The sequence below is a fragment of the Emys orbicularis genome, chromosome 1 (genome assembly GCF_028017835.1).
Source record: "Emys orbicularis isolate rEmyOrb1 chromosome 1, rEmyOrb1.hap1, whole genome shotgun sequence".
Classification (NCBI taxonomy): Eukaryota; Metazoa; Chordata; order Testudines; family Emydidae; genus Emys; species Emys orbicularis.
The window spans coordinates 224,129,932-224,196,125 of record NC_088683.1 but is presented as its reverse complement, the minus strand read 5'-3'; the positions used below and the strand labels follow the sequence as shown (position 1 = coordinate 224,196,125).

The window sequence follows — 66,194 nt, the reverse complement described above, 5'->3', positions numbered from 1 at the left end:
CATTACTGGGGAGGGGCAGGGGGAAAACTGTTGCATATCTTCCTCCAGATTGAGGGAGGGGGTGAATTTCATGAACTTATGCTCTACAGTTCCCTGTGCAGCCCAAGATGGTATAATTTTGGGTTTACCCTCCAGAGGGTTTGTGTGCACTTGAGTAACTGGGCAGTTCCTTAGCTGAACCTTCCCATGCGGAGCTGATCTCAGCATCTGTGTGTGTAGCTGCAGCTGGGTGTGTCCCTACCTGTATGTGTGCTGGTAAACTGCAGTCTGAAGCCTGGGAAAGGGCTTGGGAGGCTTGCCTCAGCATTACAGGTTGGTGGGTCAGGTGGGCTCAGTGGTACCCCACTTCCAAGTGGCATCCCGAGGGGGAGAAAACCCATCACAACTTGAATAGTATTTATTTATATCTGACAGTGTGCTTGGTACTTTACAGTATACAACAATAAAGACCACAGTGAAAGACGGTGTCTTTGATCCCCTCTGAAATTAAAGCCAAGTACCTGTCTTAAAGATTGTATAACTAAAAAATATACTTCTGATGGGGATTATTTTTGCTATCTCATGATTTTATAATGAGTATCTAAGCAGATATGGCCCAGATCCACAAAGGCATTTAGGTGCCTAATTCTGATGGATTCCAATGGGAGTTAGATGCCTAAATACCTTGAGTTGCTGGGCCAAAGTATTTTTGCAGGGAACTCTGTGTGGGCACCATCTAATCTAGCTATGTCATATAAGCAATCTGCAAAACATTGTGACAGTCTGTTGAAAAGTGCAGTGGTATCAGGTAGTATTAGCACGGAGATGGGGCCTCCATCCATTGCCACTGCTGTATTGTCAACCTCAACATTTCAAAAATCCTGAGTCAGGCCTAAAGATGTAATGAGAGTGGCTTATAAATCACGAGAATGACTAACAATAATCAAAATTGCATTATCTTATGGTTTCTGAGCCTTTAGGGTTCATGCATTCAGGTTTTTCCTATACAACCATGAGGATTAGCAACTTACTTAAACAAGAGGAAAGCTGAGATTCTCATGTAATCCCTGGAGTTCAGGAGCTGGGACATTAAGAAAGAAACCAAATATCAGGAGCCTCGTAATAAAATTGCAAGAGTGGCAATGCTGCATTATATGATGCTTTAGTGCTACTAGGATTGTCTCCACAGAGGCTTACAAATTATTATTTTTTATTTCTGACTGTGATAAGGAAATTAGACAGTTTCTATTTCAACTACCTAAACTTTCTATATGAGGAAAGATCTCTATTTCTTCTTACCCAAGGACCTAAAACCTTGTGAGGTCTTTTTTAAATATTCCAGTTATTAAAATCTGGTAAAGTCTCTAGCGCTTACCTGGAATAATATGATACACAGTAAAAGTCCTGTAACCACAAGTATGTATTTAATATAAGGCTGCCAATTAATCGCAGTTAACTCACACAATTAACTCAAAAAAATTAATTGTGATTAAAAAATTAAAATGCACTTATAACAATAGAATACCAATTGAAATTTATTCAGTATTATTGGAGGTTTTCTATATTTTCAATATTGATTTCTATTACAACACAGAATACAAAGTGCACAGTACTCACTTTATATTATTTTTTATTACAAATATATGTACTGTAAAAATGATAAACAAAAGAAATAGTATTTTTCAATTCACCTCATACAAGTACTGAAGTGCAATCTCTTTACCGCGAAAGTGTAATTTACAAATGCAGATTTTTTTTTGGGTACATAACTACACTCAAAAACAAAACTGTAAAACTATAGAGTCCACTCAGTCCTACTTCTTATTCTGCCAGTCACTAAGACAAACAAGTTTGTTTACATAGGTGGGAGATACTACTGCCTGCTTCTTATTTACAATGTCACATGAACATGAGAACAGGCATTCGCATGGCACTTTTGTAGCCACCATTGCAAGGTATTTACATGCCAGATATGCTAAACATTCATAAGCCCCTTCATGCTTCGGTCACCATTCCAGAGGACATGCTACCATGTTGATGATGCTCGTTAAAAAAAATGAAAAAAATTAAATTTGTGACTGAGTCCTTGAGGGGAGAATTGTATGTCTCCTGCTCTGTTTTACCTGCATTCTGCATATATTTCATGTTATAGCAGTCTCGCATGATGACCCAGCACATGTTCATTTTAAGAACACTTTCACAGCAGATTTGACAAAATGCAAAGAAGATACCGATGTGAGATTTCTAAAAATAGCTACAGCACTCAAGCCAAGGTTTAAGAATCTGAAGTGCCGTCCAAAATCTGAGAGGGACGAGGTGTGGAGCATGCTTTCAGAAGTCCTAAAAGAGCAATACTCTGATGCGGAAACTACAGAACCCAAACCACCAAAAAGGAAAATCAACCTTCTGTTGGTGGCATCTGACTCAGATGATGAAAATGAACATGCGTCAGTCCACACTGCTTTCGATCATTATCAAACAGAACCCATCATCAACTTGGACGCATGTCCTCTGGAATGGTGGTTGAAGCATGAAGGGACATATGAATCTTTAGCTCATCTGGCACGTAAATATCTTGCAACGCCAGCTACAACAGTGCCATGCGTACACGTGTTCTCACTTTCAGGTGACATTGTAAACAAGAAGCAGGCAGCATTATCTGCGGCAAATTGTAACCAACCTTGTTTGTCTGAGTGATTGGCTGACCAAAAAGTAGACTGAGTGAACTTGTGGGCTCTAAAGTTTTAGATTGTTTTATTTTTGAATGCAGTTTTTTTGCATATAATTCTACATTTGTAAGTTCAATTTTCATGATAAAGAGATTGCATTACAGTACTTGTATGAGGTGAATTGAAAAATCCTTTGTGTGTGTGTTTTACAGTGCAAATATTTGTAATCAAAGATATAAAGTGAGCACGGTATACTTTCTATTATGTTGTAATTGAAGTTAATATATTTGAAAATGTAGAAAGCATCCAAAAATATTTAAATAAATGGTATTCTATTGTTGTTTAACAGCACAACTAATCTTTTTAATCGTGCGATTAATCACGATTAATTTTTTTAATCACTTGTCAACCCTAATTTAATACACAGTGAAAATTATTCTACTATTACAAAGTATAGTTACTTCATATTCATTCTAGCTGTTGCATGTGTGCGTGCATGCGTGTGTGTATTTGGCATTTGGGGGGGAAGAGGAGTTTCAGGGAGAGCCAGCCTTCCATTATTTGCCTGGAGTTTTTTAAGTATATTAGGAACAAAAGCAACCCTAGGAATGGTATAGGTTCATTACTAGATGGCAATGGAAACGTTATGAATAATGATGCAGAAAAAGCAGCAGTGTTCAATAAATATTTGTTCTGTATTTTGGAAAGAAGCAGGTTGAAGTACTCGTCTCACATGAGGATGATGAAGAACTTGCCAGTGCATTAATACCTGAGCCCAGGTCTACGCTGCAAACTTTTGCTGGCATAGCTATGTCAATGTGATCCCTGGTTGACAGAGCTGTGCTGGCCAAAGCCCCTAGTGTAGATGCAGTTACACCAGCCAAATTGCACACCACGGAACAGCTGGGAGGAGCTGGCTGCCCTACAGAATGGAGAATTGTATCCTGGAAAGCAGTAACTCTAAAAAGGATTTAGAGGTCATGGTGGACAAGCAACCCAACATGAGCTCCCTGTGTGACGTTGTGGCAAAAAGGATTAATATGATCCTTGGATGCATAAACAGGCGAGTAGTGAGTATGAGTAGGGAGATGATTTTACCTCTGTATATGGCATTGGTAAGACCATACAATTTTGATGTCCTTTTTTTTAGAACGTTAAAAATTTGGGAGGGTGCAGAAAATATCAACAAAAATGATTTGAGGGATGGAGAAAATGCCTTACAGTTAGAGACTGAAAGAGCTCAATCTGTTTATCAAAAAGAAGATTGAGAAGTGACTTTATTATAGTGTATAAATACCTTAATGGGGAGAAAATAGTGAGTACTAAAGGACTTTTTAATCTAGTGAAGAATGGCATAACAAGAATCAATGGCTGGATGCTGTAGCCCCATTAGTTTTTGCGGGTTGAATTGCCATCTCACCCGTTTACACAGGGCTACAGTATTACAACTAATCCATCTGGCACTGATTACTTGGCAACTTGGGTAAATATAATGCTGTGCAATGTCTGAAGCCCCTTGAAAGTCTCAAATTTACAACAGTGACCATCACTACACCATCAGTGTAATCACTGGAACCAACTACCAAGGGAAGGCGTAGATGCTCCATCTCTTGAGGTTTTCTTCCAAGTTTGGATACCTTTTTCGAAGATATGCTTAACAAAATACAAGCTTTGGTTTAGTCAAACACAAGTTATTGGGTTCAATACCGGGGTAAGTGTATGAAAATTTAATGGCCTATGGTATATAGGTCAGACTAGGTCATATATTGGTCTCTTCTAGCTTTAAACTCTATTAAATCTACTCTGGGAAGGAATCTGTTTATATGGTAAACTCTCCACCCTCTGTTGTAACCATAGCTTGCCACAGGCAGGTCTGCAAAGATAGCTACCATAGGTCAGTACATTAATCCTTACATCACTTAGGGGGACATGAAGACATGTTCTGGGTGATACCAACAGAAGAGGGGATGGAATTCTGGAATCAGAAGGTTCCATAGTAGTTGGTGATGACAATTAGGGGGTACCCCAACCCCACCAGAAGAGCTCCAGTGGGTGGGAGGGAGGGGGCAGGTTCCTCTGCAGGAAACAAGCTGCTGCTGCTTGTGGGTTGCTAGGTAGCAACTAGTGTCAATGTTCTCTTACCAGGGCTGGGGGTTTCACTTGGTCTCTTTCATTACTGTGAGAAAGTTCAGGAAGGGGAAAGGGGCTTATTTCAGGACAGCCAATCTCTCCATGGCATGCAGAATAAATGCAGCAAAGGGGTTACAGAAAAATACCCACAGGTGAACAGGGACCTGGATTCAGGTTCCCACCACACTTCTAGCATTCAGGGTTCTGCATGGCACCCATGTATCCAGCATAAGGGTAGGTTGCTCACTAGGTGTCCATCCCTGCCATGACCCAATCATTTGTGCCTTCTGCCTCTGTGAGGATATAACCCTGATCTGCATCTTGGGCTGTGGCAGGGTGACACTCACCGTCACAGCACCTCCTGCTGGTTGTTCAGGGAATTAGCTCTTTTCCAGCTCCAGAGCACCCTCTGCCAGCTGATGTCTCGCCTGCTGCTGGCCCGTGTCCCTTCCAGAGCCCAGTGCCCTCTGCCCAGGGGTTCTGTCCACCACAGTACCCCCTCACTCTGTGTCTCCCCTCCGAGGGGAACCCCCAACCCCCTATCCCCACCTTGCCTCAGTGGCTACTACCAGTCTCCATTTAGCCCCCACTCACTGGGGCAGACGAAAGTCTGTAAACCACTCATCATCACCAAGGGAGGTTGGACCAGCTGCCTCTGCCTATTCCTGGGCTGCCTCAGTACCCTTTTGTGGGCCCTTAAGTCAGCCTGCAGCCTGGGGCTTTGCTAGGCTGGAGCTCCCCAGCTCCCTCTGCCCTTCCCCAGCACTGCTCCACCCTAGGTACCCTCTTCAGCTTCCCAGGCAGCTGGGTCCTTCTCTCTCAAGAGCCAGAGATTGTCTCTGTCTCTCAGCCCTCTTATAGGGCCAGCTGTGGTCTGATTGGGGCATGGCCCCACCTGTGGCTGCTTCCCCCTTCAGCCTAGCTTCTCCCCCCGCCGCAGCCCTTTCCCAGGGCTGTTTTAAGCCCTTCAGGGCAGGAGCAGGGTGACTACCCCGCTACATGGACACTTAAGTGGAAATGGTAGGGCAACTTAAACATCCTCTTTAGACTGCAGACTTTATGACCTAAACACTGGGCAGGGGGAGGGTCATATTGCTGTTCATTGTTATAAAGCTTTTGATACCAGAGCCACATATATTAGAATCTGTAAGAAAATGTAAAAAAAAATTTTTTTTGTTATGTTTGCAAATTTCCCCCACTTTGTCATTTTGTTTAAGTAGGCATTTTCTGACCAGCTTTATTGTGCGTGGTTCATTTTAGGGGGAGTTGCTTTAGTGAACTGTCCAGTTAACTATCGGTTACTGATTTAAGGTAGAGCAGTGGGTCTCAAACTTTTTTACTGGCAACCCCTTTCACATCGCAAGCCTCTGAGTGCGACCCCCCAATAAGTTAAACACACTGTTTAATATATTTAACACCATTATAAATGTTGGAGGCAAGTGGGGTTTGGGGTGGAGGTTGACAGCTCGCAACTCCCCATGTAATGACCTTGTGACCCCCTGAGGGGTCCCGACCCCCAGTTTGAGAACCCCTGAGGTAGAGCAATACCAAATCCTCTCAGTGGCAGATTAGTAAATCTAAGATCATCTCTTTCAAAAATTGTCCTGGTATTCTGACCTCTCCCATCCAAACAATATTACCTGTGCAGAAAGCAGGGTTAGTTTACATATACATACTATCCTTCAGCACCTATTGCCAAAATAGGCTTTAAAAAACAACAACAATTAGCTTAGGCCCCAGTACCACAATTTATTGTAAGCAAGTGCAGCAGTCCAGCTACATGGAACAAGTAGAATCGGTACGTTAATGCAATTTAAAGGAACTATTTCTATGAAGTATTGTGCTTTCACCTCCATTTTTTTCCTTGCGACTTTCACATATTTGAATCTTATACAGTTCAAAGTCCATATCCACTGTATACTAAACTGAGAAATTAATTTGCAAATGTTATTTAAACTGTTTTTGAAGCTTGCATCTTGATATGTGAAAGACTAGTGCAAAGTTAAATTGCAACAAAATGGAAAAAGCCAAAAATATCAAAGTTAAGGGCAGCATCAACTCTGTCTCTATTCTGGCAAGCATATTGCCTAATAGTGTCTCTGGTATTTCCTGTATCACTTGCATCACCATCAACTTAAAAATTTCACTTGTTTGAATTTTTTAAACTACTATTGTTAAAAGTAGCATTTGTAGTACTTGATTACTATAACAGACAAATGTATTTGCGTGATTGTCCTACCAGTTTCTTTACTTTGTGCATGGTCCATTTCAGTTAGTCAAGCCCTTTATATACGTGAATACTCCCACTGAGTTCAGAGGGCCTACTCATGGGCATAGAATATGTCTACACTACAAACAAAAGACTCGTGGCAGTGAATTTCAGAGCCTGGGTTAACTGACTTGGGAGTGCGGGGCTAGCACTATAAGACAAAAATAGCAGTATAGACATTGGGGCTTAGGTGGAAGCCTGGCTCTCTGAAAAGCCAGGGCAGTGGGTCTCAGAGCCTAGACTGTCCTGAATGTCTACACTGCTATTTTTAGCCCTGTAGCAACCCATCAGTGGACCAGGCTCTGAGACTTGCTATCCCAGGTCTTTTTTGCAGTGTAGAGGTACCCAAAGTTATTCATATGGGTAAATATTTACAGGGTTGGAGACTTTGCTTACTCATTTTTGACACAGCAACAGTGCATTTTTTTTAACCAAGAACAGCATTTTAATAAATATAATTGTAAAACTTTAAAATTGGCAGTACTCAAAATTACATTTAACTCGTTTTTGCTTTGACAGTGTTCTTTAACCTTTTTCTCCCCATACAAGTTTATAAAAATGAACAGTAATAGTGTTTTTAGATTTTTTTTTCTTCTGTTCTTATATGGGACACCACCACCTGAAGCTATGCCAGTTCTTTACAGGAGGATACAGAACACATACCATGTGTATTAAAAATCCTCAAGGAAAGTAACTACTATTACGTGTGCAAGAAGCCACTTTCAATAGGTAAAGGTCGGGGTTCGGTTTCAGGCCTATTTACAAGACACCAGAACACACCAATCCCATTATACAAGTGAACTAATCGATTTGTTTTCCACTAGGGCTCGCTTGGAATTATCCCGGGCCACCCCCTCCTCCCGAGATCCGCTACTCAATCCGATTTTATTTCCACATGCAAAAAAATACAGACCCCCCAAAAATAATAAAAAACAAAACCACTTTAATTTCCCCCCCAAAAGCGGCGGCGGCGGCGGCAGTTTCCAAGATGCGCTGAAAATATATGTTGGGGGACGGGGGAGCCAGACCACCCCGTGGGTCAGTGCCACCGACTGGAGCGGGGGTGCCCAGGCCCCGCCAGGCAGGGGGCCCGGGCCACCAGCAGCTCCCTTCTCCCCGGACCGCGCTGAGCGGCTCTGAGCCCCGAGCGGAATTTTACGGCCGAGCTGGAGCGGAGGAGGAGCCGCCGCCGCCGCCCTCCTGTTCGTCCTCCCCGGCAACGGCGCCGCCGAGTCCCGGGCCCGCTCCGCTCCCCGCGGCCCCGGGCGCTTGGCCTGAGGAGCGGCGCAGGCAGCGGCGGCGGCGTCTCCCTTCCGCATTTTCCTGGGTCTCTCTCGGGCAGTGACGTGACGTGCTGACGGCGGGCCCGGCCCGGGGAGCTTGGCCGCTTCCACTCAGCTCCGAGCTCGGCCCCTCCCTCCCCTCCCGCCCGCCCCGCCGCAGCCACCGCCGCCGAGCTCGGCCCAGTCGCGCTGCGAGAGGCCGCCCCGAGCCGAGCGCCGCCGCCCGCCACCCCGCACGGTAAGCAGCGCGGGCCGGGCCTTCTTCTCCCCGTGCCCGCAGCAGGCCGCGGCGCGGCGCCGCAGTGCAGGCCCGGAGGAGGCCGCAGCTAGGCCGCGCCAGGGCTCCGGCAGGAGCGGGCCGCAGGGCCGCGAGCCGGGCTCTCGCAGCGCGACTGGGTGCGGCGCAGCCGGGGCCGCGCCGTGTGGGGAGCGGGGTCTGGGCCGGGCCGGGCCGGGCGGCGGTGGGGCCAGGCCCCGAGCTCGGCCGAGAGGGGCTCGCAGAGCCTGTGGAGGAGGAGACAAGATGGCGGCGGGGCACAGAGGCTGCGAGAGGCGGGGGCTGGGCGCCGGCCGCCATCTTGAATTAATCGCTCGTCCCAGTAGCCAGGCTTCCCCTCGTGCGGGCCGGGCCAGCGAGGGCGGCCCCAGCCACGCTCCTCGGCCGCTGCCTCCCCCCCCCCTCCCCGGGGCTGTGTGACAGGGGTTGGCGCTGTCCGCCCCCGGCGGCTTCCCGGGCCCCTGCAGCGCCAGGGCCGCCAGCAATGCGCCCCGCACTGCGGAGAGAGGAGGGCGCCCGCCCTACCGCCACCACCCTCGGGAGGGGGCAGGGCAGGGCGCGCCGCGCTGCAGCCCGACACACACCCCTCCCCCCTGGCGGTGCCTTGAGCGCGGCAACGCTGAGTTGTTGTGAGCCCCGAGCGGGGTCCCCTCGACACCGCTCCCTGCCTAGCCAGGGGGCTCTGCGGGCGAAGGGGAGCCCGGGAAAGGGTCCCCTCGCTGGGAAGAATGGCTGCCTGCCTATGGGGAGCAGTGAGTTCTCCCCCAGCCCCGGCTGGAGAGCCCCCTTCACTGAAGAGTTTCAGAGAGATACTTGGGGCTAAATATTTCCCCGATTTAGGCTTTATTAAAATCAGCACAGACTCAGTCTGACCCAAAACATCCCCGTCACCCTCTTTTCTTAATCCAGAGGAAACATCCTTTTGCCCAGTGTCTGCAAATCCAACATCCAGCACTGACTTAGTGCATGAGAGTGAAAATGAGTTTGGAGCCTGGCTGTAGGCCACAGGGAAACTATGCTGGTTTTACTGCCCAAACTGAGGGAGATGCAGAAAAAGAAACAAGCAGCTAATCGTATTTGGAACATTTTTCATGGTTTTAGGACTTATTTGTGAAGTTGAGCCCTTGCTTTATAAAGGTGTAATTTTGAACATGATTTTTCCTTTGTGTGTGTGTGTGTGTGTGTGTGTGCTACATTCTCAATGATCAAGTCAGGCAGGGGAACCTGGTTTCAACACAGTAATAAGTTGCTTGTAGGCTAAGGCATTGGACTGCTCAGGGCTTTAACCCAATTATGAGGACACAGTTAGATCCCGTCTACACTACTTTTAAAACTGTGATGTGACCAGATCAGGGAAAAATCTTGTAATTGGTTCTCCTGACTCAGTTATACTTCTGATGTAGATGGGGGTCTTTCACTGGGGATGGGAGGTAGGGAATTTTGCTGATTGCTCTTCACCAGTGGAAGTGGGGTCAGGATTTTGTTGTGCTTTTTAAAAATTTGGTACGGGGATGAGGGAGATTTTGCTCTGTATATTGGTATCTTTATGGGAATGGAGGTGGGTGAATGATTTTTGTATGTTTTCATCTGTAAGGATGGAGAAATGATTTTGCTGTATCTTAGGGTTTGTCTACACTTAAAACACTAGTGGCACCCCTGCAGCTGCACTGCTGTAGTGCTTCAGTGTAGATACTACCTATGCTGACAGGACATATCTCCCATCCATGTAGATAATCCACCTGAGAGGCAGTAGCTAGGTTGATGGAAGAATTTTACATGTGAATTTAAGGTCAGCTTAACTATGCTGCTCAGGCATGTGGATTTTTCACACCCCTGAACAAGGTAGTTGTGCTGACCTAATTTTGTAGTATACACCAGGCCTTAGTCTTCCCCCTCTTGCTTCCTTTGGAAGGGGGTTGGGTAATGGAATTTGCATGTTTCAATGGCATATTACAATCTCACTCTCTCCTGCACATGTTCTTTCTCCATTCATTGTTTTCTTGAATGATTGTATTTAAGGTCAGAGTTATGGGGAAAGATGTAAATAACATCTTGGGAAATGAAGCATTTTCTTTTGTAGGGTATTTTTATTGAATTGCTAGCATTTTAATATCATTTGTATTCCAAATATATTTTTTCTTACCTGTCCTCATATCAGAAATTTGCCTTGATTTTCATTTGTCCAAATAAAGTTATATTGCTTATCTAAGCAGATATTATAAGCATCCTGTTAGAGCTGTCTTTATAGTTTAGCTTTACAGACTAAACTATGCAATATTTAAGGTCATACTTATTCTAAAGCCACATGAAACTGACTTAGTTCCTGATCCTTCAGTTGGATCTGACAGTGCAGGCGGATCAGTATACCTGCAAAGAGGCTCTTTGAAGCCATTGGGGTTCCACATGGGTGCAGAGGTCTCTGCATGGATCTAGTTGTAGGATTGGGGTCTTAAAGTGTATTGAGGCAAATCTTATTTATTCCAGTAGAGGCTAGTTTAAAAAAAAAAATTATAAAACTTCTATGTTGTACAAGTTACAAGTGGTAGAAAGTCTATCCTTGATTCACCACACTAAATCTTAAAAATCCACTTGCTTGGAAAGCTTTCTCAGATGACTGAAATCAACATTTGCGGAATGTAAGCCTTTCCTTTGCAGAATTTCTGATCTCAATGGTTGAGCATGAACAGAGTCAAACAAATAAAGTACTGTCTTCCTGAATTTGCAGATGGACAGCTCTAGCACCCCTACTGTTGTTGGTATCTTTACTAAGTTGCATCAGGGTGAGAACTGACCAGAGACTTGTCAGTTTTTACTGCTGCTACTCAGAATCTGTGGGCAGCCTTGAATAATGATGAGAATCAGGTCAATTTCACACTTTTGGAACTTAGAACAGTAGTAGAGAAAAGCAATAGAGTTATTCCTAGGGGAGAAGGACCCAAAAGGAGAAGCTGAGTAATGGAGACCTCCCTGTGCAGTAGCCAGAAATTTGAGGGAAAGATAGGATAACAGATGGATAACATCCATCACAGGAGCAAGGAGGCCATGGCATGGGAGTGGGGAATAGAGAGCGTGAATGCTTCTTCCAGCAGCCAGTGGGAATTGGGGCTTCAAAGTCATCAGACTCTAACTTATCAAAGGTTAATATATATGATAAGATGGAGCCATTAAGTAGGATCCAGAAATAGTACTTCTACTTGGCATTGCTTGGGGACAGAGCAGGTCACTCCATTTTTTTTGCTCAGTTTTTTCTAGCAGGTTTAGTTCTTGCTACTAGGTATCTGATACATTTACAAGTCCTGTGTGTGTGCATGAATGAGGGGGATGCATAGAGGGGTATGTTAGAGAGGGTAAGTTAGAAAAGAGAAATAAATGACTGGGGGTGTAGTATGAGAAAATATATAGGTAAGACAGCAGAGAACATAATGTAGGGAAATATCGAGAGATACGAATGGGTGGAGGAAGAGAGAAGGAAAAGAAGCAACTATAAGAAGGCACCACAGGAAAACATACTATTATAGGAAATAAATTCTTAATAGACCTGAACTTGTTCAATTACTAAAGCTGAACAGATTTGGGACTGGTGATTAATACTTGAATAAATGATTGTCTTAGAATACCTGGGGTGCTAGAGTTCTTGCTTTTCTACGATAACAAAAGTTGACAAATCTGTGATCTTTCCCAGATCCAAAGCTAAAAAAAGTTTCTTCCTAATGAGTATTTGGGGTCCTAGATCTGTGGAGGGATCTGCTTGGGCAGACCCTTACATCAGTACAGAGTGCCACTGACATAATATCTTGACATTCAAAATGGCCTGATTGATCTCAACAGAACTCCATAACAATCTGTCAGTGCAGATCCCTTTTCAAGATCGGGGAGCCTTGGACTACAGTCCTCCACAGTTTGTCAGTGCAGATCCTTTTTCAGAATCTAGGGTCGTTCAACTGGACTTCTCCAAGTAACAAAGGAGTCCATGAAAAAAAGTATATTTTTTACATCGGACTGCAGCTGCTGTTCTCATAGTTTAATTTCTGGCTACATTCCCTCTCCCCCCCCCAACTTGTTTACATTATTTTTCTCAACAGGAGGATTTGTTAGCTGGGAGTAGCAGAGGATTAGGTTGTGCAACGATGGGGTTGGAATATATTTGCTTCTGGCTGGGGGGGGGTGTTTGGGAATGTTTGTTTGTTTGTTTATCAAATAAAGAAACTCCCCCATGCAAAAACTTAATTAATATAAAGGAAAGATGGAGAATGAAAACAAATTGTTGAAGTTTTCAGTTAAGGTTTCCACAAAAATCTTAACTCTTTATATTGGGCTCATGCATTGTAATAAGGCATTATGATGATAGTGGGGGTTCCTGCCCATAATTGGCAAAAGTATTTGGAGGGAGGAAAACCACATGCCTTCCACCTACTGACATAATTCTTCTTATTGGAAGAAATCTTCAAGGAGATTCTGTCGCCTCTTCCTGGTCTTACACATCAAATCCCCCTAGCTTGGATTAAGTTCAAGGGACTAGTCCAGACTGGTTTGCTCAACCCTAATTCTAATGCATATATGCAAGGGGGCAGAATTAAGATTAGAGGGGTAAATTGTAATGAGAATTTCTTAACCTTTTAGTATTTAGATTTTTTGGGAGGTAGAGTGATTTAAGATCTAATCAGTTACTATTCATCAAATAAGTTTTGATGTTGTATCAAACTATAGAGAGTAGATAGAATTTTAAATTTGATAATGTTTGAGACCAGATGGTATTTTTAGTCTAAAAGCAAATGGGTGATGCTTCTCCAGGGAGCCTCTGCATAATCTCACTCATGAGATTCAAAGTGCCTGTGACATGGGGGTCTGGAACCTTGTGGCAATGACCATTTGGGACCCCGAGGGAGGCATGAGATGCAGGCCCTAGCTGCCTTAGTTCCTTTCTGGCTGCCAAAGGCTGTGAACATAAGCGACCCCAGAGCAGTGTCCATTTCTGATTCTATTAGACATCTACCTTTACTCACCTTGAGTAATTTTGTAATCATTATTAATTTGAGAACTCCTCAGCCCATCATCCATCTGGGTTGTACTGTTTACCAGTCTCTCATGAGTGGAAATTTGCAGAGGTTTCTCTCTTTGGGGAATATCTGTATGTATTCACTTTCTCTGCCCATCTTCCTCAGAGTTTTCTATACCTCCTTGAAATATGAGGTTCAGGAAAAATGAACTGAGGTGTTTAGGGGTCATCTACCCTTTGTTCAAGCCCTGAATGTTCAGTCACATGAGATGCTTTTGAGAGTCCCAAAGGGTATGGCTTTCCAGAGATTTAGGAACCGTACAGGCACCTTGAGTGAAAATCTTGGCCATACTGAAGTCAAGGGGCATTTTGCCTTTGACCTCAATGGGGCTAGGATTTCACTTCTTGAATAAGAGTTGGAGATATGCATAGGGAACTCTCAGAGAACTACAGTTACTGGGCAAGTAACCTTTCTGTTCTTTATTTTTCTCAGGCACTGTGACTGATGAGAATTAAAGGCCATGGATGAAGATGGACTTGAACTGCAGCCACATGAGCCAAATGCGTTTTTTGACCCAACAGGTCTGACAGGAGATAAAGCATATGAGGCCCTTCATGTTAAACATAAAATAGATTATAACCAGTCAGTTGTCGTTACTGAATGAGGCTGGGCTGTTTTATTATTATTTTTGGACTGAATGCTGCACTTGTGATTTTATTTTTAGTTCAGAACAATGTAACTAAAATGTACTGGCTACAGGATACTCTGAAAGGAGAAGTGTTTGGGGGTTATGGCAGAAGCTCAAAAATGGCTGACCTTATCCATAAAAAAAATTATGGTCTCTTTTAGTTGAATGCTAGAAAACTGGTCTATGTTAATTTGTCAAAGAAATGTCAGTGGCTAATAAGAAAGTAACAATTTTCTAGTGCTTTTTCAACTGCCCTGTCTCTCTCTAAATAGATATGGTCAAAGATACCAGAATGTTTGTGGTAGATAGATACGTTGTTTATAATCTGAAGACAAATTGTAATAATTTACAGCCCATAAATATCAGCCATGTTCCTTGAATTACTGTGGATGTTTTAAACATTGGTTTAATTATATTTTTCAGGATCAGATGCAGCACATATGGATGGAGATCAGATTGTTGTGGAAGTGCAAGAAACAGTATTTGTTTCAGATGTGGTGGACTCAGACATAACTGTGCATAACTTTGTTCCTGATGATCCAGATTCTGTAGTCATCCAAGATGTCATTGAGGATGTTGTTATTGAGGATGTTCAGTGCTCAGATATCATGGAAGAGGCAGATGTGTCTGAAACTGTCATTATTCCTGAACAAGTACTGGGCACAGAGGTAGCTGATGAGGTTTCTTTATCACACTGCACTGTTCCAGATGATGTTTTAGCTTCTGACATAACAGCAGCAGCATTGTCTATACCAGAACATGTACTGGCAAGTGAATCAATGCATGTACCTGAAGTTGGGCATGTGGAACACGTGGTTCATGATAATGTTGTAGAAGCAGAAATTGTCACCGATAGTCTGGGAGAAGATGTAGTTTCTGAAGAAGTGTTGGTAGCAGACTGTGCCTCAGAAGCAGTGATCGATGCCAATGGAATCCCCGTGCAGCACCAAGATAAGGGCAACTGTGAAGATTACCTTATGATTTCCTGTAAGTTTATGGGGAAAGCAGTAAAAGATAGAGTGAATGACATTGGCTGGGGTGCTGTTCAAAAATTTTTGTTCCTTTTAAATAATGCCAGAGAGAGAGAGTTTTCTGAAATAGTTATAAAAACAAAGTCTCATAAATATGCATGAATATTTTCAGTTATAATTGTGTTCCTGCTGAGGTGGTTTATGAAGCTAATATAGATAAAGTAGTTTTTCCAGCTATCTGATTATTAAAATAAGCCTTTTAAAATAAAATACTCATGTATTAGTTTACAGAACAATATTTTATATGAATAGTTTCTGTAACAAAGGTGTAAAATGCCATTTGCTTAATAACAACTATAGGAAATAAACCTGGCATTGCTCCAGTATATGTTGCAAAATCACTAAGAAAGCAAAAGAATGGTTTCACATAAGTGGAAGAGGGACAGCCACAGAACTGTTCTATTTTTCTGCAGTTTGAAAAATGTCTTGCATCTGAAATATTATCCTTAATGTTTTTGCTAAGCTCCTCTTTTAGATATATAAATACATGTAGCAATAACTTTTTTTCTTTTCTATTAGAATATGTTTTTTCTCTTGAATAAACTGACCATGTGAAGGCACACAATTAGCAAAAAGGACAGCCACTATTGCACATAATTGGGAAGCTACCTTGAACTCAAGATTTTGGTTTTTGAATTTTTTTAAGCCCCTTTATACCAGTAGAATGGTATATTAGAATTGCAATATTGAAACGTGTGAGAGTGTGTGTGTGTGTGTGTGTGTGTGTGTGTGTGTGAGTGAGTGAGTGTGTGAGAGTGAGTGTGTGTGAGGGAGGGAGGGAGAGAAGGAGGGAAAAGGGACACCACCAAATCATAAAGTTAATTCCCCTGTGGGAAATAACCCTTTGCTCAAACTAACACTGATTTGAATGGTGTAATCTGATTAACATTCTTGGGTCCTATATAATTTATGAAAGTAATGCCATTAAACGGGTTTTTATCATAGAATCATTGAAATAAAACAGACATATTGTATCATTTAGCCCATTTACGTTGATCCTTGCAGGATTATTTGTTTTGTCTAGATTTTAATGACTCAGATAATGGAACTTAACTGACTTAATATATTGATTCTTGCTTCATTTCCAGTACAGGTTCTTTGACTAGTTGTTCTTTGAATATTTATTTTTTTAATGGAATTTTAGTTTGTTTTGGCTTAACTATAATATCATCTTCCGCACTTATGGATTTGCATAATTCTTCTCCTTGCCTCCATGATCACTTGATTTCTTAATTCCCTAACATTTGACTTCCTAGTGTCGAATATCCTTGTGTAGCTGTGTTTTAAATCAATATGGAGATCAAATTAATGGTCCCTAGCTAAGAAACCATCCTTTTGTACTTCTTAACTGTAGAGAGTAATTGATTGAAAACATGAGAGAGCCTCATCATGTTTAACCGAACCAAGGTTTTTTATTCTTAGGGCTGGTCTACACTAACCCCCCCACTTCGGACTAAGGTACGCAAATTCAGCTACGTTAATAACGTAGCTGAATTCGAAGTACCTTAGTCCGAAGTTACCGCGGTCCAGACGCGGCAGGAAGGCTCCCCCGTCGATGCTGCGTACTCCGCTCGCCGAGCTGGAGTACCAGCGTCGAAGGCGAGCACTTCCGGGATCGATCCGGGGCACTTCCGGGATCGATCCGGGATCGATTTATCGCGTCTTAACCAGACACGATAAATCGAACTCAGAAAACCGATTGCTTACATCCGGACCCGGATGTAAGTGAAGACGTACCCTTAGTCAGTTACTTCTGCTTGGTAAGAAGTAGATCCAGCGTGGTTCCTCCACTGACTTGATTCTTTACTTTCATTGCTATTAAATGCTAATGTGTTTTTAAATATTTTTGTAATATATTTGGCCCTTCTAGCTCAGGTACTTAAGTAAATTTAGTATTTTATATTCATCTTTTGTTGTAAAGTGTATCTATTGTTTTCCTTTATATTTTGAATTGAAAGTACATTCTAGAATTTGAGTTAAATGAAAGTTTCTTCCATTACCTTCTACTGTGTTTAAAGCCTGCCTAACAAGTTCTACTGGTTTTGAAGTCAGGAGATTAGTACTCCCTCTTGTTGAGTGGAGATTGTCTAATCTGAATAGTCACTTCATTATAGAAAAAAAAATCAAATGATTTTTAAGTTCAAAGCTCTCCTCTTTACATCTGCAGTGTATGTCTTTCTTGGTCTTCAGGCTCAATCTTCTTCCTTCTTCAGTTGCACTTGGAACAGATGGCTCTCAGAGAAGATCACCAACATCAGTCTCACCTTTGATTTTTCCCCCCAAATCCCTGAAATCATCCTTGATTCTATCACAACTTTTTTCAGTTACGTTTATCTAAATTAATCATTTTGGGCAAATGGGTGAGTAGAATTTTGCGAGGTTGACTTAATCTAAGGTACCTGCATCATAGTATCTAAATGTTGCCAGTTTCCATGTATACTACAATACATCGACATTTTCCTGTTTTCTTAGGAATACTTTTGACCTTTGTATTATGCTCTGTCACTTGAGAGGCAGAATATTACTCTGATCACTTTATATGGGTCACAAGTTATCTGTCCCATATTCTTCAATGGAATTCCTAGGTAAGATCACTTGCCACCTTCTTTCTGTCTGTTGGTTCCCTTTCATTGCTTTTCCTTTGCTGGATAGGCTACTCTTTGTACCTGGCTTCTTCTCAATCTGATCATCATCTCATTATTCAAGATTGGTTTAGCTGTTGCTCAGGTGAGAATGGTTGAATGAGTGTCTAACAATTGAATGGCTCCACACATGCGTTTCTTATTCCTTCTTCCTGTTTATGGATTGAACCTGCATTTTCCTTTCTGATGGTACCTGTCTTAGTGATCTCCTTTCTGTGAGACTTTCCTTCAGCAAATTTATCTACTGTTTGAATCATCCCATTACAAATGAAATCTCTCATGTATATGAGACTGCCTTGATTTCCTTGGTATGCATTCCATTTCCAAGATAATGCTTCTTACCACTAGTGATACCCTCTTTTTGTGTAGATATTCTGTCTTTGATTGCCCTCAGAAACTCAGTTGTTTGATCTGAACTGGGTCCTGGCTATTTATACCTAACTCAACTCTGCCTTTGGATCCCTAAGCAGAGAATGAAAACCACTACCAGCTGTTAAGCAGCATGGGAAAGGATTCCAAGGGTTTTGATAAACCACACTTTTCCTTTTATCCATGCCAGAAAAAGTCATTTAAGGAGGACTCTTGATATATCTTGGCCAAAAGGGGACAGATTATGGACAGACACACATCAACCCGACTCCTCTAGCCATAGACCAAAATTATGATTTGGAAAGCCATTTCTCCCTACATGGAAATGTAGCATTTTAGTAAAATGTTAAAAAATGGCCATAGACAGAAAGATGTTGAGTTTATCAGGGAGGACAGTACCTTAGAGCTGGACATCCAACTGACATTAAGGTTTCTACATTTCTGATTTTACTCAGTTCGTCAAAGCAGGAGACATGCAATTAGCTTTTGTGGCTGAACAGGGGCAATAGAAACAGCTCCATCAGAAGAGAAGTTGTGCTGGATGTTCTAAGTATATTTTGTGCAATAAGAATGGTAAAATATAAATAATCAATATAGGAAATCTGAAGAGATGAAGGCTAACCTAGGAAACTTTGTATTGGTCCAGTATTCCGCAAATCTAGGAAATTATATGATGTCAACAGATACAGCAGGCACATTACATTCACATCCTAATCAGGCCTAGAGTAAGAAATATTTGATTCATGTACCAGAACCAACATTTTCAGTACAGGACTTTTTCAGAACCAAGGGTATTCACAAAGATGGTAACAGTGATTGTATAATTACTTAGGTTTAGAAGGGGCACATTCTTCCCCATCCCCCTGGATGATATTTTTATAAGGTCAAGAGCAATGGACCTAGTCAACAGAACCATAATCCGTATGACTTCAGTATTGAAGAATCATGGTTTTGTAGCAGATATAAAAAATGTTTTTGTTTTACAGGCTGTCTTCATCAACAACCTGGGAGTACAGAGCTATTTTTTCTTGAGGAGGTTCTTAAAGGTGCAAGACATAATAGTTTTTTCCCTCTCAAAAGTAACATTTGCTGTCAGACCCTATTTAACCGTTCTAATGGTACTGTGCATAACTGTCCTGGCCAAGAATGTTTATGAGATCACTGCGTGTTGATCATAAGGTGGAAGACATTAGGGTACATTGGTAAGAGTAATATTCAAGAGCTTAGTTTTTACTGTGCTGGGTAGACAGGAGCCAAATTATGGGAATTGGAGCTACTTTGCTGTAGAGCCCACCAAGACCGACTAATGACAGATATCAGTCTTGAGTCCTGGGAAATTTATCTATGATAGATTTCTGTTTCTTGGGATTGTAGGAAGTTCGCAGTGTCATCTTACCATTACAGAAATGTCAGGATGGCCTGGCATTGTGTTGGACACCATCATAACAGTGTTCTGTGTGGAAAAGAAAGTGGGCACAAGATATACTAGACTACATCAGGAAGTAAAATTGCCATTTCAGTGTACAGAAAGTCTAGCTTTTCAGTTGCAATACAAATAAACAGTGTACATGTACAGATTGAGCGAAAGGTCAGTCTGGGAAATACAGCCTGTTTAGGAACCTACTGGAGTATAAACATTATGGAAGAATGCAACAACCTTTTGCGTTAAGGAAATACTAAACTAAGCAAGTTGTTCTAGAAGCTGGCAAACAACTTATCCTAAGTATTTTGTCTGTTACCTGTGATAGTGAGAATCTTTGGCAATGTAAGTACAGAACTCATGTTGTTCTTATTGTTCCAGACTGGCTCCAGAGACCTGGGGCCAGATTCTTGGTGAAATTGATGTAAATGTGGAGTTATTTTTTTGGATTCAAGGACTGGATTGATGTGGTATTTATTGATGAGTATGTAGATGTAAAAGGATGGCACTTGAATTGTGCCCAATTTGTATATTTTTGGAGTAGAGAAATGTAAGAAGATTATACCATTTGGTCTTTCCAGGGTCACATTTTGACATAGTTTGTGGTGCAATTTGTTCATCTATAAGAATTTTTCATTTTAGATTTAATGTTTGGTGGGAGGCAAATGCTGTAGTAGTATGATGATGATGGGCGATCACTTGTTACCGAGTCTGAGCATCTTCCATGGGCGTTATGGTTCTTCCAGTGGCTAATAAGACCAATCCTTGAACCACATGTTCTATTTGAATGAGGACAGATGTTTTCAGACTCAGCAGGAGGCTGTTGACCATGACTGGAGACCAGTCTCTCCTTCCTCCTGCGCCTCTTGTCCTCTTCGGCTTGTTGGTGAGCAAGTTCAAAATGCAGGGGACCATCACGTAGGACTTCACTCCATTTTAAGCGATCCCGGGCAAGTGTCTCCCAAGTATCAATGTCAATATTACATTTTTTTAGGTTGTCCTTCAGCAAGTCCTTATAAAGCTTCCGTTGTCCACCCACGTTACGGTAGTAGTATAGTAGACAATTAACAGATTAATTCAATGTTATTAATATATAAGCTATATTTTGTTTTTCCTTGTACTGCTCTTAGTCATTCCTTTATTATCTCTTGGTCTTACTGTTATTCCTCCAAATGGAGACTATCTAGATATGCTTTAGATTAGGGGTTCTTAAGATTTTTCATGTTGTGGACTACAGTAACAGATTCTTTGATGGACCACTTCTACCTTTGCGCACAATTGTGCAGTCCACCTTCCTCTTCCATTTGTGATCACGTAAAATCACTGTAGCAACTATAGCAATTGCATACATAGAAAAGTAACATTAGAAAAGTGTATTTTTTGCCATTTTTTAGAGTAAATTTAGCAACTGGAAATGAGAAAAGAGCCAGCGTCATGTGATCATGAGCTCTCTGAAGACCACCAGCAAGTGAGCATGCATTCTTTGAGAAATTAAGTTAACAGATAGGAACACATTTTCCTTTTTTACTTCCAGGAGGGAGAATATAAGAAAATGGCAGCATCCTGTGTTTGGCGCATTCATGGGTAAGACAGGTGTGGGGTAGTACCCATGGATAGGTCATGTATTTGAATTAAAAATTCAAGCATCTAAGAGGCTTCACATTTTAAACATTGACCAGGTTGATGTTTGTAAACCTCATTTTCTCTAACTGAGGTTGAGAAGCTTGAAAAATACAGAAAAATGCGTGGAAAGTGTTCATTTAAAAAAAAAAAATTCACTATGTAACCAAAATAACATTTTTAGACTGCACCCTAAAATAAGTACACCTCTACCCCGATATAATGCGACCCAATATAACACGAATTCTGATATAACGCGGTAAAGTAGTGCTCCGGGGGGGGGGGCGGGGGGGGGGGCGGGGCTGCGCACTCCGGCGGTTCAAAGCAAGTTTGATATAACGCGGTTTCACATAGAATGCGGTAAGATTTTTTGGCTCCTGAGGACAGCGTTATATCGAGGTAGAGGTGTAATTACAAGGATGATACCAAAGCCCAAATAAACCAGTATAGATAGATGCTTCAGTGTGGCAGGCACACTACATGTCTAGATCACTAATCAACCACCCAGCTGCACTGTGGATAGCAGACAATGGCCAGCAGCTGCAGCCAAACTATACTTCAGTGGAAACATGCTTTATATAGAGAGCCAATTGGAGAGGGAAATGGTGTTATTCCTGCTGGGATATATTTTGTTTCCCCCTTGTTTCCATCTCACCTTCTGATTTCCTTTTCCTTCTTTCCTTGTTATCTCTGATCTTGTCTTCTCTTTTACTCTTTTCTCATCCTTTCTTCCCAACTTTTCTCCTATTGAATTTACTGCACTATTTATCATATTTTCTACTCTTCCTCTAATCTGCCAAGCACTGCTAGCATGTTAATGCTGCAAACTCTCCCAGAAATATGTGTGGGAATTTTTCCTCCAAGGGGAAAATGTGGTCCTATATTTCTACACATACTCACATTTTAAAAGTTTGGCATGTTTTTGTTTTGTTTTGTTTCTTAAATAGGATTATTAAAGGATACTTTTATTAAATAGGAGTCATATCTGAGGTTTATATATAATGTGAAGGGGAGTCGGGAAACGAACTAATTATAATTTTGTACATTGAAATATGCACCAATTGCCTTAAAATTGCATTTTTCACAAAGATTACTCTCTAGCGTAGGAAGACCTTATCCATTATCTGGAGGAGAAGGAACTGAGTTTCTGATTCATAAGCCAGAAACCTTCTATACATTATTTAAAAAAAAAAAAAAAACCCACCAGACTCTACAATTAGAAGTTAATTGTTTTAAAAAAGAAAACCAAAAACAATCCCTGCCTAACATAGTATTCTGGGCTCTAGAACCTTCAGTTATTTTTTTCCTTGTTAAGGACTTGTTCCTGCATCCATTTAAGTCAGTGGCAAATTTCCCATTGACTTCAGTGGTGCAGTATCAAGCCCTATTGATGAGAGAGCACTATCTAGATGGACAGTGCTGATAGTCAATCCAGAAGGGAGTAATTAAATCCTACAGAAGGAACAAAACAAAAAGTATACTTGAGGAATGATGATAATACATTTCCCCCCCATGCCAGAATTTTATTTATAGTTGGGGTCTCGTGTATTCCAAGGAATTTTTTATAAAAGTACATCCAGGTAGCTGAGAACACCTCCTGTAAGGTTGCATTTTCAAAGTGATCTGTAATAACATATCACCATAATGTCTTGCCTTTTTTCTCCGTTTAAAAGGTTCTGAGTTTCATTACAGCTATGTTAACAAGGACATTCTCTTGATCTAGGATCTTGTTCCTAAAGGCATTTCAGATAATACTCTTGGTTTTCTGGGACTTTGGAAGCAATGTATTATGCAGTGTTCATTCATCATTCACTTGAAAAAATAGTGTTTGGTGCATTCCTGCTGCCATTTCTAGTGATGGGACTAGTAGATTAAAGAACATTTTAAATATTTTGTGATGTAATATAATGCATAATATTCTCTGCAAATAGTGATAGCTACTAATTTACATTCCTTGTTGAGAAATGTTATGCATGTGTAAATGTATGTATAGTACGGATGAGAGACAGAATACATCGATTGTATGTGGTATAAAGGTTTTATGTTGACATAATTGCACAATAATAACAACAATACCTAGTCTTGTATAGCGCTTTGCATCAGTAGATCTCAAAGCACTTTACAAAGGAGGTCAGCATGATGCTCGGGCTGGCTGCATTGTTCATGAGTGGCATAACCATGATTGACTAATGCAGATCATTCCAGATGAGCCAATAAGATTTTTATACCATGACATCATGTACTCTGTATATGCCACATGTTACAGAAAGCTATTAGAAAATTTTTAGCGTTTTAAAAGATTTTATTGGTACTGTTTTGCATTTCTTTTCCTCTAAAATTTGTGCCTTTTGTTACCATGATTCCAAACTATACATGACTTTGAAGGAGCCATAAAAACCTCAAAAAGAGACTTAAAGTATTTATTGTACATAATGCCATATATTTTAAGTCCAGGACTTTGGACTCTGCCAGTGCTAGAAGAAAATGCTGGATCCTGTTGGAAATGGGAAATCCCTGTAGGGTTGTGAGATAGTGGACTTTGTGAGCCTGTGGAAATTAATATTTTGGGATAAAAGGCCACATTTGGGCAAAGAAATATTTTCTTATGGTATGTGTTTTAAAAAGATGTCAGATTTCTGAAGCTGCTTATGAGGTTGCCGTGTTAGAAGCACTAGCAGTACTAGTGGCTTAGTGGGCAGAGAGCAGGTGAGCCAGTTAAAAACTGCGTGGAAAATAAATTTATCACATGAATGTGGGTATATGTGTGTGAACTATATTTTCATTCTGCTGCTTGGAGGAAGTCCATTGAGGAGCAGCAATGGAACAGGCACAGTCTTCCTTTAAGAGATTGTTTTGCAATGAATTCAAAATAATAGTGGGGAATGGATATAGAACTGTAATACTCCATACAATTTAAATTTCTTTCTGTAGGGAAGTTGACAGGAATTAATGGAATCAGAATTTGTCAGTGTTGGAGTGGCAATTCATTAGTTTGAAACTGAACTTGGTCCCTTTTTTATGAGCAAGCAGGGTCTGGGATTGCTTAAAATGCTGCTTCTTGGTTAGTGGGAAAAGACAGACCTACTGTTTTAATGTAGTTAATCCCCTTTCTAGCCAACTAAAGGAGCAGTATTAATAGGCTTAGAAGGGAGCTAGGTCCAGTTCTCAACTGAAGGGACGTCTGTAATATGTGGCCTTATGGGAGAGGTGAGAGGAGTAAAGGACAGCTCTTGACAGGAAGGGAGTTAATAGCTTGTTGGATGTGTGTGTGGAGGGGAGAAAGTCGTTAAAAATTGAAGAAGTGTATGAAGCCTGGGCTGTAGAATAAGTACTAGTATGCTGTTTTCCCCCCTCTTACTGCAGTTTGCTATTTTGGGATATTTCCTGATGGTTGTCATTCATCTTCTCTTTGCTCCAAATTGTAGTACTGGTTCTCTATATTAGTGGTCAAGGAAGGGCAACCTAGAGAAGTTGTGAAGCACTTTTGTATTCTTCACTGTGGCTGTTTCCTTTCTCTTACTGCCTTCATCACCAATATATTTTGGCTAGCTTGGGTTGAAATAGGGCATAAAGGGCTGCCCTTGTTTCATCAAGTAATGCAAGAATGCTGCTGCCTTTTTTTCTAATAGAGTGATGCAGCATATCACTTTTATCTTATCTAGATGATGAAAATCTTGTGTCTTGGATTTGCTTCCGTCTCTCTCTTTTTTTTTTTTTTTTTTTTTTTTAGGAATCTTAAGCAATTCTTTGTGTGGCTGCTTCCAATCCAGTGTCAAACCAGTAAATTTATTTTCATTTTTAACCATTTTAAAACTGAAATGATATCCTCTCTCATTTGCAGCTGTTTGTATAGATTGTGTGATCATATCATAATTTGCCTTTGTAGTGGATGATACTGGGAAGATAGAACATGAAGGTTCTGCTGAAATTACCATGGAAGCAGATTCAGAAAGTGATCCGTGTAAAGTGGACAGCATTTGTCCAGAAGTCATCAAAGTATATATCTTCAAAGCTGATCCTGGAGAAGATGATTTAGGTAAATCAGCATGGTCATTTTAGAATATTCTAACTTGATTCCTGAAATCCTGTATACTCTGAGACTATGGTTTTTCTCAAATCATTTGTGAAGAGCCATGGATTCTAAATGTTAAAGAATATAAACATTTTTTATATTATTTTTCAGTTTAGAATGTAATTTGGTAGAAATGTACTTTAAAAAAACACTTTTATTCTGGTCTTCTTAATTAGGAGGCACAGTAGACATTGTGGAGAGTGAATCTGAGAATGATCATGGAGTGGGACTACTTGATCAAAACAGCAGTGTTCGTATTCCAAGGGAAAAAATGGTTTACATGACTGTAAATGATTCTCAGCATGAAGATGAAGATTTAAGTAAGTAGGTGGCCTTTTTTGGGGGACAGGGTTTTTATTTTCAATTATGTGAAATTATTATTAATGCTGTTTATTCTTAATTTCTTTTTCTGTTAGATGTTGCAGAACTTGCTGATGAGGTTTATATGGAAGTGATTGTAGGGGAAGAAGATGCAGCAGTGGCCCATGAACAGCAAATTGATGACACTGAAATTAAAACTTTTATGCCCATAGCTTGGGCAGCAGCTTATGGTAGGTCATGTACAAGCACTTCTTCAAGACTGGGATTGGTGGTAGCAAAATATCTGCAAAAGCATTTACAATCAGAATGTCATGGCATTGTGTGTCCTACAGTTCCAAAATGCTGTCACCCATACATCTCTAAACAGATTCCTGAAAAGAAAGATGAAAATTTTAAAGCAAGCCTCTCTTTGTTTCCATTTTAACAGGCATTTCCTTCATATAAATAATGTAGAAGGAGGTACAGCAAGAAGTACACAGTCTTCCAGCTGAAAAATTGTATCTTGAGTACCTCTGGCCTTCACAGTTTTGGTGTACAATAAAGGCTGGCTTGGATATAGAGAGAGGAATATTTTTGTCAAAAGTGACAACTGCAGGATTCATGTAAATCTTAGCTGAGAAGCAACATGTGACTTTATTTTGGGGTGCCTGGATGAGTGCATAAATATATAGTCTGGTACTTGGAAAATGAAATACTTTTAAAAAGCAAGCAGGAAGGGGACACTGTTACTGTAATTTCCATTTAAATAATTCTTGGGTAGAACTCAGAGGAGTTCTCCAATATTTCAGAATTGTTGTTCTTGATTATTGGTATCTGGGCACTAATTGAGATCTGAACTGACTTTTCTCCTTGTTGAAGTAGATCATTTATGTATTTATATTATAGAAGCACTCAGGTACCTCATCAAGATGGGGACCCTGTATGCTAAGTGCTGTCCAAACACATAGTAAGAGACAGTCCTTGCCCCAAAGAGTTTACAGTATACTTTTAAATAAATTGCAACAAGTGATGTAACAAACTAAAGAATGAAGGAGGAAGGATAAAGGCAACAGTGATAGGAACACATGGCTAAGTAGCTGTGAGTCATTTAAAAAAAAAAAAAAATCCCTTCTGTATACCTACCTGTCCTTTATTAGTTGAAAGTTTCACGTAGTCCTCCCAGTTGAAGTGAATGTTGAGGAGGGATTTGAAGAACAACAGGGTAATGACTGTACAATCGAGGCTGGCATTATTAGCAACCTGGAAGAGATGAGGTGAGAGGTAACACAGTAAGATAGAACAGTGTTTCCCAAACTGGGACGCCGCTTGTATAGGGAAAGCCCCTGTCGGGCTGGGCCGCTTTGTTTACCTGCCGCGTCCGCAGGTTCGGCTGATCGCGGCTCGCATTGGCTGCGGTTTGCTGCTCCAGGCCAATGGGAGCTGCTGGAAGCGGAGGCCAATACGTTCCTTGGCCCGCGCCGCTTCCAGCAGCTCCCATTGGCCTGGAGAAGCGAACCGTGGCCAGTGGGAGCCGCGATTGACCAGACCTGCGGACGCGGCAGGTAAACAAACCGGCCCAGCCCGAGAGGGGCTTTCCCTACACAAGCGGCATCCCAAGTTTGGGAAACACTGAGATAGAAGAACGGATAAGTGGGTAGGGGCAGCGTACTGAAGGGCCTTAAAAGATGAGGAGAAGAAAATTGAATTTCTGATGGGAAAGGGATGCCAGTGGATGTACTCAAAAGAGGAGGAGCAATATGGGCAGAATCTTAACTCCTATGTGGATGGACTTGAGTGGACTGAAGTGGATTTTCCAGGATAGAGAAGGAGGAGATAGATGATTAGGGCTTGGATGAGAGTGTTAGTTGTGCAGACAGAGAAAATTCTAGATCTTAAAAATGTTTTTGAGGAAGAAGCAGCAAGATTTGAATATATTTTGGATGTGTGGAGCTAGAGAGAGAGTGGAATAAAAGTTGACATCTCGATTACAGATCTAAGTGACATGGAACATGGTGGTGGTGTCAGTAATGTCAGAGAAAAGGGGCAATGAAATGCTGAGGAAATGATTGGAAAAGATGAAGAGAACCAGGAGAAGATGGTGACATGAAAGGCAAGGAGAACAAATATGTCAAGAAGGAGAACGTTTGTTAAAAAGAGCTGAGAGATCAATGAGGGTGAGCGTGGAGTTGAGACCTTAGATTTGGCCATGAAGAATTCATACGAGATCTCAGTGAGTGCAGTTTCAAGGGGGATCCAGAATGGAGTTTGAAGAACTCAAATCAACAGTTGTAGACAGCACATTCAGTGAGTTTTAAAAATGAAGGAAAAAAGGGAGGACAGTAGTCAGAAAGAGAGGTGATACGTCTAAAATGGAGATTTTTTTAGGACGTGGGAAACAGTAGTGTGCTTGTATTGTCAGGATGTGGGATTTGATGGGAGAGGTGAGAAAAGGGGAGCAGAAGTCGTGGCCTGGAAGGCCTGGGTTTCACTGGGGCAGGTTGAAGAGGGCTTAGAGGAGATCAGATGAGAAACCTCAAAGTCAGTGACAGGTTCAAAGGAGGAAAGAGTGATGGAGGTAATGTTACTGGGGAGATTTAAAAAAAAAATCACATTTTATTATTTTTCTGCTGCAATGTGGCAGAATTCAGTGGCTCTACTACTTTCCATTCTAGAAAGTAGGGAAAACAGGTTCCTGTATTTGAGAACATTTAGGTCCAATTTTGTCATGTCCTAATCTGTAAGGACCCTTGTGTACATAGCTCAGTTATGTTTTATTGTTGTCAGATGTGAAATTGGTTCTCACTTCTAAAATCATCTGTCCCCTGCCACACAGACTCTTCAGCCCTTTTTCTGGCTTTCCTCAGCTGATACATGAAGTTCAGAATCCTCAGGTTGTGCACAAGTTCGCTCCTGCCTGCATTTTTTTCTCTCATTCATTCCTAAAAACCCACTTCAACTCTTTACTTTTATCTAGCTGCTTCCTTTGTCCTCTTCCCAGTCTTGTCTTCACACCTTCTTATATGCTACCTCTTCCACCTTGAACTGCCTCCCTCTCCTGGAGCATAAAGAGACCACTCTTCGTGAGACCACTCCTTAAAGCTTACATATTCCACAAAATCTTATCAATGTTAAACAACCAACAAAAGATGTGTTGTTAAATAAAAAACAAATCTTAATTATTTCACTTGTAGTTAAACCCATTATCTGGTGTGTTATATGTCATTCTGGTACTGTTTGTATATTTAGAATGTAAGCTCCTTGGGGCATGGGTGGTATCCTCCTCTTTGTTTTACAGAGTGTTGAGTGTATTGTTCACTCTCGTTAAAATTACCGTATATACTCGATCATAAGCCGGTTCGTTTATAAGCCAACCCCCCCAAGATGGATAAGTAAAAATGGAAAATTTTTATAACCCATTCATAAGCGGACTCTATAATTCAAGGGTCAGCAAACTTTGGCTCTCGGGCCATCAGGATAAGCCGTTGGGGGGCCGAGATGGTTTGTTTACCTCGAGTGTCCGCAGGCATGGAGGTAAACCTAAGTAAACAAAGTGTCTTGGCGTGCCAGCTGCTTACCCTGACGGGCCGGGACAGCAACTGGTGGGGAAATTTATTTGGGGGGGGAGAAGCTGGGAGTCAGGGGAGTAACCCCTGTGACCACCCCCCACATGACCCCACCCCTAGCCCAGGACCCCCACACTCTCCCCATCCTATCCCTTCCCACCTTATCTGGGTAGGGCCAGGGGAGGATGTCTCTGACCTGGTTGGAGCTGTTCCGGCGGGCTGGGCCGGGTGGCGCGGCCGCAGCATGTTCCGGCGGGCTGGCCCGGGCAGTGCAGCTGCAGCTTGCTATGGGGGGCGAGGCTGGGCTGCGCGGCTGCAGCTTGCCAGCCCCGGAGCTGCAGCTGCTTCTGAGGCTGGGGGGAGAGCAGCGTGGCCAGAAGCGGAGAGACTCTGGCCCTGCCTCTTCCCTTCTGTCTCTGCTGGCTGTGCTGCCTTTTCTTGCTCCCTCTGTTGGGGGGACGGGCTGTGTCCCACCTCTCCCTCTCTATACCCGTTCATAAGCCGACCCCCTCCTCTGGTGCTTCCCTTTTTTATTAAAAAAAATTCGGCTTATGAACGAGTATCTACAGTAATTTGTACAAAGTTAAATATCCAGATTTGCGTAGAGTGTGAGTTATGTATATTCATGTTGTTCTAGTTCTTATTAAAGTCTCTGGCACATTCAGCAATGACTCCCAAATTAAAGGTCCAACCCTGCAAATCCTCTGCATGTGGAACTTTCATTATCTTCAAGTCAAGTCAGTTGGCTTGAACAGAATGGGCATTCACACACAGAGGTCTTACAGGATTGAACCCTAATGGAATAATGGACATCAGGTATAAAACGTGTGACTTGCACATGTTCCCTGAGATTAGAAATTCTTTGTACAGAATTACTAACCAGAAATGTATGGGAAAATCTTTTCTTAAAATGCAATATTGAGATTAGAAAGAGAGAAACCTTTTTGTGAAATGGACTTCTGTTTTCTTCTGTAAACTACATTGGATTTGAATCCAGATCCTTCCCCTTACAAATCCAGTACCTGCACCATTCAGTTTATACTCAGTTATAAAGTTGTTTTAGTCCTAGATTTTGTCGTATACTGAGAAGAGTGCTTGTGGATCAATTAATTTTAATGGCCTTTTGGTTTAACATTACCATAGTTTAGCTAAAAGTTATCAAGTTAAAAGGTTCTCTTGCCTATTTTTCATTTATCATTATAGTTTCTATAGTCCAAATAAATTTTAGAGTAACTATGGTAGGTAATTTTAATCTATTTTATTAGGTAATAATACTGATGGGATTGAAAGTCGGAATGGCACCGCAAGTGCTCTCTTGCACATAGATGAGTCTACTGGACTTGGGAGACTAGCTAAACAAAAACCAAAGAAAAGGAGGAGACCTGAATCCAGGCAGTACCAAACAGGTGAGTACTTAGATGCTTAGGTAATTTAGTGATAGGGCCATAAAAGTACCTTGATAGAGACATATAGATGCTCATATACAAATGTGCATTTCCACTGAGGACTTGAAGAAACAATGTTCTCTAGAGAAAATATGGTTACTTTGCTTCTCGGATTTGTTGGCAAGATGTTCAGCTCACACACCCAACTTGTATTTTCTTTTTAAAATTCTGAAATAAAAATGTTAGGAAAACTTAACATCACAGCTTCAAATGGAAGTGAATCCTTTTCAGACAGAACAAAAGCAATATTGTGGCAAAAAGTTAAATTCTTATACATTTAATTTGTTAAACAAATCTGAATTGACTAGCATATATAGCCTTTTTCAAAAACTGATCTTGGCCAAATAAAATATTGCTGTAAATGGTACTTTTCTAAAAAGCTGGTTGTCTTTTTTGTATATACAATAAACTGAATAAAGTTAGTTATGGCAGTTAATTTAACAAGTAACTAAAGAAGTTTGAGTATCATAAGTTACTTTATCTGGTATAAATTCTATACATGTTCTCTCATGTCTCTTAAATTTACTATAATTATGAAGTAAGTTGCCCTAATGGTTTTTCCAGAATCTTTACTTGAAACCATAAGAGCAGCTGCATGGTATTGACAGTAGTAGGCTTCTACCTTCACTGAATTACTTATTTTTCTAATGAAGTAAAAAGAGCACCTCTCCATTTATTTAGGTGTTCTTGACTTAAAATACAAATATCAAAAATTCCTTTCCATTGTAACTAAGCTGCAGCAGTTCTATTTCATGTAGCCCCCACATAGCAGACCAGGCGAATTAGAGGTTGAAATAATCCTTCCTTTTGCACCACCAATTACCCTGTTAATTCTCCCTTATTTGGGGGAAAATGTGCTTCACAGAGTTCCCAGAAGGTAATCAAATTCAGGCTAATTTGGATAAAGATGAGGGAATGAGTTCCAAAGCTGAGGAGCCCTTACATAAAATGTTCTCCCATTGACCCACTCCCATTCATACCAAGAGGAGTCCAGCTTGAACATTTCTCCTGCTTGTAACCATGACATATGGCATGAAGAGGGAGGTAGTCTCTCAGATACGTAGGTCTTAGGCTATTTAGTGCAGATCATGTGGCACCAATGTAATCTGCTCACAGGGTGATGTTCCGCTTAACAAGTGAGCTGATGAGTTTTGTACCAACTTCAGTCTCAGAGTGGTTTTAATGTGTAAACCTATGTAGATTTCATTATAGTAGTATAATCTTGAGAAGAAAAAGACATGGATGACACATGTAAGTTCTGCTTCCGAAAGAAATGATTGCTAACTTCTTGCCATTCGTACATGAAAAAATCCATCCTGTCCACTGCTGCTATCTGATCTCATAGCAAACAGAATGTACAATATATTACAGAAATTATATTGCATAGGAGTGTTTGGTATGAATGGACTTTATTCATTTTGTTAAAAAGTATAACTTTGAAATCTGGAATGTTATGGGGAGCATAAATAGTTTGCTGTGTGAGGTTGTGTCATTGGTTCATAGAAGTTGTCCTTTAATATACATTTTCCATTTTTTATTAAAACGTATCGATTCTGATTAAAGACAATGTTGAGAGACTGTTGAAGGACCTGTAATCACTGACATGTTAACTTATTCCTTATTGAGTTTCTACAAATTTCTTTCATGTAGTCTGTGTGACATTGATTCATTGGTTGTAAAGATGCCCTTCTCTCTGTATGTCTCATACTTGACAGTAGTGCCAAATATAGAAGTTTTGAGTCTGCACTTGTTAGTGTTGGGAAATTCTGACTATCAGTGCTATAGGATTAGTGCAGAATAGTGGTTAAAGTGAACTTAATAACATTAATGGAAGTAACTAATTTGGATTTATTTAACAGTACTACTTATTGTTACATAATATTGATTAAATTATTTGAAGTAGAATGTTTGACGGTCAATTTCATGATACTTTGTTTATTTTCAGCAATAATCATTGGCCCTGATGGCCATCCTTTGACTGTCTACCCTTGCATGATTTGTGGAAAGAAGTTTAAATCCAGAGGTTTCTTGAAAAGGCACATGAAAAACCATCCAGAGCACCTTCTTACTAAGAAGAAATACAGATGCACGGACTGTGATTACACTACCAATAAAAAAATAAGTTTACATAACCACCTGGAGAGTCACAAGCTGACTAACAAAACAGAAAAGCTTATTGAATGCGATGAGTGTGGGAAAAGCTTCTCTCATGCAGGAGCTTTATTTACTCACAAGATGGTGCATAGGGACAAAGGAGCCAACAAAATGCATAAGTGCAAATTCTGTGATTATGAGACAGCGGAACAAGGGTTACTGAGTCGTCATCTTCTGGCTGTCCACAGCAAGAACTTCCCTCATATTTGTGTAGAGTGTGGCAAAGGATTTCGTCATCCATCAGAGCTCAAGAAGCACATGCGAATCCATACTGGTGAAAAGCCATATGAGTGCCAGTATTGTGATTACAGGTCTGCTGACTCTTCTAATTTGAAAACTCATGTAAAGACTAAACATAGTAAGGAAATGCCATTCAAGTGTGATATTTGTTTTCAGACTTTTTCAGATACCAAAGAGCTGCAGCAGCATATACTTATGCATCAAGAAAGCAAAACACATCAGTGTTTGCATTGTGACCACAAGAGCTCAAACTCAAGTGATTTGAAACGGCATATAATTTCAGTCCATACAAAGGATTACCCTCACAAGTGTGATATGTGTGATAAAGGCTTTCATAGGCCTTCAGAACTGAAAAAACATGTGGCAGCCCACAAGGGTAAAAAATTGCACCAGTGCAGACATTGTGACTTTAAGATTGCAGATCCATTTATTCTAAGCCGCCACATTCTCTCAGTTCACACAAAGGATCTTCCATTCAGGTGTAAGAGATGTAGAAAAGGGTTTAGGCAACAAAATGAGCTAAAAAAACACATGAAAACACACAGTGGCAGGAAAGTTTATCAATGTGAGTACTGTGAGTATAGCACTACAGATGCCTCAGGCTTCAAACGGCATGTTATTTCTATTCATACAAAAGACTACCCTCACCGTTGCGAATACTGCAAGAAAGGTTTCCGAAGGCCTTCAGAGAAGAACCAGCACATTATGCGGCATCATAAAGATATTGGGCTGCCTTAAAGTCTCTTTTACAGACTTATGGCTTGGAGTTGTAAAGGATATTGCTTTTCAGGCAGTCAGCTTATTTTAAAGCCAATCACCTGCGATCACAAAAAAAATAAATAAAAAAATACTGTGCATTTGATTTATTGCTGTATACAAATAGGATTATTGCTTCTAGTTGACTTTTATACATTTTGTTCAATAGCGTGTTCTGAATTCTATTCAGTTTGTTTAATAAATGAGGAAAAGATGGCAACAATAAAGTTGCATTTAATAAAGTAAACCCTGTCTCATACTGAATTTTTCAACCGTAATAGCTTATTTAAACATTTATCTTACTGACTTTGTTGGTACTCACAGTGTCCATGTTAATGCAGTTTTGTTGTGAATTTTAAAAATATTTTAAATTTTCTCTTGCTAAAATTGTCAGACATGTACAAAAGAACACGGAGAATTTTAATGTCAAGAATAATGTTATTAGGGCCAACCTATTTGTCTTATTTAGTGTATACAGAACTTGTGGCAAATTAAAAACTTTCCATTTGAGCAGTTATATTTAATATTACTGAACAAAAAATACATTTTGCATTTTTATTCAGGTTTCCTTTACAAAGGATCTCATTCCTCCCTTTATAATAAGTAAAAATGATGGTTGGGGGCATTTTTTCAATGCTTACACTTTTTGGAGTAAGAATTTATTCATAAGTATTATGTTTATTCTCTGTGCTTCTTTGTCTTTGAATGGTTATGTATCACAAAAGAGTTTTGGTTTTCCCAACTTCCTGCTGAGTAACATTGGAAACATAAAATATAGGTCTTCCTCTTTACCTGGGTAGGCTGCAACTTCTTGTGTGTACAGCTAAGTGTACCCCCAAATTGAATATGATTTTATGTATAACAACATGAAACAGCAGTATTTGGGTCAAATCACATTTTTGCTGGGAATTATTTTACTTTTATTCTAAAGTCCAACAGATGTCTCAGATAATTTTGCAAATGTATTATTTAGAGAGAGAACTTCAAGTAGGAAATAGTAGGAGCAGATGATTTTTAAGGAATAGAGATCCAATTTTCATGCAGATATCCTTAATAAAAATAAATTACGACAGAGGCAGAACTGTTTCTAAATAGAACGTTGTTTATTAAATACTTAGTATCCAGAATTAACCCAGTTTTTCTAGTCTGTTTATAAACAAATGGGAGAGCATTACAATTGTATGTAATTTTACCACCCTGAAGTCTATTACTAAGATAAAGCTGCAATGTAATATTGGTTACTAATTGCTGTATAAATGTGTAAGATACAAAGTCATGTATCTTGAGATGACAAAAGGTAAAACAAAACTGAATTGCTTAATTACAAGTCATGTATTAGGGCCTGATCCTGGAGTCCTTATTCAAATTCCCACTGAAGTAAGTGGTTGGTTGAGTAAGGATTGTAGGATGTGGCTCCAAATGACTATAGGATTAGACAGATTCTGCAAGCCTTAATCCCACCAAGTAGCACTTACTGATAGTAGTTCCATTATCTTTAATAGGACTACTCACTGGGAGCAAGGGATGCAGAAGTTGTCTCTCAGTCCTTGATCAGACCCATAGTGAATGAGTTTTCCTCTTTCAGATGTTTGTGTCCTAAATCTTTACTATTTTGTTTTTTTATTGAGAACTGCAACTATCGCTCAGCCAGTCCATATGTTTTATTGCAAGTGTAAACACTTGAGTTTAACTTGGACTTGTCTTTTCAGGCAAGGCTAATGCTTTCTAATGCTGTTTTTCCCCATACTTTTTTGCGATGTCTGATTAATAGTGCCAGACGTACTGATCCAGTCCTACATTGGCTAATGTTGCTCATAATAAAGAGATCCTGATAATTTCACGTGTAACTGGGGAGCAGACTCCTGTGCCTGACTTCAATGGGAATCTATGTGGTCACAGCAGTCTGCCTGCAAGCTGTATATTGCAGGATTGGGTCCATAGTGTGTGAAAACTTGGTGCACATTTTCTATTGAAATCTTGCAAAATGCCTTTGTTCAGATTGATTTTTCTCTCTAAGTGTTTTGCAAGTGGAAAGCTGAAAACTATAAATTCCACATAAATTCCCACCATATTATTGAGAAGTTCCAGCTATTTTGAACTATATATTTTTTAAATAAGCTGAAAGACAAAGAACACAAACGCTTTACACACTTTATTTCTCTTATGTAGTCTGGAATCATACACACTTTTTTTAAAGCACAATACTGAAACCTTTTTTTTTAAAGGAGTAATTAAAGGTTTGGTCAAGTGGATTTTGTAAAATGTATTTGTCTGTATAAAGAGAAAATGAAATTGTAGTTATTGTTAATGTACTGACATTAGTTACAGACTAGTTTTAATTCTTAAATAATTTGATTAGCTTATGCTATAAAATGGATGTTTCAGTTAAATGTTTTTAAAAGGTACAGATTTTTACAAGGACACAATATAAATTATTGTTCTGTAGAAATGCCCTGTTAAATATTGTATGTCCCTCCCTCTGTACACTTTGTAAAAAAGAAAAAGAAAAAACAAAATACATAGAATCATATAGGGATGTGTGACATTATTGTAATTGTGTACTTGATAATAACGTGAAAAAATAAAAATCAGAATATTTTCTTGTTAACGAACGTTTAGTTTACTTGGTTCCAGTACTAAGATAATATTAATGATACACACTTAAAAAAAAAAAATCTAATAATTTAGCATAAATGTTTATTTTTATTCCCCCATTTCTCAACTTGTGTGCAGTACTGGATACGAAGTGTTTAAACGGTTTACATTTGTGAAGCAAATAGAATGACTAATGGTCCTTCACTCTTGGGCATTTGATCATTTCTTACGCTTAGGTTGCAGGTACTTTGAGACCCTAAGAGGGCAGGTCCTCTGAGTTCACTTAACTTCTATTTCCATTTAGTTAAAACGATTAATTTCTATTAAGCTGTTTTTAAAATATCAGTCTCCTCCAACAAAGTGGTTAAGTACTAAGTGAAGTTCTACTACAATATCCAGACAATGGATAATTTTTATTTTGTTATTTTCCAGAAGGAACAGCATATGCAGCTATCATAATTAAACTAAATGGACCACACACAAATAACATCTAGATTACAGAGAAGGTAAGAAACATTTATCCACTGGGGGCCTAGAGAGAACATGTCTAATTATCAAAATGCCAAACACTTCAAACTAGTACCCTTTAACAGGACTCTTACTGATGGATGACTTTGTGTATGGGTGGGTTGATGGAGATCTAATCAATTGTCCTGGCCATTACAGGAAGAAAAACCAAGACACCAAGAATATGGTTTAACTAGGCTGCAACTAGACATGCCAAACCTGTGAAAAAATGCAGAAATTGGGCTTGTTTTTGGGTTAATTGGCTTGCGAGTTGCTTGTTGGCTAGTTTTTGGCTTGTAGCTGGTTTGGCTTGTAGTTTCTTTTTTTTGATCGGCTCCCGGCAAGCAGGGCCAAGGGGAGGTAAGGGGGGCAGAGAGTCAGGGGTGCACAGCGGGCCCACCACAATCCTAGACTGCATGCCGAGGAGATCTAGGCACATAGAGTGTTGGGGTTCTTAGAGATTGGCTTGTTTTGGCCTTGTTTTGAAATAGGATTAGCTTGATTTTTGGCTTATTGTGAAAGTTGGGGTGCTTATTTACCGTGTGAAAGTTGGCAACTGTGGCTGCAACTTTATTAAGTAACATATTTGGGAACTAGCCAGCAATAACCCATCCAACTCAGGTCATCCAGTGTAATCTCTACCACCTGTGATCTGCTCTCCACCCCTCTATTCCATTTGGTGAGTACCTGGGGGGAACTATTTGGGGATTTAGGGACCCCATTACCTTGGCCCCAACACCATTGCTGGGACCCCATTGCCTTCCCCCTGTACTGTACAGGATTAAGGAGGTGAGAAAGAGAGTTGTCTCACTATACCAGACATTAGGAGACCAAGCCCAATTCCCCAGCTTCTTTAGGAGATGCCTTCTAGTCTGCTTCCAATGCCAGTTTTCCAGGGAACTGACTCCCTATTGAATGAGTACATGCACTGGGCATCTGTCACAAGGTGGTGCCAGCAATTTCCTTGGCTGCTTCCCGCCATCCAGACTGTTAACAATTCCTTCCTTAATAGCCACCAGAATCATACCCACTTCTCAGTTGGAGAAGTATACCACCTCTTCCTGGAATAACATGAAATTTTGTGATGGGAAATCCTCATCCTTACCCACTCATCTAATTTAGCTACTAGCTGATTTACCCCTCTCCTGGCCTTGTCCCCTCACAAAGGCCAGGTAGCTCCCCTTCCAGACCCTCTACCGTGGCATCTCTGGCCAGGTTACACTTATCCCTGGAAAAGTACTTGGCTCCATTCCCTAATCTTTGTCCTAATTCTTAACTCCACCCCTTCACTAAATCTCCAGATAGTATTCCCCTCCCCCTCCCCCAGGTGTACACTGATCTATTCACATGGCTTCTCCCAGCCCAGCAAGCATGAAAGGGGCATCTGCTAACCCCAGCTCATGCTCCTCCATTCAGGCCAACTCAGAGCTGCCTACCGTTGAGGCCCAGCTGTGAACTTCCTGGGGAACTGGCAACCTACTTGTGGCTAAATGCACGATACTGTGCCCGCATGTCTAGCCACCAGCTCCTGGGATCCGTTCTCTTGAGCCTGAAGAAATAAACAGGAAGAACTTAGCAAATTTATACCAATGAATTATCATTCCTGTCAGGGGATCTCTATATCCTTCTCTGCATTCAGATGCCACCTTCGATAGTCAGAAGCCGTGGGACTCCCATTCCAAGCTGTGCTGTGGATGTAGTCACTCCAATCCTGAATGGATGAGCTTCTAATTCACCAGGAAAACCTCAACAATATGTGCTCTTCTACATCATGAACTGGTTTCCTTTTCCAAGGTAACTTCCTGTGAAGAAAGAATGGCCTGACAAACAGGTTTCTGCACTATGCTAGTCTGTACTGCTTTGACTAGGCCAATCCCAGCTTCCTTACACTCTGGTAGTAGCATAATTCACTGTGGTCTTTTGACACTCAGGATAAGATTCACAAACAAGTCATAGGCATTGCAACGTCTTTCTTTTAGGTGCCCTGCAGCCTAGTAGAATCCAAAACCCTGAGTTAGGTGCCCAGGCTCCCCATACAAGGCATGGGGATAATTGGATGCCTAAGAATGGGATTCACAAAAGCCAATAAACTGAACAGCTAATAAGCTAGCCAATAAAAAATCCTGAGGAAAGGAGTATGACCTAAGCTCCAACCCTCAAAGAGAGTTAAGCGGACACTTTCTTCCACTTGTGATTCATAGCCATGTGCCCTCCTGGAGTTTCTGTCCTAATCACTGGGCTATGGGGCATTCTTAGGTGGGGCTCCCTCAGTCTCTCCTGTTGAAGCTGTTCCAGTTTGTATAAATAATTAAATAGTCAGTGAAACAGGTTGGAACTTGGGTTTCCCACCTCCATGGGGAGTGCCCCAACCCCTGGGCTATAGAGTCATTCTCATGCATGCTCTGGTCCAATGACTATGTAGTTGATAAAAAATTGGAACAACTTCCCACAGGTGAGCAGTAGGAGCCCAGTATGGCCTAGTGGTTGGGACATAGAAAACCCAGGTTCAAGTCCCTGCTTCATATCAGGCCGAGGGGGATTTGAACCTGAGTTTCTCATAGCCTGCATGAGAGCTTTAAGCATTGGGTGATCATACATAAAGGGAGCAGTGACACCACCATCATTTTGTGTGGGGGCTCAATCTGGTAAGCATGCTCAGAGCATGCCTAGCACATCAGCCAAGATAGGTGTGGCAAATGCCTACTTAGGCAGAAGCTAGGTGCTGGGCATCAGGACTGAGTTGGCTTGCATGCTCACCAGCAGAAATTTAGGCATCTGTGGGGACTTGGAAACTGATGCACTTAGGGAATTTAGGTGCCTGTGGGGTTAGCTGCTAAAGAGGGGTTTTGAGGATCTAAATTTTGGATGTAGGTGCCTAAATCCTTCATGGCTCTCGCCCTCGGAGTCAGATCTCTTTCCCCCCATACAATCCCTTTGTAGACTCCTAAACTTCCAAACTCTATCTGAATCCTCCCTTGCTGACCCTTTAATTGCTGTGATAGAGACCATCCCTCTAATAGCCTAACAAAAACCCACTACCAGGCTTCTGGTAATTGGTATTTTTCTGTAAAGTGGGCTGCTCAATAAACAACCCAAAATACCATGTGATGCCAGCTCATGGTGTACCCGCTATACCACAGCATATGGTATGCAGTTGGGAAATAAGTCAAAATCTGAGAGGGCGCACACCTGCTCTCAAGTGGAGTTGAGTAAATTCCTCAACACACACCAGAATGTTCATGGGGCTAGTTGCTTTGCAGTGAGGTAAAACTGGTCACATGCCAAGGTTCTAGAGGCCTAGTTGGACCTGAATGGGCTCCTTGCTGGCTCCCAGCTGCAAATCTCAAGTTCTGCCCACCTCACACACTGAGTGACTTGAAGAACTGGCAGTTATCAACGTGGGCCACTGCCTGGTATTTTACTTCAGAATTGCCTCTCTTGCTCCTGACCTTGTCCCTGAAGATAATGACTGACACTATGACAAGAAAGCACTTCAGAGAAGTATGTCTTTTACTAGCCTCTCTGATACAATCAGCACCATGTGCCCTGATGGACACCCCAGACCCAAAGCCAGTGCCCCCTCCCTTCCACATCTGAATTAGGTTTCAGGTCCACTTCTGGCATCCAATCTTCTCGTCAAAAGAAATCCTACTGCACTGATTCAGAACTCAATCAATCCTCCATTCCTTGATTTGTCCTTAATAATAAATTGGGGCTGGCTGTGGTAAGCCACTGCTAAAGCACAGCTTGGATTCTTTAGGACAGATCATATTTTGGGCATAGAGAAGTACTAGGACAGAATTATCTATCACCTCCAGTATCCTCTCTGACAGTGATCAATAGCAGACACCTCAATGGAAAGCATGAAACTCCTACAATAAATCTAACTGCACAATACTACAGCCTAAGCAAAGATTTCCACTATGTTGCCATTCAGCAGCAGCTATTTATATCACAGCATATACCTTTTGAAGAAGCAGAGTCTAGTGATTTGTAGGGATATTGATACTGAAGATGGCTCTTCACAGTTCTTGAGCCAAAAGTACCCCTCCCCTACTCCTGACGTGTTCTTCAGTATGTTCCTGTTTTGTAGGCTTGGCTCATTTATTGGTGCTGAGGTAAATGTATCTGATCAAGATCTATGGATATCTAGTAGGAGGAACTGACCACTATGACATGGTAAGTAGTATCTGCTCACAGGACAACTGAATTTGGATTTCTCTAAAAATAAAACTGTCTGGCAGGAATAATGGAGTGGGGGAAGCAGTGGTGTTGAATTGCTAAGTTAGGCAATATTCATTGGAAAATGTGAGCCTAAAGCTTCTCTAGAAATGAGCTGCTGCAGTTCTGTTACAAAGCAGGATTATTCAGATTGCCTCACTTCCTGGTGGCTGTTGCACCTTTGACTTCTTAAAGTAACTACAGCTGAGTTTTTGAGGGCCTAATGACATAATTGGAGGGAAGCAGCTGACAGATTGTCTTCCTTCCTCTGGATCAAGTTGGAGGAAAGGAACAGCTGCCTGCTTGGCAGGTATGAGAGTTTCTATCATCATGAGTGAAAGAAGAAAAAGGCTAAAGTAAGACTCCCCTTTTTACTAAAAACCTCTTCTCTTAACCTAGCTGCAGACATGACACACTATACAGTCACTGGTTTAGCCCTTAATTAGGGCTAAGTTTGGGCTGCAGAGAGGCACGTATCTCTGCAAACAATCCACAAACTGAGAGAAAATAGATGCTTGGCCATCCAAGTCATGTGAGGGGGGGCTGAGTGGATAGGTGTTCTGGAGGAGGATGAGAAGGAAGACCTCCCTTATAGCCTTCAGACTAGTGGATAGGTACTCAGGTACAGGATGTGTGAGACCCCTTGTGTGAGGCCCTGTTCCTCCTGAGTAGGAAAAGGGATTTGAACAGTTTTTGGTCTCTGTTATGGAATTCAGTTCATGCAATCCAGACCAGTAAGAGGTTGTGTCATCACTTGCCCTGCAGCCCTGGCTGCCTCACAATGCTTTGGTGTTGTAGCTCCAAGCCTGGGATGCTCACAACCAGCCACTAAGCATGTAGGTCACACTCTGAAGCAGAGGCGGATTAAGGTTTCCTGGGGCCCTGGGCCAGAGCAAGTGGGGGAGCTCCTTCCCGGGGGGCCCCTCCCTATCCCTTCCAGCTGTGGTTCCGACCCCTCCACATGTGACTATGCCTACGGCCCCATCCCTTTCTGCCCCCTTCCACCCAGGGTCCCCCCCATTTTGTCCCCCACTGCAGCCCCAACACTGGAGAAGCTCTGTCCTCCCACAGTGGCCCCAGGCCACAACGGGGAGTGATAGCTCCCTCAGTCCTGAGGCCGCAGCGATAACGAGAGCTTCTCCGGTCCTGGGGCTGCAGCAGGGATCCTAGGGCTGAGGCTTCCCCTACTGCCCCTCAGCTTCTGCCAGGGATGGGGTTGGGGGGGGTGCTGGGGGCTTTCCCTGCCACCGTGCCTGGCACTGTTGGGGAGCAGGGTCTGGGATTGTGGGGGTTCCCCCACTGCTGCACCTGGCACGGCTGCCAGGGAATGGTGTTGGGGTAAGGGGGGGGCTTCCCACACTGCTGCACCTGCCGGGGGGTGGGGGCACTGGGGTTCCCCTGCTGCTGCACCAGGCTGCCACGTCCACCTGACGCTGCTGCCCAGGAAGAGGGTCAGGATGTGGGGGCTTTTACTGTCCGCCCGGGGCTCCGGGGCCCCCCAGTCGGCCAGGGCCCCATGGCACGGACCCTGGTGGCTAATCCGCCACTGCTGTGAAGCATGTGTGTGCTTAGCCTTGGTTCAGCAGCTCTGACTCCAGTAGCCTGTATACAGCCCCAAAGCCCCACTCTGGCTTCCACCAGGCTTAGTTACAACCAGCAAGGTGACCCCAACACACTTACGGTCCTGAACTTTCCCCAAAGAGTGTACTCTACAATGTCCAGCCCTCTCCTGCACAGTCCAGAGAAACGCTAAAGTCCATTTGTTCCTCTAAAGACACAGAACCCAAGAGCTTGCCACATTAACTTGAGTTAATATTTACTTTAATTGAAACACAGCACTGGTGGTTTAGATTACTAGTAAACAAATGTATTAACTATAGGTTAAGTGATTCCAAGTAAAAGGAATAAAGTTACCAAGGGTTACAAGCAAATAAAAGTGAAAATGTGCATCTAAAAGTCTAAAACTTAATCTAGCAAAGTATTCATTCAAACTGGTTTATCTCGCCAATCTTCCTTCTTCCCAACCATGGCTGACTTTCCCTCTGTTAGGACCTTCCACAGAAGTACAAGGTGCTTGCTTAACTTTTCTTTTTAGGGGAAAGATCTCTGCCTAGGTAGGTTTCTCACCTATATTCAGCTCCCAGAAACTTCAAACCCCCTTTTTGGTTGAAGGACCCACCTTTCTCAGCTTGCAAGAACTCTATTCCCTTGTGTCTGTCTAGTGATGGATGCCAAAGATGTCTTCTGTGCTTGCTTGTATCTTCCAAAGTTCAGTGACTTTGTTTCAAGAGGCAGGATGACTTCATGCTGTTTTTCCCTTCCTGGGGCTTCCATTGTTTTAATTCTACCATCCTTAATTTACATAGGGAGACAGCTATGACGTTCCCTTTCTGGCTGGGCAGATTGAACAGCCTAATATCAATGAGTATCCATAATTCCTTTTAGAGGGTTAATATATACCAGGGGTCGGCAACCTACGGCACACGTGCCAAACATGGCACGCGAGCCGATTCTGAGTGGCGCGCTGCTGCCCACTGAGAGGAGGAGGAGGAGGGGCCGGAATGCACCACGTTGTGCGAAGAAGAGGGGGAGGGGGGAAGCTTGGCTGCCACAAGATCAAGCTTCTGTCTCCTGCCCCCGCAGGGGAGAGCAGTGGGCGGGGGGGCTGAGTGGGGCGGGGGGCCGGGACACCCCCCCCCGTCTCCCCTGCAGGGGCAGGAGGCAGAAGCTTGATCCTGCGGCAGCCAAGCTTCCCTCCTCCCCTGCTTCTTCGCACAACGTGGTGCATTCCGGCCCCTCCTTCTCCTCCTCCTCCCCCCAGAGGCGCAGAGCCGAGCGGCAGCGTGCTCGCTGCTCCGTAGAGCAGGCAGAGAGAGGTAGGGACGGGCCTGGGAGAAGGGGGTGGAACAGGTCATATCCCTTCCAGCCCCCTGCCTTGAGCTGCTCAGGGCAGGGGGCTGGGAGCACCCCATCCCTCTGCCCTGCACCCTCCCCCAGCCCTCTGCCCTGACCTCGAGTTGCCCCCAACGCCCAGCCTTCTGCCCTGCATCTCCACACCCCCCCCAGCCTTCTGCCCTGCACCCCCCCCACACCTAGCCTTCTGCCCTGCACCTCCACACCCCCCAGCCCTCTGCCCTGAACCCCCCCACACACCCAGCCTTGTGCCCTGCACCTCCACACACCCCAGCCCTCTGCCCTGACCTCGAGTCCCCCCCCAACACCCATCCCTCTGCCCTGCACCCCCCCCAGCCCTGTGCCCTGACCTCGAGTTGCCCCCAACGCCCAGCCTTCTGCCCTGCATCTCCACACACACCCCAGCCCTCTGCCCTGAACCCCCCCACACACCCAGTCTTCTGCCCTGCACCTCCACCCCCCCAGCCCTCTGCCCTGACCTCGAATCCCCCCCCCAACACCCAGCCCTCTGCCCTGAACCCCCCACACCCCAGCCCTTTGCCCTGACCTCGAGTCCCCCCCAACACCCAGCCTTCTGCCCTGAACCCCCCCAACACCCAGCCCTCTGCCCTGACCTCGAGTCCCCCCCACACCCAGCCTTGTGCCCTGCACCTCCACACACACCCCAGCCCTCTGCCCTGACCTCGAGTCCCCCCCACACCCAGCCTTGTGCCCTGCACCTCCACACACACCCCAGCCCTCTGCCCTGACCTCGAGTCCCCCCAACACCCAGCCTTCTGCCCTGAACCCCCCCAACACCCAGCCCTCTGCCCTGACCTCGAGTCCCCCCCCAACACCCAGCCCTCTGCCCTGAATCCCCCACCCAGTGGGCTGAGCAGGCTGGCGGCGTAAGATCAGCATTTTAATTTAATTTTAAATGAAGCTTCTTAAACATTTTGAAAACCTTGTTTACTTTACATACAACAATAGTTTAGTTATATAATATACACTTAGAGAGAGACCCCTTCTAAAAAAACGTTAAAATGTATTACCGGCACGCGAAACCTTAAATTAAAGTGAATAAATGAAGACTTGGCACACCACTTCTGAAAGGTTGCCTACCCCTGATATATACCATTCACAATGACATTAATCACCAGCATCATAGGCTTTCAGAAAAGACCTCACTCTGCACAAACTGATAGTACAGCAATGTTATATACAATCAGTTGATTCAGTTGCTTATCACTAGTAAACCTTTTAAATGGATACTTCTGCAAAGTAAATCCCAGACCAAGCCTCTCTCCCCTGCTTGATGTAGATGCCATGCTGTCTCTTCCCACACTGTTAGTGAGAGGTTTGCCTCTGCCCCTTGTGGCTTGATGGGTGTGTTTACGTGATATGTATATAGATTCTCATTGTCTTTCAACATACTTTGGAAGTAACTCCCAGGTGGACAAAACCATTCCTTTGTTTAGGGCAGACCTGTTTAAAACTTTCCCCCTGACATACCTGGTTTACACACACTTTAGTTAGAATTCTAACATATTTCCATAACTTAATACCCATTGGTAATATTCTTGCATGATGTATGTATGCAATCAGTGAGTTGTTAGTTTTCAAATAACACCTGACAAGGCATATTTTGTAAAAGATTGTTCCAGTAGTGTGTAAGGTGTGACTACAGGGAGCTTAGTGTCCTGGTCACCTATCTGATGAGTGTCCTAACCGCTAGGCTATGGAGGATTCTGAGGTGTCTCCCCCTCAATCTCTCCTATTTAACCAGTTCCACTTTCATTAAATATTAATTGGGCCACAGCTAGAGTTAGAATGACTATAGCCTAGTGATTCAGGCACTTACCTGAGAGGTGGTAGATCGCTGTTCAGATACCAAGTCCTTATCAGGCAGGGGGGACTTGAACTGGGGAGAGGTGATGGTGGTCCTGCATCTTGGGTTATTGTCCTAACCACTAGCCTAAGGGTTACAAGGGAACACATCCTCCTCCAGTTGTCTTTTGTGAACTAGCCTGAGGCGCCTGATCGGGTAGGCATCCTTTGAGCATGCCCACAGGATCCGGACCCCGCAAATGACTTAGGCAGCTGAACACCTATGAATCGCTCTGCGGCTTAAGTGGGACTTAGATGTCCAGGCAGCAGTGAGCAGAGGCAATAACTTAGGCACCAAGTGAGTTGAGGAGCCAACAGCATTAGGAGCAGTGGAGTGGGAGTTTTGTGGATCGCAGTGGTGCCCAAAAATGGAAGTTAGGCACCTAAGCACCTGAGTGGATTGCACTCCTAGAATATAAAATTATTTCAGTTTACCCAGAAGGACCCTTGCAGTACAGAGCCCTACGACACTATGCTGGGGGTCAGAAAGTTGATTAAGTACTGATGCAATGAGAAGAGTGCCATAAAGTAGCACAATTTCTAGTAGCCGGTCCCCTGATCCCGGGGCTGAGGAAAATCGCGAATCTAACTCCTGACCAGGCCTGATCCTTTTTCATTTATGAAATCAAACCAGCTCACAGTCCAGTAATTGGAGTTAGTGTTAACAGGGTCAGCAGCAATAAATCCTAAATTTACTTCTTTCTGTAGAAGAGGAGCTTGTGCTTAATGTTAAATATTTTTTCTCCTCAGAAATATATCAAAATGTTGTCAGTAAACACTTGTTTCAGAGGAAGTGCTCTCTTTAAAAACAAAGAATCTTAAACTCCATTAGCCAAAATCTTATGCATGGCTTGTGCAGTTTTGCCAAAAGCTGAATTATGAAATTCTGATCTCAGACAGGTTCATGTGGATTGTTTCTTAAAATAAATTAATGTGCTCAAGTATGTGTAAACAATAATTATTTTATTAAGTAAGTGGAGGATGAAAGACCAAGTAAGGATCCTTAATTTAATCTGATAGATTGCAGAAATCTGAAAGTCTTTTCCACTAGGTGGCAATAGAGTATAAAACCACACACAAACAGCTATATAGTAGTTTTGTTTCTTAATAGGTAGATGGCATTAGTTTACCAACTGGCCCAGCCAAAAATACAGGAAGCGGATGATTTAATCTCTCTTTATTTAGAGGATCCAATGGAGCTGGTATTTGATACCCTGTTTGCTCAAGGGTACTTACTTTTTATGGTGTACTTCCTAGAGAGGCAGAAATTGCCAGAAGGCTAATTTCAAATATTTTTTACTTCCCAACAAATGCTTTTAAATTTCGTCTTTCTCTCTTTCTTGTCAGTGGACATGGTGTAGTGATTGGTATATTGAACTGTGACTCAGGAGACCTCTAATCTTGTGTCTGCCACAAACTTGCTGTGTGGCCTTGGATAAATCATCTAAGTGCCCTGTGCCTCAGTTTCCCCATCTCTGTAAAAAATGATACTAGGGCTGTCAAATGATAAATTAATCGTGATTAATAAAATAGATTGCGATTAATCACGCAATTCAAAAAATAAATCACGCTGTTAATAATAAAATACCATTTATTTAAATATTTGTGGATGTTTTCTAGATTTTCAAATATATTGATTTCAATTACAACACAGAATACGAAGTGTACAGTGCTCACTTTCTATTTATTTTTGATTACAAATATTTGCACTGTAAAAACAAAAGAAATAGTATTTTTCAATTCACCTAATACAAGTACTGTAGTGCAATCTCTTTATCATGAAAGTTGAACTTACAAATGTAGAATTATGTACAAAAAATAACTGCATTCAAAAATAAAACAATGTAAAACTTTAGAGCCTACAAGTCCACTCAGTCCTACTTCAGCCAGTCGCTCAGACAAACAAGTTTGGTTGCAATTTGCAGGAGATGCTGCTGCCCGCTTCTTGTTTACAGTGTTACCTGAAAGTAAGGTGTTCGCATGGCGTTGTTGCCAGCATCACAAGATGTATACGTGCCAGATGTGCTAAAAATGCATATGTCCCTTCATGCGTCAGCCATCATTCCAGAAGACATGCATCCATGCTGATGATGGGTTCTGCTTGATAACAATCCAAAGCAGAGCGGACCAATGCATGTTTGTTTTCATCATCTGAGTCAGATGCCACCAGCAGAACCTGGTGGTTCAGGTTCTGTAGTTTCCATATCTGAATGTTGCTCTTTTAAGACATGCTCCACACCTCGTCCCTCTCAGATTTTGGAAATTGGCACTTCAGATTCTTAAACCTTAGGTCAAGTGCTGTAGCTATTTTTAGAAATCTCACCTCAGTATCTTCTTTGCATTTTGTCAAATCTGCTGTGAAAGTGTGCTTAAAACGAACATGTGCTGGGTCACCATGCGAGATTGCTATAACATGAAATATATGGCAGAATGCGGGTAAAACAGAGCAGGAGATATACAATTCTCCTCCCAAGGAGTTCAGTCACAAATTTAATTAATGCATTTTTTTTTTTAATGAGCATCATCAGCATGGAAGCGTGTCCTCTGGAATGGTGGCCAAAGCATGAAGGGGCATATGAATGTTTAGCATATCTGGCATATAAATACCTTGCAACATGAGCTACAAAAGTGCCATGTGAATGCCTGATTTCACTTTCAGGTGACATTGTAAATAAGAAGCGGGCAGCATTATCTCCCATAAATGTAAATAAACTTGTTTGTCTTAGCTATTGGCTGAACAAGAAGTAGGACTGAGTGGACTTGTAGGCTCTAAAGTTTTACATTGTTTTGGTTTTGAGTGCAGTTATGTAACAAAAAAAACCCTCCATTTGTAAGTTACACTTTCACAATAAAAAGATTGCATTACAGTACTTGTATGAGTTAAATTGAAAAATACAATTTATTTTGTTTATCATTTTTACAGTGCAAATATTTGTAATAAAAATAATATAAAGTGAGCACTTACACTTTGTATTCTGTGTTTTAATAGAAATCAATATATTTGAAAATGTAGAAAAACATCCAAAAATATTTAATAAATTTTAATTGTTATTCTTTTAACAGTGCAATTAATCACAATTAATGTTTTTGAGTTAATTGTGTGCGTTAACTGCAATTAATCAACAGCCCTAGATAATACTTACCTATCTTGTAGAGGTAGAGCAGGAGAGGATTATTTGTGAAATGTTTTGAGATCCTTGGTTTAGAGGTATTGTATAGAAATCCAAAGAATTATTAAATTGGTATTTAAATTCAACACTCAGAAAAGAGGAATCATAATCACATCATGATGTGTTTAATTGGATGGAAGATTGGTCTCTGAAAGTGGGACTTTAGGCTATATGTGTCTTCTCACAAATCGTGGGCGTCTCATAGGATATAACAATAGAATATTGTCGTCATGTCATGAAAAGTTCATTCAGAGGGGTGCGGATCTGAAGCCCATCGGGTCGATTTAAACTGTCGGATTGAAGCACAAGCCAAGCCTGGTGATATATCGGGGGTGGCCAACCTGTGGCTCCGGAGCCACATGCGGCTCTTCAGAAGTTAATATGCGGCTCCTTGTATAGGCACCGACTCCGGGGCTGGAGCTACAGGCGCCAACTTTCCAATGTGCTGGGGGTGCTCACTGCTCAACCCTAGGGTTACCGTACGTCCGGATTTTCCCGGACATGTCCGGCTTTTTGGTCCTCAAATCCCCGTCCGGGAGGAAATCCCAAAAAGCCGGACATGTCCGGGAAAATAGGGAGGGAGGGAGGGGTCGTGGGGCTTGGGTCTGGGCCGGAGCCGCTGGGGCCGGCGGTGCTCGGCTGCCGGCTGGCAGTGCTCGGCTGGTGCTGGGCTGGAGCCGCTCGGTCGGAACCGGGGCCCGAGCCGAGCTGGGCCAGAGCTGCTGGGACCGGGGCCGGGGGTGCCCGAGCCGCTGGTGCCGGCGGTGCTCGGCCGGAGCCGCTCGGCCGGAACCGGGGCCGGCGGTGCCCGGGCCACTGGGGCCGGCGGTGTTTGGCCAGGGCCGGTGCAAGGCCGGAGCCGCTGGTGCTCGGCCAGGGCCGGAGCCGGGCCGGAGCCGCTTGGCCGGAACCAGGGCCCGAGCCGAGCTAGGCTGGAGCCGCCGGGGCCAGGGCGGGCCGGAGCCCCTCGGCCGGAACCAGGGCTGGCGCCTCAGGGCCCGAGCCGAGCCGGGCGGGAGATGCCGGGGCCAGAGCCTCTTGGCCGGGGCCAGCCAGCCGCCGGAGGGAGCCACTAGGCCGGGTGGGCCGCACCTCCTCACGCCCCAGCCCCAGCTTACCTGCTGCCTCCCTGTTTCAGGCTTCCCGCGAACATTTGATTCGCGGGAAGCAGGGGAAGGGGAGGAGCAGGGGGGGCGGAGCATTCAGGGGAGGGGGCGGAGTTGGGGTGGGGACTTTGGGGAAGGGGCGGGGGCAGGGCGGAGCCGGGGCCCCGTGGAGTGTCCTCCTTTTTTTAAATTAAAATATGGTAACCCTACTCAACCCCTGGCTCTGCCACAGGCCCTGTCCCCACTCCACCCCTTCCCGCCCCCTCCCCTGAGCCTGCCATGCCCTCGCTCCTTCCCCCTCCCCCCCAGAGCCTTCTGCATGCCACAAAACAGCTGATTGGGGGGGGGGGAGGTGCTGATCAATGGGGCTGCCAGCGGGTGGGAGGTGCTGGGAGCGGGTTGGGGAGCTGATGGGGGGCTGCTGATGTATTACTGTGGCTCTTTGGCAATGTACATTGGTAAATTCTGGCTCCTTCTCAGGCTCAGGTTGGCCACCTCTGTGATATATGAAAAGGAAGTGGGTGGGGGTGTGTGGAAACTGTGCTGAGGGATCAATGTTAGGCCTGGTTTTATTGAATGCCTTTGTCATTGTCAGGGATCTGGCATGGGAGATCATTTGGATCTTAATAGAAAAGTTTACCCCATACACAGTCAAAGGTACATGGTATGGAAAAAGTTAAAAACCAGAATAAAAGAAGTGTTGACTAATTGTGTGTCCTTCAGTTTCTGGAAGTCCAACATAAGCCACCTAAGGCCCTGTTTTTCAGAGGTGCTTCTTAGTGTGACAAATATAACAATTTTCCTGGAGAAATCTGATGGAATTAAGTTAAACCTTATTGAATTAAATAAGTATTTTGGGAGTCCATTGTATTGAACATGCAAATGCTTATATACTGTTGTGGGATGGTCTGGAATTTCTTTAGGAGGAAGGACGTGATTAATCAATCTCTGGAGGATATTAAGAACTTCAATGGACTTTGGGGACAATACATGGGAGAAGTGGATTTCCTAGGAAATATTTGGGGGATGAGGGAAATGCAAACGATCTACCTGGAATCCATCCCTTTGATACTGCACTTTGAGGAGAGACCCATTGGCTGATTATCTATTTACAGGCTTTTCAAACATCCAAACTGGATAAGCGAGAGACTCCCAGAGTCATGGGTTGTTCTCATTCCGAGCAAAGACAGTGATGAATCACAGGGAAAGCCTTTGGTGTGGTTTTGAAGGACTGCAGCTGCCAGTGCTCATGTTGGAGGGGGTGATGTCTGGTGAGCTTATTAGCATGCGTGTAGGTTCCTTTATTGGTTTAATAGTTTCTCTATAGTGCTTTAAGAATAAAATTCCTGCTTAGAATAATTAGGTGGTAACTTAAATGTGGGCAGTTACACTGTGATTAGTCTTTGAAAAGAAAGCAAGATGGTCTGTTGAGGTAGACCAGGGGTCAGCAACGTTTGGCACGCGGCTCGCCAGGGTAAGCACCCTAGCGGGCCGGGCCAATTTATTTACCTGCTGACGCGGCAGGTTCGGCCGATCGTGGCCCCCACTGGCCGCGGTTCGCTGTCCTGGGCCAATGGAGGCGGCGGGAAGCGGCACGGGCGAGGGATGTGCCTCGTGCCAAACGTTGCCGACCCCTGAGGTAGACTGTCTTTTTCTGGGAATAACACAGTGAAGACAGGGAACTGTTCAGCCTAGAGATACCCTGCTCAGAAGGAAGAGAGAGACAGGTCTCCACCTAAGAAAGGCAATGGCTGGGGAGCTGGAAGTCTCAGAGTGGGGTGCCCTGGCTGAGCCACTAAGGGGGAATCCAGGTGCAGTTGCCCTGAACTGTGAGACTTAGGACTCACAGCTTCCTTTGGACAAAAGATATTCTGCAAGTTTATACTTGAAAGTTTCTGACTCCATCTTCCCTCAGGTAGGATCAGTTACTGTTTGGTTAGTGAGGGCCACTTAGTGAACTGGGGAATCTGTGAGTAGTGCTGGCTGCAATCCCATGGTTTTCAGGAAATTCCCGTGGGGTAGAAGCCCCATTCAGTGTTCTCTGAGCTCTGCCTCTTCCTCAGCAGGATAGCTGTCTCTAGGCTACCTTATTCTCCAGTGACAGTGGCTCTATGCTACCTGCCTCCAAAGGGGAGAGAAGGATGGAGCAATCTTCAGCTGCCAGAACAGCCTGTCAGGCTGCTCTAAAGAACTCCACGTCCCAGACTGGCACAGAACTGGCTCTAGGATCTGAGGACAGGAAAGGCTCTTTTGTATCCCCTCTCTTTGTTGTGCCCAGCACTTACTGGGTGCAGATGAGAATTTTGTCCCATATGTCTTGCACTATGAGCCAAATTCTGCTCACCTCGCTCCCATGAATAGTCTTATTAAAGCCAATGGGACTACTTGCATGAGGCAAATGTGTTTTTTGGCTCAAAATGTGTAATGTGCTGTGTAAATTTGGGGCACCATGTATTATCTTTATTAATATTTGAACAGCTGTACAGATCATAGTACAATGACAGTTACCTTACACAAATATCTCATAGTACCTGGTCTATTTAGGAAGAGATGATTGCAAGTTAACCTTGAAACTTTTATATGACCTTGTTAGCAGATGGCTCAGCTCGTAGGAAACGTGGCAGTGTCATCCCCTAGTTATACTAGTGCTCAGAAAGAAGTGAATGAACACAAGGAACATAAAATGCACCCAGAGTAGTAGTGAGGTATGATGCAGTGATGGAACCTTGGGCAAAACCCCCTCAACCAAATTCCAAGAGCTGAGCACCTTAGAAATATCATTCATAATTCAGGGGGAAGGTTAGAAGTATCATAGATGGTATTTAACTGAGCTCAGGTAAGCACACTGGGTAAAATCTGCCCACTCCATGGGCCATGGAAGCGAAAGATGACAGCAGAATATCAATCTGTGGAAAAACAAGTGCACGTCAATGCTCCCAGTTCACTAGCAATGAATGTTCACAAGTGCAAAGCTAGAACGGAATTACATGTTGCATCCATCGTACAGCCAGCCGAGTTCATCACAGCTAATGTTATTACAGCGAATACCAAATGAATTAATAATGATTCATCACTTAATTTCCTTTTCAGTCCCTCCACCTTTTCTTTAGCTTTAACAAACTGGGCTGGAGCCAACTGCAATGACAGTTTAGTAGTGACTTTAAGCACCATGTATGCTGCTATTGTGGCAATTTAAATTGTCACTTTCTATTAAAAGGTCTAACTCCAAATGGTTTTAGCTGAAAGCGTGCTGCACTGACAGTGCAATTAAACAAAGAAACTCTTTTCTTGGGATGTCAGTGCAACCACATTTTAAATAAGGGTTCAGCAGCACCTCGCTAATTTAAACTACAGTATAGCTTTCGACTGAAGAATAATACCTGATTTGGGTCTTTTTTTTTTCCATACTGTGTGACAGTTTCAATTATCCCTGTAACAGACTTCAAGCAGGGAACGTGCCAAGGGGATCTAGCAGTCTTTGAAAGTCCCCTTTTCTTCAGTACAAACGTAAATAGTGAAAATTCATTATCTCAAGGTTTACCTGTAAAAAGATATTTTCCGTATTCCTACAGAACTCTTCTTAATTGTATTCTCCCCTGTACCCAGAACAGTTCGTAATAACAATTTGTTATTTGGCATATTTTTCATTTTGTATCTGTAGTTATATCTATTGTCTTTTAAATTATAGAAATATGGTACATACTATGTATTTTAATAACAATAATGTTAATGTATTAAGTACTTTTGATCTAAGGATCATAAAGTGCTTTATAATGAGTATTATTTTATAGATGGCGGCACAAAGATTAAGCAACAATTCCAAGGTCACACACCAAACCAGTGGCAAAGTGGAAAACAGAATCCAGGATTCCTAACTCACTCTCCCTTGCTCTAACAAACTTACTGTGTTTTGCCTTTTGGGGTAAGTGTATTTTAAGTTCTTCTGGTATAATCAGGGAAGAAATTTCACATGTGTTTATGTGTAAAGAATACATTGAACAGCTTCAATGGTATACAAAATATTAATATTATCCATGACAATAAAAATAACATGTTTTATCAGCCTGGTTTATTTCCCTTACTCCTCTAGCACAAATAGTGTGGAAAATATAGACATTTTTCTTAGATAGATACTACATAGTAGAGAGAATCACACAATTGCAATCTTTGGTGTTTATGCCTTAAATTAGAAGTTGAAGAATATCTGAACAGCAGTAATGGTGGGTATTTTATTTTAATGGCCTTTAAGTTTTGCCAGTATATCTTGAGAGTCCCTTATGTCATGTCCAATATGCTTTCTCTGCAGTGTATTAGACTTGCTAGAGAGAAATGAGTCATAATATTTAAGCTCCCTCTGTTACATTCACAGTTGTTACAGTTATTGCTCTGAAGGACACAGATAGTCATCTTGAGATAAGTATCTATATGATGGTTATGGATGGGATTTTTATGTCTACACAATTACATTTCTAATCTCAGAGCACTCCACATTTTATCACTTTACTGCTATGAACAAAAATGCAGCAATGGAGATTGATTCATATCTCACCCTTACAAGAATAATATGCAAGGGACGAGGATCGAAATTCATTTTCTTTACAGAATTATGAACATTTTCTGTTTGCTATTTTCCCCTTTCTGGAGAACCAACCAACCAAACACACCTCCCCAGTAATCTGGGAACAAATAAGACAAAAGAGGACTAACTGCATGGCCAAGTGGGCTACAATGGAACAAAGGGGTCATCTTGGGTTTGCCTGAAAAGAAAAGCAACAGAGGGTCCTGTGGCACCTTTAAGACTAACAGAAGTATTGGGAGCATAAGCTTTACTAACCTCGTTATCTCCATACTGATTTATACCTGCCTCTGGAAATTTCCATTACTTGCATCTGAAGAAGTGAGGTTCTTACCCACGAAAGCTTATGCTCCCAATACTTCTGTTAGTCTTAAAGGTGCCACAGGACCCTCTGTTGCTTTTTACAGATTCAGACTAACACGGCTACCCCTCTGATACCTGAAAAGAAAGATATTGGCAATGAGATTTAGACTGAAGCTTTCTCCAAGGACTCTGTGTGTGTGTGTGTGTGTGTGTGTGTGTGTGAGAGAGAGAGAGAGAAAGTGAGCGGGAGAGGACAGATGCCTGTACACAGGGCAAGATACCTGAGGGAGGATGAAAGGAGCTTGGAAAAAAATACTTTCTATCTATATATGTGGTGGCATTTCTAATGCCTGGTGTAATAGTATCTAGGGTCCCAGATCCTCATGTGTATTTAGTTGCCTAACTCCCATTGAAATCAATGTGCATTACATTACAAAGAATTACACAGTTAGGTGCTTAAATATTTTTAAGGATCTGGGCCTAGGTGCCAATAATACTACTTGCCCTGCTGTAGCCCCTGAAGATCGCAAGACCGCATTAATGTAAGCAGTCTCCCACCACCTTGTAGGGTACCTGAATACGCCCATTTTACAGATGAGGAGACTGAGGCAAACAAATGTTGTAACTTGGCCCAGGCTCCAGAGAGAGGAGTTCTATATGTAACTTGTTATAGACAATAGCCCTGATTTTGCAATTCCATGTTCACAGATGGACCTGTGGGCTCACGCAGTGCCCTACTGAAGTCAGCAGGTGTCTTTTTCTGACCTATGGGCTCCTCAGTACTTGTGAGAATCCCTCCCTCCACCCCAGTTATTTAATAGATATTCTTTACCTTAGCCCACAAACAACTAACTGAGGAGCCTACTGTGCTTAGTGCCACACAGTCCTAACTCCCTGGAGCTCACTGCCACTGTCTTTCACGCTCCCTCTGTCTGGATCCCCTCTCTGCTCTAGAATTACATGCAGTTAGCAAATGGATAGGTTCGATTTGGGATCTCTTCACCCTGTCAGTGTCTCTTTAATGTCCTGTCTCAGATGCCGTCTCTTTGTCTGGATTTTACAACTGACCGGTGATATTTGTGCCCATGTTTTTATGGCAATTGAATACTGTTCCTGAAGGAGTATAGGGTGGATGCACAATCTATGAGTTTATGACATATTTGCCATAACCAATTAAATTTAGTTGCAAGGGTCAGGTCTGGGCTGTAACATTTAAAGAACTTGCCAATGTTAAACTAAGTTAGCATCCATAGCTGCACAGCCCAACAGGGATTGAGCTATCCTCATGACTTTTTTTCTAGTCACAGGTAGAAATCTGCTAGTATATTAGGGCTATAAGGAATAGCCAGTGAGGATCTGTCAAGAACAAATCAGGCCAAACCAACCTAATTTCCTTCTTTGACAGGGTTACTGGCCTAGTGGATGAGGGGAAGCAGCAGATGCGATACTCTTGATTTAGTCCTAAGTGGTGCACAGGATCTGGTCCAAGAGATGATAATAGCTGAACAGTTTGGCAATAGTGACCATAATGTCACAAACACTGATTTTCCAAAGTGGCGGGGGGTGTTTGACCCCTGGATCTGCCCCAGGCCCTGCCCTCAACTCCACCCCTTCCCCCAAGGTCCCACCCCCTCCCCCGAGCATGCTGCGTCCTCCCTCCCAGCCTCCTGCATGTCGCAAAACAGCTGTTTGCGGTGGGCGGGAGGCACTGATCCACGGGGCCCTCTAGTGGGTTGGGGGGGGGAAGCCGATAGAGGGGCTGCCGGTGGGTGCTCAGCTAACACCCACAGAGTGGGCCCCTATGCATAATGTAATTGAATTTAACATCCTTGTGTGGGATGAAGCCCACCACAATAGCATTTAAGTTCAACAAGGAGAACTACACAAAAATGAAGAAGCTAGTTAAACGGAAATTAAAAGGAAGTCACAAGAGTGAAATGCCTGCAAGCTGCATGGAAACTTTTAAAAATCACCAACATAATAGAGGCTCAAATTAAAGGTATACCCCAAATAAAAAATAAAACAATAAGAGGACCAAAAAATGCCACCATGGCTAAACAATAGAATAAAAGAGGTGGTTGGAGGTAAAAAGGCATACTTTAAAAACTGGAAGTCAAATCCTGCTGAGGAAAATACAAAGGAGCATAAACTCTGGCATGTCAAGTGTAAAAGTATAATTAGCCAGGCCAAAAAGGATTTGAAGAGCAACTAGCAAAAGACACACAAACTAACAGCATAATATTATTTTTAAGTATATAAGAAGCAGGAAGCCTATCAAACAATCAGTGGGGCCACTGGACATTAAGGTGCTAAATGAGCACTCAAGGAAGACAAGGCCGTTGAGGAGAAACTAAATTAATTCTTTGCATTGGTCTTCATTGCAGAGGATGTGAGGGAGATTCCAACACCTGAGCCATTCTTTTCAGGTAACAAATCTGAGGAACTGTCCCAGATTGAGGTGTCAGTAGAGAAGGTTTTGGAACAAAAGGATAAATTAAACAGTAATAAGTAACCAGGACTTATTCACCCAAGAGTTCTGAAGAAACTCAAATATGAAAATGCAGAACTACTAAGTTTTGTGTGTAACCTATCACTTAAATCAACCCCTGTACCAGATGACTGGAGGATAGCTAATATGACAACGATTTTTTAAAAAATGGCTCCAGAGGCAATTCTGGCAATTACAGGAACATAAGACTATAACTTCAGTAGCAGGCAAATTGGTTGAAACTGTAGTAAAGAAGGGAATTACCAGATACATAGATGAACATGACTTGTTGGGAAAGAGTCTACATGTTTTTTGTAAAGGGAAATCATGTTTCAGAAATCTAATAGAATTTTTTGAAGAGATTAACAAACATGTGGACAGGGTGATCCAATGGATATAGCATACTTGGACTTTCAGAAAGCTTTTGACAAGGTCCTTCACCAAAGCAAGTGAAGTCCTGGGATAAGAGGGAAGGTCCTCTCATGGCTCAGTAACTGGTTTAAAGACAGGAAACAAAGGGTAAGAATAAATGGTCAGTCACAGTGGCCACAATGGAGAGAGGTTAAAAAGCAGGGTCCCCCAAGGATCTGCACTAGGACCAGTGCTGTTCCACATACTCATAATTGATTTGGAAAAAGGGGTAAACATTGAGGTGGCAAAGTTTGCAGATGATACAAAATTACTGAAGATAGTTAAGTCCAAAGCTGACTGTGAGAAGTTACAAAGGGATCGCACAAAATGGCAGATGAAATTCAATGTTGATAGATGCAAAGAAATGCACATTGGAAAACATAATCCCAACCATACATATAAAATTAGCTGTTACTACTTAAGAAAGAGATCTTGGAGTCATTGAGCAGATGTTGTTGGAGAACGATACACAATGTGCCGTGGCAGTCAAAAAAGCTAACAGAATGTTAGGCACCATTACGAAAGGGATAGATAATAAGACAGTAAATATCAGCAATGCCACTATATAAATCCATGGTCCGCCTACACCTTGAATACTGCGTGCTGTTCTGGTTGTCCCATCTCAAAAAGATAAATTAGAATTGGAAAAGTACAGCGAAGGGAAGCAAAAATTATGAGGGATATGGAACAGCTTCCACATGAGGAGAGATTAAAAAGATGGGGACTGTTCAGCTTGGAAAAGAGATGACAAAAAGGGGATATAATAGAGGGCTATAAAATCATGAATGGTATAGACAAAGTGAATAAGGAAGTATTATTTACCCCTTCACATAACACAGGAACCAGGGCTTACCCAATGAAATTAATAGTCACCAGGTTTAAAAGAAACATAAGGAAGTACTACTTCACACAGCGCATAGTCAACCTGTGAAACTCATTGCCAGGGGTGCTGTGAAGGCCAAAAGTATAACTGGGTTCAAAACAGAATTAGGTCAGTTCATAAAGGATAGCTCCATCAATGATTAGTCAAGATGACCAGGGATACAACTGCATGTTCTGGGTGTTCCTAAACCTTGACAGCCAGAAGCTGGCATTGGATGACAGAGGATAGATCATTCAGTAATTGCCCTGTTCTGTTCATTTCCTCTGAAGCATCTGGCTCCAGCCACTGTCAGAAGACAGGATATTGGGCTAGATGGACCATTGGTCTGAACCAATGTGGCCGTTCGTATGTTCTTATAATATATCTTGATTTTAGTAAGGCTTTTGGCAGAGTCCCACAGGACATTCTCATAAGCAAACTAGGGAAATGTGATCAAGATGGCTGCTATAAGGTGGATGCACAACCTACTGAAAGAGTAGGTATCAATGGTTCACTGTCAAACTGGGAGGGTGTGTCTAGTGGTGTCCCACAGGGGTGAGTCCTGGGTCTGGTATTATTCAATATTTTCATTACTGACTTGCATAGTGGAGTGGAGAGAATGATTATAAAATTTGCAGATGACACCAAGATGGGAGGGGTTGCTAGCACTTTGGAGGACACTATTAGAATTCAAAATCACGTTGACAAATTGGAGAATTGATCTGAATCCAACAAGATGAAATTTAATAACAGACAAGTGCAAAGTACTTCACTTAGGAAGGAAAAAAATCAAATGCACAACTACAAAATAGGGAACAACTGGCAAGGTGGTAGTACTGCTGAAAAGGATCTGGGGTTATAGTGGATCAAAATTGAATATGAGTCAACAGTGATACAGCTGCAAAAAAGGCTAATATTCTGGGGTGTATTAACAGGTAATTGCCCTGCTCTACTTGGCACTGGTGAAGCTTCAGCTGGAGTACTGTGTGCAGTTCTGAGTGCACGCCATAGGAAAGATGTGGACAAATTGGAAAGAGGCCAGAGTAGAGCAACAAAAATGATAAAAGGTTTAGAAAACCTGACCCATGAGGAAAGGTTAAAAAACTGGGTAAGTTAAGTCTTGAGAAAAGAAGACTGAAGGGGGGGCCTGATAACAATCTTCAAACATGTTAATGGCTGCTAAAAAGAGGATGGCAATCAATTGTTCTCCACCTCCACTGAAGGTAGGACAAGAAATAATTGGGCATAATCTGCTGCAAGGGAGATTTGGGTAGATATTAGGAAAAATGTTCTAACTATAAAGGTAGTTAAGGTTTGGAATAGGCTTCCAAGGGAAGTTGTGGATTCCACATCACTGGACGTTTTTAAAAACAGGTTGGATAAACATGTCAGGGATTGTCTAGGTTTTCTTGGTCCTCCCACAGTGCAGGGGGCTGGACTTGATGACTTCTGAAGGTCCCTTCAAGCCCTACATTTCTATTGTTCTGTATTTTTATTCTTATTGATTAGTATATATCTGAATATGGTTATATTTATATGCACATGTGCCTCTAGGCATATGGATGGTTATTTGAATGATTGTGTATATACGATATACATGGATACACAGGCATGCAAAAAACTATACTGAGGCACTGTCAAGGTTCATAGATTCATAGCTTCCAAGGCCAAAAGGGACCATTGTGATCATCTAATCTGACCGTCTGTATAGCACAGGCCACAGAACTTCCCCCAAATAATTCCTAAAAGATCATTTAGAATCTTGATTGAAAAATGGTCAGTGATAGAGAATCCACCATGACTCTTGGTAAGTTGTTCCAATGGTTGATTACTCTCACTGTTAATTAGGCCTTATTTCCAATCTGAATTTGTATAGCTTCACTTTCCAACCATTGGATTGTGTCTACCTTTCTCTGGTAGGCTGAAAAATAAGTATTAAATATTATTAAATATTTGTTCCTTATAGACTATGATCTAGTCACCCCTTAATTCTCTCTTCATTAAGATAAATAGATAGACTCAAGGAGTTCAATCACTGCAAGGCATGTTCTCTACAGGGCCGGCTCCAGGCACCAGCCTAGCAAGCAGGTGCCTGGGGCGGCCAATGAAGAGGGGGGGCGGCATGTCCGGCCGTTTGGCGGCAGGGCCGTCACTCCCTCTCGGAGCGAAGGACCTGCCGCCGAATTGCCACCGTAGAATGAAGCGGTGGTAGAGCTGCCGCCGCTTGCGATCGCGGCTTTTTTTTTTTTTTTTTTTTTCTGCTTGGTGAGGCAAAAACGCTAGAGCCGGCCCTGGTTCTCTAATCCTTTAATCATTCTTGTGGCTCTTTGCTGAACCCTCTCCAATTTATCAACATCCTTCTTGAACTGTGGACTCCAGAACTGGAGTCAGTATTCCAGCAGTGGTCTCACCAGTGCTAAATACAGAGGTCTCTCTCCTACTGGAGATTCCCATGTTTGTGCATCTCAGGATCGTATTAGCCCTTGTGGCCACAGCTCATGTTCAGATGGTTATCCACCATGACAGTTAAGCACTCAAACGTCAAGATATTCCAATTTTATGGTTTAACATGCAAAATTATTTTTGTCTCCTTGTATATCACACTGTATGTGGTATGATAGTCTTCAACTATGTGATCATGTATTATTTCTCTAATACAATACAATACAATTGTTTGTGTTGTATGGGGGAGAACTGCCGGGGGGAGAGAGGAGAACAGGTATTGGAACTCCACCTTAACCTTAGCAGATGCTACCTGTGCTCACTATGGCCCCAGTTCAGCAAGGTGCTTAAGCATGTGCCTAACTTCAAACATGTCAGTAGAGCATCCCATTGACTTCCTTACAGAATCACAGACTATAATAGAATCTTTCATCTCACAGGATCCCAAATCGCTCTGTGACCTTTGTATATAGAAATAATTTTATTCTGCACTGAAATGCAGCCACTTCTGGAGTGAAAAACAACCTGGATATAGAATGCCTTATCCAATGTGAACTGCAGGCAGCATGCAAATAGCTGCATCAAAACATCCCTGTTTTGGATTCAATCCCTCCCAGACCTGGAGGGGAAATCAGAGCAAGTTAATACAGGCTGAGGCTGTAATAAATTAATAATAATGTTAATAAGGCCCGATGCTGTATTTTGGGACAATATAACCCCAAGTTTTTAAACAGGGGATGCATTATACAATTTTAAAAAAAGAACAGGTTGAATATTTAAAGCAAAAATATTCCAACACTTTAAAAAAAATGTGCTTCTATGGCATTTTTTCTCAGTATTGCCAGCCCCAAGTGTTCAAAAATCATGACAGCACCTGCAACCAAATGATTTTTTAAAAATTGGGTTCTTTTTATTTGCCCTCTGATTTTTGAATCTCATTACTTCAGGAACTGGGGCTTTAAGAAAAACGCCAAGTATCACAAGACTTCTGATAAGATCGTGAGAGCTGGTAATACGGTTTACTGTAATTATTCTATGCAATGGGTTTTATGGACAGGAATATTTTTAGCAACAGTAACTTCAAAGCAAATATTGAATAATATTTGTGGAAAGTAACTTTAGAATTTGTGAGAGGATTTGCATTGGAAATCTGTCTATGAGAACTGCACTCATCCTGTCAGGAAACCAAAACATACCATGTGACCTGTATGTCCAATAAAAATACCATGTGATTAAAAATTGCATCCCTGTAACTAATTGCTCACAATCTGCAAAGTGAGAATTAAATGCCATTAAGTAAATATGAGAAAATTGTAAACTGCTTGCGGACAATTTGAGGACAGAAAAAAGAAGCAAATACCATTCAGTAAATGATTGTCTCTAAATTATTCCCTTGGGTCTACATTTCTGAAGGCTAGATGTATAGCATATTATCCAACCATCAAGAAGAAGTGAGGCATGCTGGAAGAGCTGCGAGATTGGTGTGTACAGCTATGTGAAGCTGCCAGATGGCTTGTCAAATGCAAGGAGAGAGGAAATTGGTGGCAGGAGGAGATAATATAAGTGGCTAGTGGAGGTAAATGAAAAATAAGGTGTTTGAGTAGTTGAGAGCTAATAGATGCTACCATGGGAACTAACAGACAAACAGCGTGCTTGGGTCTGAGCAGTATCTCATCAGGCGCAAGTTAAACATGAAAACAATGGTTGATCCCATAGAATGAAAAGATTTTAATAAAATAAAGGATTAGGGAGCCATGACATTGGGAATATGAATGATGTGGGTAAAAAGCAGGCCCTTCCTTGCTGCATCTGAGCTGCAAACTTTCTTGGGAAAAGAAATTTAACCATTAAAATGTCACTAGCACACAATACATCTGTTGTGGGGTTTTTTTTTAAAGCATTTCTTTTCTCAGGAATTCTAGTAGCAACAGATGAAGATGCTGCTGCTATAAATGTCACTGAAATTAGATGATGAGATGTAGGAGGAATGCCTAACAGCTATTTTGAAAAAGGTTCATGAAAATCAAAGCTGCCAACAGTACATTTTATAGCAGCTGAAAAGTGTAATGAATGTAGGCCATACTTACACAATGGGGGACCCTATCCTGGGAAGCAGTGACTCTGAGAAAGAGTTGGGGGTTGTGGTGGATAATCAGCTGAACATGAGCTCCCAATGTGATGGTTTTTTTGCTTTATGTTTTATGCATCCGAAGAAGTGGGCTGTAGCCCACGAAAGCTTATGCTCTAATAAATTTGTTAGTCTCTAGGGTGCCACAAGTACTCCTGTTCTTCTTTCAATGTGATGTTGTGGCCAAAAGGGTGAATGTGATCCTTGGATATATAAACAGGGGAATCTTCTATAGGAGTAGAGAGGTGATTTTATCTCTGTATTTGGCACCGGTGAGATCATTGCTAGAATATTGTGTTCCTTCCTGAATTGTGAACACCAGAACTGATGTTGATAAATTGGAGAGGATTCAAAGATGAGCCACGAGAATAATTAAAGGATTAGAAAACATGCCTTAGGGATAGACTCAAGGAACTTAACCTATTTACCTTAAAGTGAAGATTAAGGGGTGACTAGATCACAGTCTGTAAGTACCTACATGGGAAACAAATATTTAATAGTGGCCTCTTCAATCTAGCATTGAAAAGTGTAACACAGTCCAGTGGCTGGAAGATGAAGCTAGACAAAATCAGATTGCTGGAAGTAAGGCATAAGTTTTTAACAGTGACAGTAAGGAACCTTTGGAACAATTTACCAAGGGTCATGGTGGATTCTCCATCATTGACCATTTTTAAATGAAGATTGGATGTTTTTCTAAAAGATCTGCACTAGGAATTATTTTGGGGGAAGCTCTGTGGCCTGTGTAATACAAGAGGTCCGATAGATGATCATAATGGTCTCTTCTGACCTTGGAACCTATGAATCTATCAATTCCCTGCTGCCCAGGAGGAGATCTTGAACTGGACAAATTTGTCCTGAAAGCGAGACTAAAAGAAACACAGAAGTTTAATCATATCCAGTTCCAGGGTTAAGCAGCGTTTCAGTGAAAGGATGGAGGAACTGTACTCCTGAGCAGGGCTCAGACTGGCTTTGCAGATGCTGAAAGTAAATTCCACATCCTGGATGTGCTTTTTCCCTGAGAGCCTGCTCCTGCAGACCTTACTCAGGCAAAAATCCTGTGGAATTGAATGAGCTCACACCTCCTTTCCATTGCTACAACACCAGTAGTGTGAAAAAGGAGTAAGCTTGGAAAGCCATAAACGTGATTTGCAGTTTTCCTGTAGCCATGTTGGTCTCACAATACTAGATAGACAGGGTGGGTGAGGTAGTACTTTTTATTGGACCAACTTCCGTTGGTGAGAGAGACAAGCTTTTGAGCTTGCACAACTGACCTGAAGAAGAGCTCTGCGAAGCTTGAAAGCATGTCTCTCTCACCAACAGAAGTTGGTCCAATAAAAGATATTATCTCACCCACCTTGTCTCTCATAAATGTGGCTTGGAAAAAATATCCTTCCACTAAACCTTGGGCAGCAGCAGCGTGATCATCATCAGCCATCTTTTATAACCAGAGTCAAACAAACACCACTTACCTCCTTTCTTGAGTTCAAGCAAGGCTCACTTCAGCTCGCTATTCTGCCCGCACAATGTCCAGACACTGCAGAGGGAGCACCACAGAGCATATTTCCCTGCTTTATCCCCCACCATGCCATCATTTCAGATTGCTTTGTGGTTTTGATGGGGTTCAGTAGGTCCGTATCCCTGTAATCAATGAGTGCAGTGCTGCACATGCTACCTGAGACAAAAAGAACCTTTCTAGCTTGTTACTCAGGGAGCTGTAACTAGAAACCAGCCCCAGATTTGGGGTTAGTGATTAGTGTAAAATGCATCACATGCATGGGCAGTAGAAATGCTCTCCCTAGTTTGTAGCTTGCACGTAATTTGAACCCTACCCATATACTCCCATTAAAATATCTGAACATTATATCCAGAATGCAGAGTAGGGCTAGGATTTATTACCATGGGAGGGTTACTCTTTCTCAAAATAGTGAGCCCAACCTTTGTTCAAAGTGCAGGCCCATGCCCAGAACATGTAACTTTCAAAGTATGTCAAATATGAAAATCAGCTATTGGCCCTTTCCCAAGAGCAGTCTATTTAAATTGTGGAAGTTCAGGAATAGGATGACCGGATGTCCCGATTTTATAGGGTTAGTCCCGATTTTTGGGTCTTTTTCTTATATAGGCTCCTATTATATAGCAGCGCACAAGCGACCAGGGAGCTTTTGCGAACAGGGGCTGCTAACAGGGAGTTTCGCAAGGGAGTTCTCCAGGTGAAGGAGGAGCAATACAGCACCCATTTGGGTCTGTTTGTTTGAAGGACCGTGTGCTGTGGCTGGCAGTTGGAAGCTGTGAGCTTCAAAGGAAGGTTTGAAACCTAGAAGCCTCTGGTAATTGGCTGAGCCTTAATCAGTGGGCGGGGCATTCATACAGGCCAGGGCTTTATAAAGCAGCGCACAAGCGACCAGGGAGCTTTTGCGAACAGGGGCTGCTAACAGGGAGTTTCGCAAGGGAGTTGGGAAGGGGAGTGGGAAGGGGTGAGGGTCCCTTGCCGGTTCTATCTGTTTTCCCTTTATTCCCCTTAAAACCTAAAACTTCTTGCTTAAACAACCCTTTCAGCGGACAGGGGGCTGCAGACGGGAGTTTGACAGAGGGAGGCTTACGATGGTTAGGAAGACCCGCAACACCTGTGCCAGCACTGCTTCTGTCTCCTCCACCTGCCCCTGTAGCCAGACAGAGTGCCTGAGCATGGATGCTTCTACCCAGAT

The 66,194-nt window shown here is 42.4% G+C and overlaps 1 protein-coding gene across 3 annotated transcripts; it reads left to right on the top strand.

Moving 5' to 3' along the window:
* The first annotated feature begins 8,510 nt into the window (after positions 1-8,510).
* ZFX (zinc finger protein X-linked) lies at positions 8,511-34,151 on the top strand. Of its 3 annotated transcripts, none has more exons than XM_065401199.1 (8): positions 8,511-8,568; positions 14,097-14,185; positions 14,716-15,279; positions 25,261-25,410; positions 25,623-25,766; positions 25,863-25,997; positions 30,575-30,715; positions 32,700-34,151. In XM_065401199.1, exons 2-8 carry the CDS (start codon positions 14,125-14,127, stop codon positions 33,884-33,886), a joined length of 2,382 nt encoding a protein of 793 aa, XP_065257271.1. In that variant the 5' UTR covers positions 8,511-8,568; positions 14,097-14,124; the 3' UTR covers positions 33,887-34,151. The 3 variants fall into 3 exon arrangements, with proteins under 3 accessions (XP_065257271.1, XP_065257280.1, XP_065257289.1); XM_065401208.1 differs by lacking the exon at positions 8,511-8,568 and adding an exon at positions 9,526-9,744; XM_065401217.1 differs by lacking the exons at positions 8,511-8,568; positions 14,097-14,185; positions 14,716-15,279; positions 25,261-25,410 and having other exon boundaries at positions 25,691-25,770.
* Positions 34,152-66,194: the final 32,043 nt, after the last annotated feature.

Bases quoted from the DNA above. Each gene is read 5' to 3' on its own strand.
- ZFX (XM_065401199.1), top strand. From the start codon at position 14,125: ATGGATGAAGATGGACTTGAACTGCAGCCACATGAGCCAAATGCGTTT. The intron at 15,280-25,260 runs GTAAGTTTATGG...TTGCCTTTGTAG, and splicing joins AGATTACCTTATGATTTCCT to TGGATGATACTGGGAAGATA. The intron at 25,998-30,574 runs GTAGGTCATGTA...CTATTTTATTAG, and splicing joins AGCTTGGGCAGCAGCTTATG to GTAATAATACTGATGGGATT.